General features: G+C 43.5%; 2 protein-coding genes across 4 annotated transcripts; one reads left to right on the top strand and one right to left on the bottom strand.

The window, feature by feature from the left end:
• Positions 1–14,687: 14,687 nt before the first annotated feature.
• On the top strand, positions 14,688–40,687 carry SPDEF (SAM pointed domain containing ETS transcription factor). Of its 3 annotated transcripts, none has more exons than XM_033152634.1 (6): positions 14,688–15,236; positions 33,232–33,723; positions 36,279–36,476; positions 36,920–36,967; positions 38,605–38,745; positions 39,808–40,687. In XM_033152634.1, exons 2-6 carry the CDS (start codon positions 33,258–33,260, stop codon positions 39,984–39,986), a joined length of 1,032 nt encoding a protein of 343 aa, XP_033008525.1. In that variant the 5' UTR covers positions 14,688–15,236; positions 33,232–33,257; the 3' UTR covers positions 39,987–40,687. The 3 variants fall into 3 exon arrangements, with proteins under 3 accessions (XP_033008525.1, XP_033008526.1, XP_033008524.1); XM_033152635.1 differs by lacking the exon at positions 14,688–15,236 and adding an exon at positions 17,109–17,289; XM_033152633.1 differs by lacking the exon at positions 14,688–15,236 and adding an exon at positions 17,301–17,486.
• Positions 40,688–48,702: 8,015 nt separating this feature from the next.
• PACSIN1 (protein kinase C and casein kinase substrate in neurons 1) lies at positions 48,703–62,118 on the bottom strand. The gene is made up of 9 exons (XM_033152631.1): positions 61,998–62,118; positions 60,302–60,458; positions 58,413–58,648; positions 57,609–57,764; positions 55,739–55,914; positions 51,522–51,642; positions 50,729–50,859; positions 50,432–50,613; positions 48,703–48,992 (listed from the first exon to the last, which is right to left on the bottom strand). The coding sequence occupies exons 1-9, from the start codon at positions 62,058–62,060 to the stop codon at positions 48,883–48,885; spliced, it is 1,332 nt and encodes a 443-aa protein (XP_033008522.1). The 5' UTR covers positions 62,061–62,118; the 3' UTR covers positions 48,703–48,882.
• Between the last annotated feature and the right edge of the window lie 9,600 nt (positions 62,119–71,718).

The raw sequence follows: 71,718 nt of genomic DNA, 5'->3' as shown, positions 1-71,718 counted from the left end.
GCTTTAATTGTGATCCCTTTAATTTTTATTTTCTTTTGTGCATCCAGTCACTTTACTTTCCCATAATGTAGAGATGGGGAACTTTTGCTGCAGCTTCAACCAAGCATACTATACGACATAATATGCTATACTGTACTAAACTATACTATACTACAGCCCTCCTCATCCTGGAGCCCTTCGTATGTTGTTGGACTCCTAATGCCCATCAGCCCCAGCTAACATAGTCAATGGTCAGGGATGATGGGAGTTGTAGTCCAAGACATCTGGAGGGCTCTAAGTTGGAGAAGGCTGTACATATAGGATACTATATCACAATCCCTGGTCATTGACCATGCTGGGAGTTGGAGATCGACAGCATTTAGAAGCCACAGGTGCATCAACACCACAGACCTATGGGAGAGAGAGCAGCCAATGGTAATAAATGGAAATGGACCCTACTCTAGCTATTGGAATTTCCACCATGGATCTGAGAGGAAGAAAATATTTTCTGAGACTTTGCTTTGGCAAAATCTTATATGACACAGTCATTGAAACCTTTTTCTTTTAATGTAAACTGTTCTGATTTGCAACCAGCTTTGGGAAATAATGAAAGCCTTCAAATGAAGAGTTAGGCTGGATATTTTAGCAGTGACCACACAGACTACACAACATGCACATGAGCTAGCAAAGCAAACCCTAGTGGCAGATCTCTCTCTTCAACTAGCAATAATATTACTGGATCGAATAACATCCACAGCACTATTAGTCGCCTGCTATATATGCAGCCAAACAGGTTGATTTGAGCATTAGGGAATGAATGAACATAAAGTAGACATAAAAATGAAAACATCAAGTAATTAGGAGAACATTTCAGTCTCCTTGGATATTGCACCTCTGACTTTAAGGGCACTAAATTATAAAGTAATCTGTGGATTGTTGGACTGAGAAGCTGCAGAACTAGAATCTATTAATAACATATGGCTTATGGGAGATTGACTCACTAAATTGCTGTTGGAGCAGATTAAAACAGATCAATGGCTTTCATATAAGCTTCCAACGTTTCACAAGCAAAAACAGAGACATACATGTAACACCTTACTTCTCATACCAAGGATCACTATCATTTTACATACTTCAGAAGAGTCTCTTCCACCTTCGGTCTGCTACATTCATTTACTCTTGAATTGCCAGTCTTCCACCAGTTTAAAAGCCAGTAGGGTGTTTAGCTCTTTTGGTTAAAGATATATTATAAACAGATTTGACTAGTAATCTCTTCCCAACAATTCAAAATATACATCTGTATCTACAGTATGTGCCATGAAGGGCTATGCATTGTATGGTGCCTTAGTGGTCGTGCATATGTATTGAAACTGGAAGTGTTGCATCTACTTTCCATGTTCCATGTCTGAGGGAGGAAGCTGAACCCCAAAGAATGATAACCCTCACAAGATGACACAAAGCAAAGCAGACATAGGGATTTATTGGACACATGGACAAGACAATAAGGACTGCTCCTGGTAGATAAGAACAGCTGGACAGGATGAAAGAGGATGAGGAGGAGGACATCTGTGGACCATAATTTAGAAGATCAAAGTTTAGTTCCCAACTTTGCCTGAAGTCTATGTGTGGCCCAAAGGTAGATTTCTCAGAAAACCATAAAACAAAAAGTGACATCCTTCGCTAGCTTTCCCAAGCAAATTGGGACTCATCCACATCTCCATTTGCCTGCCTGCTTTCCCCCAGGGAAACTCATGGCTTACTGACCAAACGACACTCAGGTTTTTCACAATTGCCTTTTGTTCCAATTCAGTGGTCAACAATGTGCTTTTCAGGAGAAAGCTGTGGGGCAAGCACAGAACTGCTTGGACCTGTGCTGTCTAGGTACATGATAAGCAGAAGTGTGGATGAGCCTTTGGTTTGCATTAATGTACTCCACTCCAAAGGGGCCTAAAATTGGGGAAGTGTCATAGCTTAGTGGAAGAGCAACTGTTTTGCATGCAGAAGGTCCCAGGTTCAATCCCCAACATCTCCCGGTTCGACTGGGAATGTCCCCTGTCTGAAACACTGGAGAGTGGCTGCCAGTAACTATACTAGACCACACAAGCTAGATGGGCCAGTGTCCTGACTTGGTACAAGCCAGCTTCCTGCATCCTTGTGTTCCCATTCTCAGGCTCTGCTTGGAGCAGCATCCTCCCTATTGTTAGACAGCCATGGCCAGAGCTGATAATAATAAATTATATACTGTTGGGTATGCTTATTTCTTTGCATCTTTCATTAACAAATGTAGGGGGTTATACAGATGATGATTTAGGTGCTACTTAGAAGTTGGACATTAGGCCACAGGGAGCTAGGCTGACACATTGCAACCAGGTGGTAATGAGATCAGCTCCTCATTTACTGCTGCGTCATAATGTGTTGATGCTGTAATAGTATTTCCACCTCCTGGAGAAGGCTGCCCCTATTGGATGTTACAAAAGCTCTAACAATTCCGAGGCAAGTGAATGTCATGCAATATGTGCTCAAGTAGAGGAAGCTCAGGACCTGATTTTCCTGCTGCCTGTGCCAGTTTGGAAACATAATCAGATCTTGTGGCTAGACCATTGCAAAAGCATTGCAAACCTTGATGACTTTACATCACTAATGCTCAGTGACTTGCCAAAGAACCAAAGAAACAAAAAGAGCAGGCCATGTGACATTTACAAATTGCAACAGTGCGGAAGTGATACCTATAGAACTCTAATCTCTGGCAGCTATGGAGCACTGGATTTGTATAACTCTGTTTATAAAGCTTTGCCCTTCTCTAGTAGTAGTTTTCTCTCATGCAAGTCAGTGCATTTTGTGTGCACTAAGAAAAACATCCGTCTCCAACAAAGTGCTACCAAGACCCATCAATATTCACAATTGTCAGTCAAGCCCATCTAATGAAACATAACCTGTCTAGGTTTACAAAGTGAGTGATAGTTAAGGTGCTGGGCTGGCTATCACTCTTCAAGCTCTGAGTAGTAAACACATTTTCCCAGTCCCCTTTGTGGGATTTATCCATTGCAATTTTGTTGGTTACAGATTTATTTCAAGATTTCCTGGTGAGTCCTAGAAAACAAGGATTTGTTGAGTGTTTCAAAGTCCTACTGCTTGAAGTGGCTGTTCAAACTAAGCCTTGATACTAACAATACAGTATGGAAATAAGTTGTACTGAAAGGGGGGCACTTTTGCAATCCAAATGTGTTGGGGCTTCATCTCTTTTCCATGGTGCTTGCATGCTTAGTGCATACATAGAGTTCTCCAAGATTCTCATTGTAAGTGTTTCTTACATGTGTGCACCTAGTGTACTGAGTTCCACCTGCATATGCACTTCCCTGTTGTTTGCCATGACTGGGGAAGTTCTTGTGCAGATGGAGCTTAGTGAGCACACTGACCAATGTGATCAAGAGCAGATTTTGTGCAGCTTTGTGCTCAGGTCTCTCTATATGGCTGCCATTTGTGGCACTGAGCAGTGATTGGCTTTGCTGCTTCAGGACTGCTTCATATGAAATCCAAGTTGTAAAAACACTTGCAGAAACAAGCATGCCATACTGCAGAAGTAAAAATGCCCATGTTTTTCCTATGGCATGGGGGAAATGCCTCATGAGGTTGCCTTAAAGTTAGTTAAAGCTAATAGTTGTGCTAATGGAGATTTCACTTGTTTGTCCTATGGCGTGGGGAAAATGCCTCATGAAGTTGCCTTAAAGTTAGTTAAAGCTACTAGTTGTGTTAATGGAGATTTCACTTGCTTAGGAAGCTTTAGATGAGCACATAACATCCAAGCAGCATTAGTATGAGTGTTGCAAATCTTGGTTCCACTTGTATAATAAGCAGGGTTGGGGAACCTTTCTCAGTCTGAGGGTCAAATTCTTATCTGGCCAACCCTCCGAGAACCAAGTGGGTGTGTCCAAACTATAAGTGGGCATGTCCAATGCTTAGCTTGTTAAATAAAGTTCATACCTTTTAAATAAAGCATGAAAAAGTTTTGCTCCAAGCAACTTCTTCCAATGCAATGAAGGGAAATGTGTCACTGAAAGAGGAGTCTGCAGCCACAGGGGCATCTTATCTTTTGCACTGTTGTCTGAAACTCTTACTACCTTTGCACATGTAGTGCTGAGCACAGTGTGTTTAAACAAGGTGGCCCAGATCTGGCAAGTGCTTATCCACAGCCATCCTAGGAATAGAGAGTAAACTGAATTAAAACAAAGAAGCGTATTGTGTTGTTGTTTAAATTGTAAGGGGGTCATTTGATTCACATAAATGAAAGCTCCATACACATCTGACATGTGTAGAAAAATTTGGATATAAATGTGGTTCAGTGGTCAGACAGGTGGCCTTTGCTCCGGAAGTTCTAGGCTTCAGCGTCATTTCTGCTAAAGAGTATTACTTTACCTTTGTGTGACTCACAAAGCATGATTAAGTCCAGGAAATTCCACCTGATGTTAGAGAGAAGACAGTCAAGGATTATGTGCCTGTGGTTTATTTGATGATATCCATAACCCTCAATGGTTTTATTACAGGCCACCATAAGGTACATGTCTGTTGTCCTTGTGGTGAACCTGAGGTGAGCTGGAAGGGCAGGGAGATTCCTTCAGACCAAGTCATTTATTTTCTTACCCTCTGCTGCCATGATCTTGTGGGAAAAGCCATTGAACCCAACCCAATCGGTTTCCAGAACGGACAAGAGGAAAAAAAGAAACAAGAAACACAATCCTTTGTTTATTTTCCCTTTTATTGCTTGTAGTGTTTTTTTTTTTCTTTTCTTTTCTGGTGCTGTGCCCTGTTCTTTGAATTCCACTGTTTTGCCTATGTAACAAGATCTGGTTTGAATGGCAGTTGTGGAATATCTGCGGTTGCGAAATGCTGGGCTTTCTCATTCAGTAAGTTGCATATGTGAGAGAGCCTGTTATGTCACCTGCTGTTTGGAGCAGAAGAACCTGAAAATGCAAAGGAAATCCAAGAGGCTCAAACATGGCAATTTCACTCAATCCATGTGTTGCTGCTAACCTGTGGCTGAACTACAACTCTCACCCTGCCTTAGCCTGCATGGCCAAGTGTGTGGGATGATGCAGTTCATCATTATCTGGAGGTTCACACATTGGCCATCCCTGGTGTAATGCATTAACACTCTTTTGATTCATCTATGATCCCTTTAAGCCATGTTTGTACTAGGTGGTTTTCTCCCTGGCACAAAGAACAACAAGCAATTTTCAACTTGTCCCTCTTTACCCTAGTAAAATCTGTATGTTTACAGCATTTTACTGAGAAAGCTGCCTCAGGTGGCAGGTGTTGGGGTATCACAGAGTACAGTAGAATCATAGAATCAAAGAACTGTAGAGTTAGAAGTGACCCCCGAGGGTAATCTAGTCCAACTCCCTGCAATGCAGGATAATAGTGATGGCAAGCTGTTGGGGACAGAGATGTGCACGGCACACAGTTCACTCTAATGGGAAACAATTGCAATCTGGACTACTGGGATGGAACTGCAATTTCAACTGACTATTCAGCATAGTGACTGCTCCCGTGAAGGCTTTCGTCATCTGAATCCTGCAACAGGCACCTGCTGCTACTTGCGAATCTTGTTGAAGAGTTCCACGTACTGGACCATTGTGCCAGCCGAGCCATAGATGTTGTCATGCTTCTTGCCAAATACAGCAGGGATTTCAAGAGTGTGACTTCCCATGAAGCTTTGCATGAACTCCATTAACAGGTTCCAGCAGTCGTTGGCTACCACACACGGACAGTATTCCACCTGGCAACAGAAACAAAAGCTCTGAAGCAGAGAGGACTAGAGAAAATTCAGGGGATTCATTTGGCCCCTGGGGCTGAGATTCCCTACCCCTGGCCTAGAACTATATCAACAGATATTTATCAGGTCAAAATAAATCTGACCCATAGAACTGTGGTGTTACCCAACTGGCTACAAAGGGTTTGGATACAATGGGTTAAACTGTAGGAAATATGTATACTTTTTAGGTGAGTTATGATCTTGTTTTGTAGCCAGATTGCAACCTTTCTTCATCCTTCCTTTTTTGAGAGGAAAAGTGGATGTTGTAGCCATGGGGTGACTTGATTCCCCGCTCCCAATATATAGAAACATTAGGGAAGGTTCTAGAAAGACATAACCTAATTCACTCTGAGTTGTGTTCTTCATGTGTGGGGAAAGACTAAAAGGAGGTTTAATCATCTGCTGATTGCTTCTGGTCTTCAGCTGGAGCTCCAGGCTACATCCTCTGCTAGAAAGGCCAATAGGTACTTTTCATTCCTGACTCTGCTGTTGCCTCCTCTGTAGCACACGTGGTGTGATCTATCTGCCTCTTATACAAGCTAGGCAAGTATTATGAATTATTAGAACCTAGATGTATTTGCTCTTTGGTAATTGACAACTGTTATGTTCTGACTGGGTGAGATTCTAATGTACCTACCGGTAATCTCAACCTGTGCTACTGCTTTGGACCTCTTAATTGAGTGATGGGGAAAGTGTGTGATGATGACCCTCTAAGGGAGTTACGTGCACAGATGTTGGAACCTGGCGACTTGATACCCCAGTTAGATTTCCCCCCTCAAAAATACAATACTGGTCTAACTCAGTAGGTGTGGCAGCTTTTGATTAGTGTGTTATTGTAGGGTGCATCTAGGCCTAGTGGTAAAGCTTAGACAACCAGGTTGAATTCTATGATCCCCAGAGGTGGCTGAGTAAGGGCTCTCCAAAGGACCCTAGGTACATCACACCCAATTAACTGTAGCATTCCAAAAAATAATTCTTAGAGGGAAACCAACTGTCTTATACCCTAGTCCCAGAGTTAGCACAAATTCAGCCTTTCTGGTCTCACTGTGAGGCTACAGTAGGTTGGCAGATTCCCAAAGCAGCATTTGAATTGATGCGCTGTAAACCCTTTTGCTACAGTTCCCCTTCAGGCACAAAGAGAAAGTAAACAGTCTCCTGGGATTAATTAAATTGCAGTGGAACTGAATATTTTTAAACCCTGGAAACGCAACCTGGCCCTGGACCCTTATTGTAATAAGCATTTGCTCTGTGTACTTTTCACACAGAAAGAGTCTTCTGCTCTGTCTCCTATTAGGTCAGAGGTGTTTGCAGAAGGAATGCTTTCATGGGGAAGATAGGCCAGTTTGGAATGCTCTCTGTCAGATTCATCTTTCCCAAGATGGTCTCTGCCAGTGCTACTGTGTTCCGTTGGAGCTCTAAGCTGGAGCACATTCTACCTGGGGTGTCAACAGTTTTCGCCAAATGAACAAGAGCTGGAGAGTAGCACTTCTCTTGCTTGCAATGGAGTCCAAATTGTGACTGATCTCTTTTTACTTACTGCACAATTTTAGGAGACTGGCAGTGCCGTAGGGTGTTTGTATCCAAAGATAAGCACTTTGGGATCCCATTAATGTCAATGAAATTAATTAACTGAAATCAATGAAAGTTTTTAACTTTGGATGGATTGTGCAAAAAAAAAAAACCAACAACCAAATTTTAAAGACTTTTATTGGTTTTGATATGTTGATATTTTAAGTTTCTGAATGCTGCTGTTATACTAGATGTGTGTTTCAGTTGAGAATCTTGTTGTTATATTCTTTCAGTTCTTGTTTTGTCCTTTACTTTCTGTGCTCCTTGCTGGAAGAGGAAGACATCCAGCAAATAAATAAAAATCCATTTTTAAATCACAGCTGCATGAATTGAGTGTAGGTGTCCAAGATACTTGACTGAGAAATACTTCGACTTCAGTGTAAAAGGGTGTTTTTGAAGATGCTGGGCACTTTTGGCTAGAGAATATAGTAGAGAAGATGTGTTTGACAATTTGCAGACATTTAAATACTACTGAAGACGAATAGTATACAGTAATTGCTTCCATTGATACAAGGGCTAATAGCAGCTCAGCATGTGTTCCCCTTTGCTTGATAAATTTTAGGAAAACACTGAGGGCTCCTCTAGATGTCCTTTTTATTGTGCATTTATAATAATTTGTGCTCATGATGGTGTAGAGACAATTACATGGTGTCCCACTTTCAATCCCACTTTGCCTCAGCAAAGGTTTCAGGTGGAGTGGCAGACATTCTGCTTTGTTTCAAATTAGCGTGTGTCCTTCAGCTTCCTGCCAAAATTCTGTAACTTTTTATACCACAAATGTTCCAGGGGGTATGGGTAAGGGTGTTCTCCTGCTTTTGTTGTGCTATAGCACAAGAGTGACTCTCCAGATTGCACTAATGCAGTAACCAAGGGAAACATTGCTGAACAATGTTGCATTTTAAGGTTTCACTCTGTTTTAGTTTTATGTTGGCTTTGATTTATGTGCTACTTTTTGTGAACGTTGCTTTGAGTTACTGTGTGTGTGTGTGTGTGTGTGTGTGTGTGTGTGTGTGTGTGTGTATCATAGCTGTCAACCTTCCCTTTTTTGCAGTGGGAAACGGCGCTGGAATAAGGGAATTTCCCACAAAAAAAGGGAAAGTTGACAGCTATGGTGTGTGTGTGTGTGTGTGTGTGTGTATGCGCACTAAGAAGTGCAATAAATAATAGAATAAAATGCATACATATACACATAACTTTATTTGTATTCCACTGTTCCAACCATGCTCAAGGTGGCTTAAAACATGAAAAAATGCATAACTACAACATAACAACAGTAGTTATAAACAATAAATAAAATACAAAACCAAACTGAACAATTTCCACAACAAAGTCTAAATTAAAGATGCAAAAAATTAGCAACAACAGCAACAACTCCCCCAACAAAAAAAACCAACCAGCACCGCAGCCCCTAATAGCACGTAACACCTAACACCTAGCACCTAACAAAGCAAAATGATGAGTGGATGATGCAGTATTGATCCACGATTAGTGCACTATTTTTGTGCCAGTGACATGTTGCAGAGTACACCCACCAGTCTGCAGGGGCCCTAACTCTGTAGATCCCAGTGGCTTTCAGAGCTAGGTAACCTTCTCCAGCACAGGCATCTCTCCTGCTACTTCATCTTTGTTTCCAAGCTGCGTTATGTTAGCAACTGCAGGAAACCTTCCAACAGCAATTAATGAAGGCTGTCAGGTTGTTTATTTTATGTGGTAGATTTCTCCCATTATGCCCTATCTTAAGTTTCCACATTTAAAGACACTCCTGCATTTCTATTCATAAACTATGATAAAGTTATCTTCGCTTAGACAGGGTACAAGTGGAGGAGCCGAGACATGCTCAGAGTACTGCTTCCAAGTTCTTACATAAAATTAACTCCAGTTGAGAATACTAGAGATGGTAGTAGCCTCCCAGCAATTTTCTTTCTGCTACCTCTGCGTGTAGGTGGCTTTTGATCTATCTCTTCTGGTACATTTGCACAGACCTTTGCAGCATCGCCATTTTGCTGAATTAGATGGGTTGAAATCAATTAATGGTCCTTTTCTCTCTTTTGGTTTAAAAAAAAAAAAGCGCTTTGATGCATGTGAGTGGCTGGTCTTTAAGGGCTGAAAGGCATGGGACTCCTCTTAAAAGGAAGTCAGCATCTTTCTACCATGAAGGGTTGGGAGGACATAAGGGTGTGCCTTTGATGGAAAAAGGAAGCACAGAGAATGGCAAAACAGGAACATCACAAAGAACAGAAGTATGCTTCCCTCTGCCATATGTGAAGTAGCAACCATCAGTTGCTTCAAGCAGCTCGAAAAACACATAACATGACCCTGCTGAATCAGGTCACTGGCCCATGCCCATCCAGTGCAGCAACCTATTCTTACAGTGGCCAACTAGATGACTATAGGAAGTCCATAAGCAGGACATGAGTGCCACAGCAATTCTCTGTGATGTATGACTTCCAGTACTTGCTATTCAGAGGCATACAGTGATAGAACATAGTCATCATGGCTAGAAAGAGAGAAAAAGGTGAGCTGAGAAGAGTTGAGAATCGAGATAATAATTGAAGACCAATGAGCAAAACAAGGCAATAATCAGAACATGATAAAATGAGCACTGGAATAAGATTTTTAATAGTCAGTAGATTTTTTTTTAAGAACCCCAGTTTTTATTACATAGAGAGAACCAAACTTTAAGCAGTGCACGAATGTAAGCCAAAAAAAGAAGTCTCAAACATAACACCTACATATGTAACATGCTGAGAAAACCAAAATATGATATATTCTTTGTTTGTTTATGTAATTTGTATACCAGCCTTCATCAAAAAGATCCCAGTGTGGTTTGTTTGGAGCAAGGATGGGGAACCTGTGCCCCTCCAGATGTTGTTGGACTCCAACTCACATCAGCTCTGGTCAACATGACCAATTGTCAAGGATAATGTGAGTTGCAGACCAACAATATCTGGAGGGCAACAGGTTCCCCATCCCTGGTTTACAGGATGAGTATTTCTATTAACTAAGTTAATCCCAAAATATATCCCTTTGTTCACCTTTCCTAGTGGGAAGATGAGCTGCACAATGTGATTCCTTGCTGGGTCGAGGAAAGCTGTTTAGGTTCTTACACAGGCAGATGGGACCAGTAAAAGAGCAACTCTGTCTTGCAGTTTGTGAGTCTGCCATGAAGGATCAGGTGCTGCCAGTTCATACAAGGACAAGAGGGGAAGCCAGTTGGAATGGATGCAGGGCACTTGTTTTCCACTGAACATTGCTAGAAGTACAGGCTGCTCTTCTAACACTGAGTTAATGAAAAGTTACTTGGCTCTAGCACACCAGAGTCCCATCCCTACCTCATGCCACGTGTGTAAAACCTGACTTGGATTATAAAGTACCCGGTACTCCTCAAAATGAGAAAAGAAAAAAGCCACCCGCAGTGACAAAGGAGGCAATCTAGAGAAAACTGTTCCACCACGATAAGATAACTTTGATATACAGTATTTCAAAAGAGAGACTTAAACCCCTCTAAGTTATTGATAGCATGGGAATGTACATGGAGTGCTTATGCCAGTGCTTGTGAAACTTTAATGTGTAGGCATCCTTTAATTTTAGAAGCAAAACAGTGTTTTGATTGTGTGCTTATCTGTCTTGTGGCTTTCCATTGCAAAGAAACTAGTGAAGGAAATGGGGACCTTTCCCCTCTGGATCAACCACAGCCTGAACTACTGATGGCAAAGGAGTTTTTCTGTAATGTCTTGGACTGCTAAGTGGCACTTTAACATTCTAAAGCAAACAAGAGATTGCCATTTCCTCTCTGATAACAAAGCAGCATTTACTTAGTACTACACTGGTTTTGTTTTTTGTTTTTTTAAATGGAATCCGTAGTTTCTGCTCTTCTTGAGGAACAGAGAGGATCTGCCATGTTACCAGAAAACAGAAAGGATGATCGTGCTTGACAGTTCAGGAAATCTGTTCCTAGTGATATAGCAGGATCTGGTTTTACCTGTCTGCACTTGGACACTACCATCTGTGTAGAGGGGCTGTAGAAAATGAGAAACCAAGGAATGCAGTTAACAGAGGAAATAAAAGCAAAAGCATAGTGTCATATCCAATGGACACAACTAACTTATTTCCATCAACTTCAAAGGGTCTATTCTGAATGGAATGGAATGGCTATAATTCATAAGGATTTCCATATCGAGTTGAATCAATTGTCCATCCAGCTCCACATTCTGCCTTTCAGCTGAGGTCAGCCAAGTGCCTCTGAGCATAGCTGTCAACTTTTCCCTTTTAAAAAGGGAAATTCCCTTATTCCGAATAGGATTCCTCACAAGAAAAGGGAAAAGTTGACAGCTATGCCTCTGAGAAATTTATAAACTTAGATGTCAGCATCTAACTTAAATTCCTCTCTCTCCTGACTGACCAACTTTCCAGCTCCCACTGGTTGTTGGGCCACCAGGAGGCAGAGCCAGGGCCTGTCCATCATAGATGGTGATATCCAGTTTCTGTTGTTTGATCTCAGCATCTTATGACCAGAGGTCTGCTGTCTTTTGAGTGTGGAAAGGGTGGTCCTAGAGAACATAGGTATTGGCCATCAATAAAGTTCATCTCATCCGTCTTTGTACCTACCGTAGTTCTTTAAAACAAAACCTTTATGCTAGAAGTCACCTCAATACCCTCTAATGATTAAGTCATAGGGCTAAGTGTTGGAACACATATCACTTTTCTTGTTGATCCTACTGTCTAGCTTTCCATTTTGTCTTAATGTTAATGTATATCACAGAATCATAGAATTGTAGAGATGGAAGGGCCCCCGGGTGTCATCTAGTACAACTCCCTGCAATGCAGGAATCTCAACTAAAGCATACATGACAGATGGCCACCCAACCTCTGAGCTCCAGAGACACAGCAGGGTTCCTGACAGTCCTGCTTTTTTGTGTCACGTTCCTCCAGCGGTTTGTTTGAGTGATCTTTCTTCTCCCTAGGGACACCCTGCCTGCGTCTCTGTCCCAGGACAATCCACTCTAGTGAGAATTTCCTCATCTTGTCCGATAGCTCGAAGTGTGGATCGGCGGGCCTCAAGTTGCTGTACCTTCTCTTTCAGGAAGGCAACCAGCTTCCCATTGGTGCAGGTGTAGTTTTGCATGTTCTCAGGCAGGAAGACAAACATAGCACAGGTGTTGCACGTCACTGCAGCAGCTCGCTCACTGTCCATGTCTCTTGGTCCTATGTATGCTGTGTGACGGCACTCTAGGCTTCCCCCTCAAACTCCCCCACTAAATACCCTCACAAACATTCTTACTTACAAGTCCTGGTCATGACAGCTTCACCTGCTGGATTTCTTCCTGCAGTGCTCATATTAAAAGTGCAGCAGCCCTGCCTTCCTGCAGATGGTGCCGTTGGTGCTGCTCCAGCCCATATATGAAACAGCTGCTGAACTAAGATGGCGGGTTCCATGAGACACAGCACTTGAGGAGAGGGCAGGCTGGGAAGCTGCAAATATGAGCTTTTTTCAGACGCTGAGAGGAGAGCACAACCACCTGAGGACTTCTGGGCAGTTTTTGTCCCCCACCTTCCTACTTTTTCTTGTTTGCTTTCTTATTTGTCTTAGGACTGCCTGGGCATTGGCAGGGGGTGGAGGGGTGGGAAGAAGAAGCTTCTTCCTCCCTGTGTTTGTCTGGCTGGCTCGTCTTTGCTCCCTTGCTACCTCCTCCACCGATTAAACACAGATTAAAAACTCAGCGCTGGAGACACAGAGAGTTCCATTTTGAGAATGAATCATTTATTTTCATACTTTCTCCATGTCACTCATTGTTTTATAAACCTCTGTCACTTCCTCCCCTGCAGCCATTTCCCCTCCTGGCTAAACAAACCCAACTATTTAATCCTTTTTTTTTTCTTTTGGTATCAGAAGCTATCTATTTCCCTGACCTCTATTCATTTGCTTCTGCTCTAATGGATGTTGAACCCCTGATACTCTAGAGAAGCTGAAGAAGTGCCAGAAAATCATTCTCAACTAGGAATGGGGAATAAATTTGATCTAGTTCACATTTATAACTGAACCTACAAGATCCACTCCGAAACAGTATATGAACCAAAACTCAGGCAGTTTGTGTTTCTGAATTTTGCAATGCTGTTCTCCAGCCAACTAATGTGTACAAATATATAGAGCTGCTGCCTCTGTCTGAGGCTACAAGGCCTTTTCTGCAGTGGTGCCCAACAAGGGAACTCCCTTCTCAGTTAAGCTGACCAGATGCTCCCATTGTTTTTGTTTTTGTTTCTTCATTATCTGCCAGCTGCTTGACAGAGTCTGTACTGTTCCTTTGAAAACAGATTTTTCTCAGTTTTTTTTTAAAATTACCAGTAAATTTTGTTCCCTGCTATTTTTAGTTATTGTTTTCCCTCCCTCTTTTTACTGATGTTATTAGTTACCCTAAGGCTTTAGCAAGAAGACAGGATATTAATCTTGATACAAAAAAAAAAAAGTTCATTTAAGGAGGATAGTGGAACTATGCATGTATAATGATTGCAAAAGATATGATTATGTGTGCATGTACCGGTATATATGGGAGGGATTACAGTGTTGTTCATCCCTTGAATAATTATTATTTGCACTGATGTCCATATTTGCCCCTAGCTTTCATGCACAAAGTTATATGTAGGAATTTGTGGCTTTATTTCCTTTTAGATTTGATAGTGTTCATATATACGCACACATAGGTCAAACAACTGCATCCCTTTTGCAGCTTGAGGGATTCTGTACTATAGTTGAACTTGCCCAATAGCCTTTGCCAACCTGGTGCCCTCCACCATTTTGAATGCCAGCTCCTATTGCAGGTTTCCCACAGGCATTCCTTCTGTGAGAACAGGATGCTGGACTAGATGGGCCATTGGCCTGAACCACCAGGTTTGTCTTAGGTTGCTGTGCATCATCATAACCTGCCTCCTAGTTTCTATAGTATAGGACCCTGCCGACATGATGGCTATGCTCTGCCTCCACGGTTGAGGCAGTATCGCTTCTGAATTCCAGTTGCTGAAAACTACAGGAGGGGAGAGTGCTCTTGTGCTCAGCTCCTGCCTGCAGATTTTCCACAGGCATGTGTATGCTGGACTAGATGGGCTATTGGCCTGATTAGGCAGACCCTTCTTATGTTCTTATGACATGCCATTGAGTTTGCCTCGTAGTGCATACATACATGAGGAGATTTCAAAGCTAGCCTGCAGGCAGTGTAGTAGGCTCTCTCTTTAGGGTTGTTGGTCCAGCTGGAGTTCTGAATGATTTAAAGATAGAGAGGGCAAATTGCTGGGGTAAGAGGATTTGTTTGTTTGACTCCTCCGTGGGATTTTCACATATTCAAGGGTTAACTGTAGGCTGGGATATTTAAACACCTCCAACTGAGGTAAGCACACAACTTGTTTGTTCAGGTAAATAAGGAAGGAATTAGATATAATGGGCAAAGGAAGCTTTTTCCTGAACACATTGCATTCCTAGTGTTCAGTTCAGCTGCAGGGCTATCCCTGGTACATAACTAGAGTTAGGTGCCTGTTATCTGAATGCATTTCTTTACATATTCAGCCCCTGCCACTGAGCTGCTCTGAACAGTCTGGTGGCCTGTATGCATTCCACAACCTGTGGCAGATGCTTTTGGTGTTCTCTTCCACCCCAGGAAGTTTGATGTGTCTTTAAGTACATGGCCCTGTTGCAAATAATCATTTGATTCTGATGCAAGAAGAAACATCAACCTCAGCTGTTTGGTTGCCTTAACCAAGTCCCCATCCTCTTTTCTTTGAGTTCTCCATGCCCAGTGGGGGCATTTCAGATTGACAAGAGCATTTTCATTACAACTTTACTGGATCGATGCTGCCACTGATAGTTGACACTTCTCTGCTAACCTAAAGGGTAAGTGTGAACATTTTTAACTGATACATGTCAGAACCAAGCCTGTATATGTATGTCTTGTTCTAAGCGAGCTATGATTTTTAAGATTTTCCTTTTGGCTTCCCCTTACATGAACAGTCCATTCTTTGTCACCAGATGCCAGTTGGCCGAGTGTTTACAATTTTTCTCTTCCTTGCAATCTAAGGGATTTTCAGCAACCTGAGAAAATACATAAGTTGTCCTGCAACTACTGCTTTGCTGGTGCAACATAACTATGCCTTTGAAAATGTTCCCCAAGGTTAGTCATCCCTGTATTTGATCTGCAACAGCCATTCTACACATAAAACCATTGCTTGATGTTAAAGCCATCAAGCACTACATGTTTGTGTGTGGACTCTTACTGTGCTTGTCCACATGGCAAGTTACTGCATTCCTGGCTCGGTGCATGAACTCAAACTAGAAGTATCAGAAGTCATACCAGTGCTGGGGGCGGTGGCTGCGGGGGGGGGGGGAGAAATACATTGTGTACATGAGATTTTTCTGCCATTTTCTGCTGTGCTAGGTGCACTGACTTCAGCATTTCCATAGTGCACTGTGTAGATTACTGGGGTTCATGGCAGGAGCTCTGTGGCTTGGGAGGGTCAAATGTGCTCATCTAAAGCAAAGCAGTGTAGTTTTAGTGTAGTGTAGTGTAGTGTAGTGTAGATCTTATAAATAACTGGCATGTAACTATGATGACTGGTTGTTAGCATCCGTCTGTCTTGAGAGATAGTGGAATGTACCGGGGGGTGGGGGTTTGAAGTCAATCCGCTGCATTAGCAGCACTGAAGTGACCTTCCTGGGCCACACACCAGGGCAGTGTGTAGGGGCCTATGGAAATCTTGGGCTGCCCACACAAAAAGAACCCCCTCTTGGCCCCACTAATGTGGTCCAAAGGAAAGCAGAGCAATACATTTGGCACCAGCTTGCCTGCAGGAGTTGCTGAAAGGGGCCATCCAACCATCTTAGGGACTCCACTCTGGATTTGTGTAGGGTTATCTCTCGAAGATGTCTTGCAAGGCAGCAAACATTTAGGATCAGAGTTTTCCTTCTCCTAGATGGGCTACTTTCCCAAGTTGATGAGCCCCATCTGCCCCTCACTTCCCTCTACAGCATATGCAAGAAACCCGCCTTCTTGGCCCCACAACTGGTCTTGTCCGCTCAATCTGCTGGAGCTTGTCTTCACATGCAGGGGAAGTTCCTAACTCACCAAGGGTTTAAGACCCATCTGTTACTCTCACCAGGTTTAGCTGACCAGTCAAAGCCATTCCTGGAGTGTGGCTGCTGACAGCACCTAGGAGCCACAGGTGAGGGCTGAGTGCAGACTGGGGACCAAAGGTGGACTAACTACCCCAGGAGGAGCACAATGTGCTGCTACTCCCCTAACACCCCACACTCCTTAACCTACTAACAATTCTAATGATTCACTGAAGTAGTTTTAAGTACATGTGAAACAGAATTGAGCAGCCGTGACTTAAAACTAATTTGGTGGTGATGATTGGTGGCCGAAACATAGCTACAGAAGGCCATTCTGCATCTTTCATTCTTATCCCCCTCATCGCAAACCAGTAGCCTCTTCAAGCTGCTCCTCTCAGTTCCCCTGCCCCAGGGCCAAAGGCAAATTGACATTATGTTGGTTTGTTCCCCCACCCCTTTGTGGTTATGCTTGGTTAGTGAAACACAAATGACACCTCACCTGCCAAATCCCTTCACAACTATTTCTCAAAGATGCAGGATTCCTTGTCGGGCAAGCCAGAAGAGGGAAGAGGTATTTATAAGCAGGGGCTTCTCACCATTTTGAGGGGAACATCAAGCTCTGCTGCTCAGCTGGGACATGCTGAGGTTTGAGTTCTGCTGGTAGCCAGACCACTCCCCACGCTGTTCCCATCTGAGCAGTGGGAATCAATAGAGTTGCAGGTGGAGAGAGGGCAGTCTGACCCTGGGACATGAAGACCTGTTCGCAAAGGAATAGGAACATCAAAGCCAGCTCAGAATAGGGGGCGCCATTACCCATGCATCTCTGCAGTGTCTCCAGGTAAACAGTTGCATGGATATTGGTTTTCCACTTATGCTTCTGTCCGATCTAAATGTGGATGGAAGAACTGACAACCTGATCTTTCCTCTTAACACCTAGTGACAATTTGGTGAAAATGGCTAATTTAGGGAATTTCCTTGGAGGGAGAGTGGTTGATGAACTGAGGATTAAGGATGAAGTGCTGGGGAGAGATAAAGGTGAGAATATATGAAAGGGTGCTCCCAGAAACTTTTGACTGCAACATCGCTCTTTGATTTATTAACAATAGAAAAAGATGTTTACTTCTTTCCAGGTAAGAACTCCATTTACTTTGTAGGCTTTATGTTGAGAATAAATTTGACTCACTGCCAGTAAAAGCTTTTGCGGCACCAGAGCATTTCTCTCTTTTTCTCATTGGTGGGGAATGTTGGAGATCAGAGCTTAAATCCATGATCAGCCATGGTTACATTAAGTAGTTTTTCTCAACCACGTTCTTCATCTGTAAAATGGGCATCTTAATAAGGACTCCTCAATAAAGCACATTAGCAAAGAGAAGTCTGACAGAAGCATTCTGCATATTAAAACCTCCTTTTAGAGGGATCATAACTGTGAGTAAGGGAGGACACAACTGGGTCAGTGAATAATCTTGCGTGTTACCCCATTCAGAGTTATTGAGAGACAAAGTTGGAATTTGTATAAATACAATGTGGTTCTTAGCACAGTACAGCACCATTTGCTATCAAGGTGTCCTTATGTAATTTTGAGCATGAAGTATAATGTGCAATATAAAACACTGATAAACTGCAATACGGTATAGTCCAGTGAGACATTGCAATATGGTTTCGTGTAGTTCACGTTGCATTGGTACTAGAATCAATATCAGGGTAAGCAGCTGTCTGTTGCTGTCAAAATGAATGTGGCAAACATGTAACGACTGCAGTTTGCACAGGTAGGATGCTGTGCACAATGATCAACATCTTCTGTGGCAGCGCTGTTGTGATCCATCCATTCGTTTATGGAGCTGAAGAGACATTAAATCTAGATTTTTAAAACAAACACAACCATTTGATTCTTTGGTGAAGTATGAATAAGAATTCAGAATTCAAGGTGCTCCAGCCTCTATCTTCTCTGTTCCCCACCTGCAAAATGGGGGCAATACTGCCACCTATCTTTAGAAGGTGAATGTTGAGGGAACGTAGTGCAGTATGTATATATTATTAGTGGGAGGGATTCTCTTCATTGCTAAGCTGCCACAAGCTTATAGAATTCACTCTTGAAAGTTCTTTTGGGAATTGCAAGCAAATTGAACCTGAAGTATTGGCAAGGAAGCTAAGACACTAGGCCAGGGGTGGTTAACCATTGGTCATGTTGGCTGCAGCTGATGGGAGTTGTAGTTCAGCAACATCTGGAGGGCCATGGGTTAACCACCCTTGTGCTAGGCCAACAAAAGCATTGCATCTACCTAATTAACAAGTCCACTTACATGGTAGATAAATGACTGCTGTGCAATATAGGTTGCCTTGCCATCCGGAGAAGCAAGTCAGATGTGGATGGCTTTCTGTGTGACCCATGGAGGAGTGCTCTTCCATCAGGCAGCAGACCTAGACCCCCAGGTTACAAATAGAACCCACTGAGCTTTCTCTGAAAATGTGTGGATCAGAACCAGGGACAGTTCTCAAGGACATCTGTGGCTCTGCTCTTGGGTTGGTTGGTGCCATTCACAGTGACAATGAAATGAAACTTCCTTGCAGTGCAACATTTGGGTTGTGAGTTGAAGTTTTCAGACTCTTAAAAGTGCACACGGTGGAAAATTATCAGAATCGAAGGGGAAATTATGGACCGTTCTACTCAGATCTCAGCACTGAATAATATTGGCCTATTGGCCTAGAAAATATTGAACTTGATGAAACAGTGGGAATATAATGAGATACAAAAATATCTCTGTGTTCCTAAATCTTTACACGCCATTGACATGAAGTAAATAAATAGTAGCAATTTTATTTTGGGAAGCTTTGCATTTCAAACCACCTGACAACCAAAACAATATTCTCCTTTTGGATGCTGAGCCTGAGCTGGACCCAATCCTAAGATGGTAAGCATGAGTCTTTTAAATTGACTGCCAAGTTAAGGGCAACCTACACCATCCTGACAATCCCAAACACTTGCTCTGGAAATCTAGTCCCATTAAAATGTCCTTGCAGAAATATGGACTTTCCAGATATGTTAACCAGGCATTTTGACAGCCTCGGCTGGCTATCTCCATTTCCCAGTTTCTTAACTTCACTTGGCTCTAGTGTAGCAAAGTATGTTTCATGACCAATTTGATAAGCCAATAAAAGGCATCTAATTGACTTCTCCTCCCCACCAGCTGGCTGGCAGGCAAAGCAAACAGGGCTTTAGTTATTCTGCACCCAACCTGCTGAACTTTGATAACTTTTGTCTCCAAGTGCTTGGAACCCAGGTGGTTCTTCTACTTGGTTTGTTTTTCCTGTTGTGTAGTACCTAATGCCATAGTGTTGGAAGGTGCCCAGGGACCAAATTTGTCATCTCCTTTCATCATATTAGAGTGAGTTAGTAGGCATTCTTGATGACACTAATTCCAAGCACGGGCAGTGGGAACAGCTACACTCATTCTGATGTTCTGATCAATGGGTAGGTATTAAGATATTAGGCGTGGTGGGAGGTAGAATCTGTATACTGCTGGTAGCAGCTGACAAAACGCTCTGGGGAAGGAAATGTAATAAAATACTGAGCTGAGAGTTTTGCCAAGTTGATGATTGACAGGGCTGCTATATTGATCTGTCTATTGATCTAGATATGTTGTATACCTGAATGCAATTGAATTTGAGAACTGGTATGTGCTGCATACAGAGGTCCACATATACATGATTGTGTATTCTCCCCTTAAAATGGAATTATCTCTTTGTAGGGAAAAATTATCACATATGAAGAAGCCTTCAGAGTTCTGTAATCTGTGTGAGGAACCACCACCATTGGAAACCATAGGAAAGGTCCAGACTGTAATCTCAACTCCATATTTGGATTGGTGAACATCAGTGGCAGGCAATGTGGTGCCTTCCAGATGTCATGCACTACAACTCCCACCATCTCTAACCACTGACCATGGTGGCTGGGGCTGATGGGAATTGTAGTCCAACAATATCTGGAGAGTGCCAACACATTGACTTTCTCTTTCCTAGCTGTGCATAAAGTCGGAATCAAATTCTTGATTCCAGAGGTGAATTTTTAAGATCCCAGGGTGGCCTACAACAATTAAATACAATGTTAAAACAATTTAAAACAACTTATACTTATACTCCTAAAACTATCCATGCTTATGTGTCAAATCCCAGGATAAAGAGGTGTTAGAATAGTTTAGTTTTTAGTTTTTAGCTATTGCTGTGACTTTAATTTATATTTTTGGATTTGCATTTGCTTTCTTGTTCTGTCTTTATTTTTCAATGAGCTGCCCTGGAAGCACAGCTGCAGGGCAGAGTCTTAATTTTAAAAATAAAATAAAAATAGACATATGATCCTTTTTCAGGCTAGTCCCACTTCTCTGTTTCTCTCACATTGTAAAGACCACACACAGGCTTGCAGTCTGGATTAATTTTATTTACAGAGTCAGTATGTCATCTAAAGCAGTGTTCTCTAGACGGCTTACAGAAATAGAAGAAAAAATTAAAATACAATAAAAGCAAATCAGTAAAACAACAAAAAGCAGTATTAAAAAAATGAGCAGCAGCAAGTTCGACATCACTGAAAGCAGAACCTAAAGTGTGACAGATGACAAGTGGGTGTCACCAAAAGACTGAAAATACAGATGTAGCACTCATATATGCTATCTGAGCTCCTCTCTCCTCTGCTATAAAGAGTGCTATCGATTTGCATATGTTTACTAAGAGCTCTGCTGTGGAATTCATCCTAAACCAACCTATTTGCCTGCAGAATTAAGTTTAATTACCGGTAATAGTCTCATTGTCTAGAGCAGGCTTTATTCTCAGCTCTCAGCATAAGTGAACCAAGCTCTGTTGAGGTCAGCAGCAAAAAAGAACAGTTAGCCAAAGCTGGGTTCCATGAAGACATTAGAAAATGTTGTCCAGACCTAAATGCGAATGGTTACTGAAAGTAATATAGATTTAGACGCCAGAAGAACAGAATTCAGAAGGAGATGGATAGACTGCTGAATCCCAGGGCTCCAGAAGGGTCTTTGTGACCTGTGGTAGGTGGGGTGAACAGGTCCAGAACCATAGTATTTTTAGACTTCCTTTCTTCCATATAATCAGGTAATGCTGGTAGCCAGGGCTCCCTATTTCCAACAGCCTCTGCTGAGCCTTTTTGGGTGAGGAGAGGCTTTGATACACTTATCTGTGCCTTCCAACCTTTATAATGGACTCTAGTGCTTGATCTGGTGCTGCCCTTGAAGAGAATATGGAAGTCTGAGTGGTGACATTAACCAACCTTTTCAGAAGGTAAAATTAAAATTATTTGGTTTTCCGAAAGCGGTTCATGTGCTTCTTCATCAAATGTAGACTTACCAAGCTAAATGTTGCCCAATAACAAAAATAATAGCATATTTGAATTCCTCACACTGAAAAACATATTTTTAAAACCCCTGACTGAAGAAATTTGCAAAAATTAATTTTCATCCCCTAAAATGACATGCCCTATGGGGTGGGGTATATGGGTGCAATAGTCCACGTTTAGCAATAGATTAAGACAGCCCATCCTTGAGCCTTCAAGTTTTGTTGATTCCAACCTGACTCACTCTCTGTGCCATTTCAAATCTGTCGCATGTCTTAAGGTGTGGCTCTGCCTTGCCAGATGCCTGAGGGCCAAACTGCAAGTTATGCAAATAATGTGACGTTGTGTGATTGTTTTTGACTTGTGAAATAGGTGTGGCGAAAGAGGCAGCCAGGATTGGGACCAAACTTCTCAGGGAAGAGGGGTAGCCCATTATTCCTGTGCTACAACCACCCACCCGAAAGCTGCTGTTTTTATTGACACAATAGGCCTATTTATTTGGTGCATTTATATCCTGCCTTTCTTCTATCCATCACGGAAGGCAGAGTACATGTGGTTCCTGGGCAGCCTTCCATCCAGGCACTGACTCTAGCTTTACAAGTCATATGGACTACAAATGTGTCTCGTTTTGAAATCAAAGTTGGGATTCTCAGGGTATTGAATTCTACAAACCCCATGTCAGTACCAAACTCCATGTTGACGCAATTCCATTGTAAAATGGGCATTGGGAGTCTGTCAAGCAGAGCCCGGCCACTCCAAGATTGCATTAAGCCAGGTAATTTTGGTGCATGTTAAGCCATAGTTTCCTTTCCTTTGAGATAATTTGATATACAAAATTTGGGTCAAAACCCCAAAATTGTTAATCAACATGTTAAAGGGTTTAGCTTTAGTCTTAAGCTCTCTCCAAGGTGCTGGGGCTGACAATGAGGAACTAAGGGGGAAACACCCCCCCCCCGTTAATCACCTATTATGATTAACCACTGTTTGCTTAAGCCCCAAGCAATTAGACTGTCTCTGCCTTTGAAAAATTAATAGGAGCACCAAGAAGAAATGAAACTCCAGTGGCTACCCGTAGCATGGAGCTGCAGATTCAAAGCACATTGGGTCCATATTTGAAATGAATTATAATGATGTAGGAATCGTGGGCTCAAGTGTGTAGAAAAGTGAGGTGATAGAGGGAAAATGTTTGAGAAGAGAAATAATAGAAATATGAAACAGAGGCCAATCACTGAACATTTAATGAGCTTTGGGGAGAAAATTAAGGAGAGTGATGTTTTTTAACCACTAGAAAAGGTTCACTGGTGGAAAAAAGAGGGTGAAATTGCAAGGAGCTCAGATTCCTACTGGTCAAAAGCTGTGGAGTTGATGTTATAATTAAGGGATGGAAAGAGGGTTGTGAGAGGAAAAAACTAGCTTTCCTTTCCTTTCTTTGGACAGTTGCTATTTCCCTGGCTTGCTGTTGCAGTGAATCCACTTCTTTTTTAGAGCAGCTTCTCCATGCAAACAGTTCCCCACCTATCCCATAAACATAAAGGCAGCAGGCAGCTTCTGTGCCAAAGCCAGAGAAAGCCAAACAAATGTCCCCACCCTTAAAGTACAGCACGTTTTGTCAGAAGATCACTTGCTTCCACAGTCTAAGGCAGCCTTTGTCAACCTGTGCCCACCAGCAGTGCTAGATATGCATAGCTGTCAACTTTTCCTTTTTTTGCGGTAAATTCCCTTATTCCAGCGCCGTTTCCCACTGCAAAAAAGGGAAGGTTGACAGCTATGGCCGTTTCCCAATGCAAGAAAAAGGAAGGTTGACAGCTATGTAGATCTGGCCCATGGGAGTTGTAGTCCACAACATCAATCATGGCCTGCAGGTTCCTAGAAGTCAAGTCTGAAATGTTTGATGGTGCCTCTTTGGGACCTTGGTGTGTTTTGCCTCTGGTCTGGCAAGCTGTGGAACACAACCATGAAGCAGGGAAGTGTGGGTAGAACAGACAGGAGTGCAGTTCCAGCTCTCTGCTGCAACCAAGCCAGCAGGCCCTACTATCCAGGGATGCCATAAGCTACCAGCTACTTGTGATATTCACAGGTGTCGTAAGTTGGCTTCCATTACTTTAAAGCAGCCTTCACCAACCTGGTGCCCTCTGGACATTGTTGGACCACAACTCCCATCAGTGTGCTGGCTGGGGCTGATGGGAGTTGTAGTCCAGCAACATATGGAAGGCAGCAGGTTGGTGAAGACTTCTTTAGAGCAGGGTTGGGGGGGGGACTTTTACAGGCCAAGGGCCACATTATCAGTGGAGAATAATTATCAGAGTTCAAGGGCCCATTCCAGCCAGGCAAAAGCACACAAGGAAGGTGTGAAGCAGGCCCAGTGAAGAGTGTGGCCTGAGGAGGGACCCATGAGTCAGCTTGAGAAGTCTGGAGGGGGGTGCATTTGGGCCCTGGGCATAGGGCGCCCCACCCCTGCTATAGAGAATGAGGTTCATCCCTTGCACCTGACATTCAGTGGTTTGAAATATAAATGTTGCCCCCCCCATCCATCCCCACCCTAGTTACTTAATAGGCTGTCTGGGGAAGGATACTTATAGCTAAGGCAAGCAGAAACAAACTACATCTGGCATAAGAAGCAGGCACAAGCCCTGCAGATTAGATGGCAATTGGGATGTGCTACCAAGAGTGGGGTGTGCAATTGGGAAGGTAATTCTGCAATACCCAGCATAAAACCTAGTGGCTTTTACATGTAGAATGTAAACGTCTTGCCTATGTCAGTGTGCACTGCTTGAAATGCTGATGGGAAGGTGGTGGTGTTTGGTCCCATGTTTTCCCGACCAGGACGTGGAGAGCCTGAGCATGCAGGCGACAGGGAGAGGCCAACAGGCAGCTGCAGCTCTGCTGACGTCAAGCCATCAAAATGCCTGGCATGCTATCTACTTCATTATCGCCTTTGCTTGTGGTCTAGGCAGGAGTATGATCTAATCCCACTTCCAAGCAACCCCCCACCGTCATAATTCGGCAGAGGGCTTCCAATAAAGGGCCTTGCAAGCTGTTACCAGATTCTCTTTTGTGTCGGAAGCCACATGGGGGCTGGATTTAGGGCTGATTTCTCGGGGCCTTGATTTAATCCAGAGCAAATAAACTAGAGGTTTGGAGCTGGGCAACATCTCTCTGGGTAACCTAGAGGCATAAGCGCTCTTTGGGGATTCCTAGTACCAGAAGCATTATTCCCACCTGCTCCCCAAATGCAGTTTTCTGAACAGCTGGTGTTGTCCCTGACCTGTGGAGAGCCAGACTTCATGGTATTTAACAGGAAAAGATCCATGGTCTTTGCAGGATAAAACCATTACATGGTTGAAGGGGCAAACAGTCCATCAGCTCCAAATCTGTGTGGTAAAATATGACCCTACCTATATCATATTTTGCCTTATGCAACCTGCATAATCTATCCACAGATCAACCCACAGAATGCAGTCTGTTTGAAAACCTATGTAATCTGAGTAAATTCTATAGGAATATCTTTCCTGGGTTAGATACAGCCATTCATTCAGTCTTGTGTTCAGCCTCTGATAGAGACTATAGGCAGGATCCACCTAACCGGTCCCATCAGTGGAAGCCCTGCACAATGACTTCCACTTGTGCAGTGGGGCTTCCCCTGCTCTTCTCCCTCTGTGTGCCCCCAAACCTCAAAAAATGGCTGTGGGCTAAGGGGATCAGGAAGATCCCCAAAACAGCACACAGGGGAGGAGAGGAGGTATCATTCTGCCTGGCAAGCTGGAGTGCTTGCAGAAGATGGGATGATTGGAGTGTGATGTACTTGAGAGAACTTAGTCCCTTGAGTCCCTTATTAGTCTTCTGGTGATGATGAGGATGCTTATTTGTTGCAGTTTACCTAATAAAAAATGGAAACCACAAAGAACCAACAATAATAACAGCAATAAAGCAAGACCTAAAGTGATGGCCACAAACTTGGAAGGCTGTAAAAGAGGCTTTGACAAACTCATGGTAGATAAAGCTATCAATGGCTACTAACCACAATAGTTATGTTCTCCCTCTGCTGTCAGAGGCAGTGTGCTTCTGAATGCCAGGTGGGGAGGATCACAGGTGGGGAAAGTTGCTGTTGCACTCGGGTATGTGGCCTTCCTATAGGCATATGCAGAAAGTGCTGCTGTGCTCAAGTCCTGCGTTTGGGCTTCCCAGAGGCATCTGGTTGGCCACTGTGAGAACAGGATCCTGCACTGGATTGGCCTTTGACCTGATCTAGCAGGGCTCTTCTTACTGGCTGCTGTCTCTTTCACTACTCTCCATGGGACAGCAAATATTCACTTTCTTTTCCTATCTATGCCACATGTTACTGTTGTTGTTAATATGGGATAGAAGGTAGAGGCAAAACCTAAGACTGAATCCAGCCATTGCTTTACACTGGTGATATTAGACCATTTTTAGCACAAGCTGCCTTGTTCTGTTTTGTAAATGATTGTTCCCTTTGTTTGAGTGCATAGGAAGCTGCCTTTTAGCAGGTCCGACTAATTGTCCTCTTGCCTAGTATTTTCTGTTCTGACTGGCAGCAGATGTCCAGGATCTCAGACAAAGGTTTTCCACACAACCTGTTCCTTGTCTTTTAACTGAAGAACCTGCATGCAAAAGCAAGTCCTCTATCATTGAACTATGGTCCCTTGCCTAAATGGTTTTCAGTGAATGAGGATGTGCCCTAAAAAATACCCAACAGTCTCCTGGGCTGCACATGGCAAGAGCAGGTCAGTAGTGATAGGCAAACCTTTCTTTTGTGGACTTGGTTGTTACTAATCTTCTCCCTGAGGAACCTCAAACAAGTTCTGATGAACCCCAAGGACTCCAGAATACAGTTTGAAAACATATGCAAAATACCATCCCAATCTCTGAGCAGTGCAAGATTCCAGGGATTCCAGGCACTTACTCAGGGTTCGTGTTTCCTTTTGGGAATGAGGCACAGTGGAGACTGTGGTGTCTTTATGATTTATTTACACATATATACAACCTGAGTCTATGGTGGAGGAGTTCTGTGATAGAGTCTATGATGGAGGCCCCTCTGAACAGCAGCAATGTGCTGACATTGGGGAAGCATCTCAGAACAACTAATATAGCAGAATAAATCCATCACTAATGCACTATTATTTTGTCAAGTACATGTTGAACCTACAATAAAACACAAGTTTGGAGGGGCTACCAGTCATTATGTTGCATTTCAGCATCTATCTATCTATCTATCTATCTATCTATCTATCTATCTATCATCATCTATATATTTATCTACATTAGCTTTCTCCAACCATTCAGATGTTGCTGGACTCCCATCAGTTCCAGTCTGCATAGCTTATGATAATGGTAGTTATAATCGAACAACATCTGGAGATTGGGGAAGGCTGATCTAGAATTAAGCTGGAAGACTAATTAATTCTTGATTTGTAATGAGGCATGGTAGTTCTATTAGCCCAATACATTTTGTTGCTCCAAGCCAAGCCAAGAAGCATCCTACAACCCCAATGTTAGGGTCAGCACTTCAAAAAGTCCTGCTGTACCATTCAAACACCAATTCCAGTCTCCATCTATCTCCCCTCATAGTTTTATCTGAAGCAGGTCCCTATTGCATGGCAGGGACATGATAACATCTATGTATATTAGCTGTGCACAAGTGACAGATCCCTTTAGCTCCTGTTCCCTGTCCCCTGAGATCTGGTGTCAGATTTTCCATGTGCTCTGGGGACCAGAGGCCCAACTCATTTGCTCACATACCATGTTCTGCAGCACAGGCTCTTGCTGTCCCTGGGATCTCAATGTCCCAAATTTATGCTGCTGCTTTTCCCTTTCTCCCGTTTCTGTCCTCTGTTGGCTTCTCCTGCCTGTGGAACTGCCAACAAAAACCAGGACATTCTGGGACTTAAGAGAGCATGTTGCATAAAGAGGCACACTCCTCTCTCTTTTAGAATTTCCTGTACAGGCACAAATTCTCTCTCTCTCTCTCCCCCCCCCCCCATTGTTATTTTCCAACACTGATTCAGATCGACTTCAACAAATCTCACAAGACCTCGTGTGATCCCATATAGATCCAGGAAAATTAGAAGAAGCACCTTCAGGCATGATCTTTATCAATACTATAATGAATAGAATAGAATAGAATAGAATAGAATAGAATAGAATAGAATAGAATAAGGCTAGGCTTACTTGAAGAGAATGAGATGGTTGGACAGTGTTCTCGAAGCAACTAGCATGAGTTTGGCCAAACTGCAGGAGGCAGTGAAAGATAAGTGTGCCTGGCGTGCTCTGGTCCATGGGGTCATGAAGAGTCGGATACAACTGAACGACTGAACAACAACAACAACAGGCTTCCTTGAACCTTCATATCTGGGTGAAGTTCCAATTTCCCCTGTCTAGGCTCACATCAGCTTAATTAGGAACATTAAAATTTATGCCAGTATCCTGCATGAACATTTGGTTGAAAGCATAGTCTTATTTTAAGATTGTCCTCCACTTTCTTACCTTATTTGCAGGATAAAGCACTAAAAATACAGAAAAAGAGAGAGAGAGAGAGAGAGAGAGAGAGAGAGAGAGAGAGAGAGAGAGAGAGAGAGACCTGGTGGGTTCAGCCACATTTGTGAGCAATTGTACATGTTCCTATGTGAATGCAGCAGAGACATCCATTTTGTCAAAACTTGTGTCAGTGGGTGATATAATCTGGGGGGATGAGCCCAATGATGCTGTATGGTGTGAAGGCATGTGAGGCTGCAGAAGCACAGCAGATCTGAGGCTGGCCATTAAATAAGAATAAACATTTTGGGTGCATTAATGAAGTTTGCAGGGTCATAGTTGCTGGAAGTGGTGCCAGTAGAAATATTACTTTCCATAATTTTAGAAGTCGCAAATATGTCTTCTCAAATATTGAGGGCTGGGGATGGCAGAATTTAGGTTGGTGGTAGCTGAGCATGCAGTTTGCATGCAGATGGGCCCAGGTTCAGTTCCTGGTATCTCTAGTTACAACATTCAGGTAGCAAGTAATGGAGAAAGAAAGAACTGCCTGAGACCTGGAGAACTCCTACCAACCAGAGTAGTAATACTGGGCTAAATGTAGTATAAATTGTATAAGGCAGCTTCCTGTGTGGCTAAATATATTATCAGCAGTTTGTATTTTCACCGGGAGCTCTCCAAAGGTCACAGTCTTCTATCTTAATGGAAGCCTTTGAGTTGAACCATCCCTTGAGCATCTGTGCCTGATTTGTCAGCACTGTGTTTGAATTACCTGCCCATTAGAAATTACACTGTGCCAGCAAGTCTGAGTTGAAATCAACTTGTACTGCATGTGCAAGGAAGGAACGGAGTGCTTGCTTTGCCTAGGTTAAGTTGTTCCTTTATTTGCTTTTTCTGCAAAAAGAGCCAAACTTTCACAGATCTACGACGGAGATACGGCTTTTGAAATGTCAACCTTTTACATTGTGCTTTGATTAGTACAAACACCATTCCATTTTTTTTAAATGATCAAATGCTATGATTATAATTTTTCAATTATAACATGCCATGTAAGAGATAGTATTTAATAGTGATCAAAGGAGGTCAGCAACTCATGCAGTTATTTATTACCTGTATTTTTATTTTAAAGAGCTCCACAGTTCATGTGTTTCTGTCACCGCTGGAAAACCCTTTTACCTCCCCAGTGCCCCACTTTCTAAATCTGTAACATATCTTGTCTTTAGCTGTTGCTGTGCAGATCCACATGAGTTTTTAATTTCATTTCATTATCCCTCCCAGAGATAATTAGGAAATATCTGCAGCTGTAAATTAGAGATGTTGGACCACTCTGTGTGATAAGTAGCAGGAACCTGCATGCCTGGTTTGCTTTAAGAACAAATCAAACTGTAAGATGCTGTCTTCCGCTTGTCTTTCATTGGCCAGTAATGGGTCTCTGGCTTGCAGCAAGTGGTGACATTTAATTATATCTTATTTATGATATAGCATTCATGTTGGGGAGCAAATATGGGTCCAGCCCTTGGGCAGAAACTTGCTAGAAACAGCAGTACGGAAATGAAATTTTTTTGGCACACTGAAGTGAGCAAAGATAGTAACGTACTGTACAGAACACTTCTGCAAATAAAACCCTTACACAAAGGGCACCTTTATTTGGCTCAAAGAAAGCTACAGCAAGCTCGAGAGATTCCCTTGCTGCTGTTTTTAAATGTGAGCTGTGATTCCCAGGAATCGGAAAGGTGGCCCAAAATGCTATACCCAAATGCCCAGATGCTATAAGTCATGGCATGAAGGCAATGAACCAGTGCCCTTCCTCATACCAGTATTCCCACCTCTCCAACCATAAAGCCATTCACCCTTATTTTGCTGACATGAAATTGATAACACTTTCTGGTTGGCATGTGGTGGCTGTAAATTTGTGGCTTAATAGTTGGAACTTATGTTTTACTTGTTTTTTAGCAGTCCTGTGTGCTGCTTAGAAATGACAGGGATTAAAAGCAGTATACAAATTGTTGGCTTTAATACAAACAAATAAAATTAACGCACGCTACTTTTGTTAGGGTCATTGCTGTATGATTGGGTTTGGTCGTTGCTGTGCTTCTTACTAGCACTGAGTGACAATTTCTGAAATGCCACATGAAAATTCTAGAGTTCCTTGGCAGAGAGTATAGTACAATTTGAGGACGGGGAGGGTTGTATGGCAATAGCAATAAAAAGAAGAGGCCTTGTAAGCTGTAGACTCCAGACACATTTGGATATCCTAGCCTCAACAGCAGCCTTTTAACCACTCTCTCATTTCAGAGTGATTCTTTTCTCTCCCACCTTTATACCCTCAGGGAACAGTCAGGCTTTCTGTTTGGTTTGTGACAGTTCCCAAGGTTGCCATGGAAATTCAGCAGGCTCACCCCTTTCTCTGTTGATTCCAGGCCTCTCTGTACCAAAGACAGATGGGTGTGATGCTTTAAAGCACAGATTAAAATAAAAGAAAGTTCATTCAGATATGATTTCAGGGCTGAAGTGTTTGTGGATAAACAATCCACCGGATGTCACCTGTCTCCCTGGGTTCATGATGAACTTGTGTATAGGCCAGTTCTTTGAGGGAGATTGTGCCAGGCCAAATGTGGATACTGCAGTGACTGAGATTTAGGAGATTTGGGTTCCATTATTTATTTGGAAATATATAACCTGTTTCAGTTAGGTGTGTTTAGGTTCAAAGTCAAACTCTATGTTCTCCTATGTGCATCCACTCTGGCCTTCTGAATGTGTTCAACTTACCCGCCTGATACTTGATAAGATACCAAAACATTAATTTCTGGAACTAGCAGGTGTTTTGTTTTTGTTTTTAAATCAAATCTACTTTTCACAGCAAGTGGAGAATTAATAAAATCTGGTGGGAAAGCTCTGATGGCGTGGTGCATCCAATTCATACCACCTCACCTATTCCCAGATTGATGGGAAATGTCTTTAAAAAGCCAAACCTTCCAAGAAGTCACTGAGAGTTGTTAGGGGACCTGTGATAGACCAGCACCGTTTGCAAACTACAGTTCCCACGATTCCTTGGGGAAAAGCCTTGACTGTTAAAGTAGTATAAGAGTGCTTTAAATGTATGGTGTGGATTTGACCCTAGTTTTTGCTCTGCACAAGAAGACATTGCAACAAACTAGGGCAAGTGTGTGAGTACACACACAACAGCCACAATCTTTTATGAAGGTGTGTTGCCTTTACAGTGTCTTTTCTATGACATTTGTGTACATTTTGGATATCCCACTGATGTCCAATTAACTCCTGCACATAAATATCCCTCAGCCTCGATGTTATCTCTGCATGCACACATGTGTCCAGAAACTTAACACCACAAATAAGTGCTCTTCTTTTATGTACACTTCTGCTTGAGTGTGGCTGACTGGAGTGATTTTTAAAAAGAAAACAGAATGTTTCACTATCTCACTATGCTTTATGGAGGGAATAGGAGAGAAGCTACTAAGAACTGGACTGTGTGTGGTCCATACCTGGGGCCTTTAATCTTAGAAGGAAAAGCAGCATATCGCAGGGAGCAAGCAAGTTGTTGTCCGCATAGCAATGCAAACAAATAATGATTCTCAAATACTCTAAATGGGCTTTATTCTGATATCTCACCTGGGATAGATAGGCGAATTTTCTGAAAACAGTAGCTCAAAAGTAGCTGTTTGAGGACCTCCCCTGACATACTGACCTTCCATTTCATTCTGGCATTAAAACTGCAGAAAGAATGCCTGGCCAGAAGAAGACAGTACGAGACGCTGGTCTCTGTACCATGTAAACATCCAGCCTTTGCTTGCAGGGCTGACAGCTGTGCATTACACCCCACTGGCATTTTAAAATGTTAGTTTAGCCACAGTTCTAGTCGCTGGGCAATTTAAGATGTGTAAATGTTCACATAAGCAGGAGTTTCTATTCATCTGGGTGAAATAGACACCACAGATTTTGTTTTGACCCCTAAACATGTAAAGGTTCACAGAGTAACATGGGCACGCCCCAGCCTCTGTGTCAACAGCATTTTACATGATCACATCTGATTTCTCTTTTAAACACCCACCCACACACACCAGTGAATAAACTACTGAGATCATTAGAAAGTTGAGGTAATTTAAATCTGTTTTAGTTCTCTCATATTTGTATGTTTTAAAGTAGGATTGCAATTGTTTCTTGATATTACTGTTTTATCCTTTGTAAACTGCTTTGAGGGCTTTTTCTTCTTAACAATCAAGCAGTCTATAAATTTTATGAAACAAGCAAGCAAGCAAACAAACAAATTGTAAGGAAGTCTCACCATTGGAGTAGATTTGAATACATAGAAATAAGCTGGCTCTACAACCAAGGAGCTCCTTTGAGAGGCAACGTGCAGACTAAGGATGACAAACAGGAATACGGATGCAAGTTTATCATACCAAAAAACAAAATAAAACACCAGACTGAACTTTCAAACTCCAGCACCAAATGTGGTTTGAGCCCATCTCTGATTTTTTTCGCCATGTGTTGACAAGTTTCCTTTGATGGGTTCGGCATGTTAAAGATTTTGGTCCCTCCTCCTTTCTTACCCTCAGGAAAGTAGAAAGAGATTTGCTGTTGCTCACCATAAAGATATTATCTGATCCTGACCATGGGCAACTCTCTCTTCTGCATTTGATTATCCCTTTGCCCTTACTGACAGGATTCCTTCCCCTGCCCTCTTATTGCCAAATGACCCAGAAGAGAAGTTGCCTGGGCTCATGAAGAGCTATTTAACCTATTTTCATCTAGAGGTCTCTTTGGCCACAGAGTGACTCTTTGGTGGTTTCTTTCCTGTTAACAGGCTTAGCTCTCCTCCATTGTGCCTGATCACTGGGCAGAAATGCAGAAATTACTATCAAACCATCCCTTCTAACTGGTGTGTGGATTACTATGCCCCCCTTTCTTCCTTCTCCCTTTCTTTGATGACAGATCTGGAGACAAACCTGTGCAGAGTGATGGGCAGTGCTGACCAAGGTTTGACTGCTCTGCCACGCAGCCGGGTCACCCTTCAAGAGCCTTTGCTGTATTCTGGTCTCGAGAAACTGCCTGTTGCCCAAGACCCTGACAGCCAGAGTTGGAGGTCCCTTGACAGCCCTAGCCCTCCTGCCACACCCGAGCAAACCCTACCCACCTTCTGCTTGCAGTACTTTGATATGCTCTACCCAGACGACAGCAACTGGGTTCCAAAGGGTCTGGGCGAAAGCCAGCAGCCCAGCAGCCAAGGCGGCAGGGCAGAAGTACCTAAAGAACCTGAGCAGTGCCCTATCATTGACAGTCAAGGTTTGAGCCTTACACCTGATATGGACTACCAAGCCAGTCTTCACCTGGAAGAACACTCCCTGGAGCAAGTGCAGAGTATGGTGGTGGGTGAAGTGCTCAAGGACATTGAAACAGCTTGCAAGCTTCTCAATATTGCTGCGGGTGAGTACCTAGAGCATTCTCTTCTTTTACTGTTTGGGAGGCCTATCTAGGAAGGCCTATTAGCCCACTGAGGGGCCTACCTGTAACTGTGAGGGGAAATGTTTATGCAGCAGAGGGCAATGGTGTGGCTGCTGCTGAGTTGATTTCTATGCAATGAAGGAAATTCGTAGGCAGAAGACAATATTGCTTGCCTAACATGCTAGTCTCAGACCAGTGCTTATGTTGCCTGTGAAAGGTACCATGTATGCTGATGGTGCAATGTGGCTACTGAATAGAGTTAACACAAGGGGCATGAATCAAAACTGCATTGGGGTTGGCATGAGAATGTACTGAATTGGCCCTTGCCTCAGTGGTGGACTTTGGGGGTCTCAAATTTCACTGGTGCCCTGCCTCTTGCCTTCCGGTATAGTTGCAACGCCCCCTGCAGTTGCACCGGTCGTACTTCCCTAAATCTGCCTCTGCTTTCCTACCTCCTTGCTTTCAACCTCTGTAACAAGGGGGCCTGAAAGCATTCTTCATGTGATATTGTGTAGAACAGCCTATGTGGGGCCCGCTCTGTTTAATCATTGGCTTATCTCAAGCATCTAAAGCCAATTGAAATCTGTGAAAACTCTGTAGTTCCAAATGTTGCCCTTTAGCCCATGAAACCGAGAACAGAATACAGTGGTTGTGAATCCTAATACTACTACTACTAGTAGTAGTAGTTTCTTCAGCCACTCTGGGCAGCTTCCAGCACATATAAAGCGTCAAACATTAAAAACTTCCCAATAATGGGCTGCCTTCAAAGTTGTGTACTTCTTTATCTCCTTGACATTGGATGTCACATTCTAAAGACTAAGAATTTGTGATCTAAAATATTCTGTCACCCAAACCCCCCAAATTCTGCAAAATGTTCAGTATCACGTTTCCCATTTGATTCTGTGGTTTGTTTGTTTTTTAAATGAAAGAACAGGGAATAACCCATGCTTCTGATTTCAGTTAGCTGCAGAGGGGAATGGAGTTTCACACTGTGAAGCTCTACATACTCAAATGGCATGGGCCAAGGGGAAAGATACTGGGCTGGTCCAATAGTTTAGTGTCTCCTGAAATGGGTGCTGCCAACTGAAAAAATATGAAGCAGGATGGGGTTTGTATTCATTAACCATTTGGGATAAGCCCTTCGAGACCTTATCAAGCCACAGGCTTATTATGCAGCAGCATGACTTCCTTTCCCTTTCCCTTGATTCATCAATGTCCCCTCTCTCCATATGAGGAGGATCAGAGAAGTCTCTGGGAATGGATGTGAGAATGTTTATCAGAATATTGTGCCCCATATCTGCTGAGTGTGCTATTCTTGGGACCAGTGTCTTGCTACTTTTCCCACTTGCCCTGGAATTAGCATTGCTGTTCACCCACATGAGTGACTTGCAGAAGACTTCTTTGATTTTGTTTCCTGTGGTCTTGGAGCTATGAATAGGCCCTTGCCTCAGTGGCGGAGAGAGAGCCAGTGTGGTGTAGTGGTTAAGAGCGGTAGACTCGTAATCTGGGGAACCGGGTTCGCGTCTCCACTCCTCCACATACAGCTGCTGGGTGACCTTGGGCTAGTCACACTTCTTTGAAGTCTCTCAGCCCCACTCACCTCACAGAGTGTTTGTTGTGGGGGAGGAAGGGAAAGGAGAATGTTAGCCGCTTTGAGACTCCTTTGGGTAGTGATAAAGTGGGATGTCAAATCCAAACTTTTCTTCTTCTTCTTCTATAAGGAAAGACATAACAGCTGGTAGCACACATCATGACACGAATACACCACCAGTACTGATTTATTATTTACTTCTACCAACCCAGTGGCTCTTGAACTGTTATTATTTTTCTCAATTTGAATCAAAGGTGGTTTAGGAGAAAATGCATCAAAATGCAATGTTTCGTAAGAAACAACAGGATAGATGTTGATTGTGGCTAACACATGTATGCAATTTCCCAAACCGGTAGTGGAAGCGCAGTCATCTGTGTACGTCGCCTGGGTCTCTGTCTGATATAAACAAATGCTATACCATGAAAAATGGCAGCTTGGAGATCACACACTGGCATCAGAGGTATTGGCTGGAGATTTTAAAAAACCATACAGCAAAAGTTGTAGCAGAAGGCATGGGATAAAGAACTCTCTGTCACTGCATTGGCAAATGAGGCAATTTGACTTTTTGTAGATTTTTTTTAAAAGCAGAATGATAATTTTGTTTCATATTCTTTCAGTCTGAGACACAGAGAATGTGTTTACATTTTATTCTCATGGTTCAATTCCTTATTATGTCATTGGCATATTAGTAGTGTCCCACAGGAAGGATTTGCTCCAAAATGTGTTAGGTCTGGAATAAATTTCATTTCAAGCATGGGGAGTTTCCCCACACATATACCTTTGAGAGCTGTGGATAAACCAGAACATGGGGAAGTTCTCCTCTGTTAACGCTGGTCATCTAGAATGCTTTGTGCATTTTCTTTATAGATGAATTATACTTAAGACAATACAAACTGTTGTGGTTGTTGTTGTTGTTGTGGAATATATCTCTTTGTTTCCCTTATAGACCCAGCAGATTGGAGTCCAGGGAATGTCCAGAAGTGGATCTTGTGGACAGAACACCAATACAGACTCCCCCAGATTGGGAAATCATTCCAGGATCTGGGTGGGAAGGACCTGTGTGCCATGTCTGAGGAGCAGTTCCGTCAGCGATCCCCAGCATGTGGGGATGTCTTGCATGCTCATCTGGACATCTGGAAGTCAGGTATCTAGAGACTGAGCTGGAAAAAAATATATTACAGCTAAAAAGCAGAACTTAAAAAAAAAAACTCTTAGCAATCTCCTATTGCTACCTGGGAAATTATTCCTGCAAACCAATGCTGCCTTTACAGGGAAAGGGAAATAATTTATGTTGATGGAACTTTTCATACCATTGGCTTATGGCCACGTTGACTGAAATTGTGCCAGCATTCAGCCTGATGGAACAGCAAGTTTTTCGGTTCAATTAATTCTGTGTTAGGCAATCAATAGTGGAAATGATGTAGGGTGGATGGGCATGTCACACAGCAGGGAACTGGGGTTTTCCTTCCTTCCAAATCTATGAGCAAGTGCTTTCCTTGAAATCCTCAGATGTGGGGAAACTGGGCCCATCAGAGTGCAGTGGCCAGACCACTGGACCACCCTGTGACATTTGTGCTTGTTTTCCAGCTGCCTGGATGAAGGAGAAAGCTGCCCCTGGAGAAATGCATTACTGTGGTGAGCTTACCCTTTCCGCATGTAACCAAAGCAAGCAGTAAATGAATGAATGAATGGTGTGTGGGAAGGAGAGTAGAAACAGCTGGGAAGCGATTGGGGTGCAGATAAAGAGGTTCAGGAAACCAAGTGGTGTTTTTAGCCACTATACAAATGAATTGCAGTACGACTTATAGCAGATGCCAGTTTGTGTTCTGCTTATTGTGTTGTATTCTTGCTGTTGGGCAAAAAGAGGAAATGTATACCTCCATTCTTTTGGGGTGACTTTTAAAATTAGAATTAAAATAGTTGTACCCCACCTTTCCACGAAAATGCTCAAGGCGGCTTACAAACAGGTGACTGGAGCTGATGGGAGTTGTAGGCCAAAGTATCCAGAGGGCACCAGGAAGGGAAGGGTGTTCTACAGTCTAGGTAGATGTAAGAAGAGCCTGCTGGATCAGGCCAGTGACCCATTAGTTCAGCATCCTGTTCTCACAGTGACTGACCAGATGTCTGTGGGAAACCAGCAAGCTAGATTCGAGCACAAGAGCCCTCTCCCTTTCTGTACTTTCAGAAGCAACTGATAAAGTGGAAACCTCGGTTTTCGAATGTAATCCGTTCCAGAAGTCCGTTCTACTTCTGAAACGTTCGAAAACTGAAGATCAAAGGGCTGTCAGAAAGTTCAGTGGGGAAAACTGAGAAACGCACCTCAGAAGCTGTTTGACTTCTGAGGTGCATTTGGAAATGGAAGCATTCACTTCTAGGTTTTCGCTGTTTGGCTTCCGAAACGTTTGGCAGCCCAGTCGTTCGAAAACCAAGATTTGACTGTATTCAGAAGCATTGTTGCCTCCAACTGTAGTGGCAGAGCCTAGCCACAATGGCTTGTAGCCATCAATAGCTGTCCCCTCTATAAATTTGTCTAATCCTCTTTCCAAGCCATCCAAGCTAGTGGCCTTCACTGCTTCCTGTGGGAGTGAGATTGATTGATTGATTGATATGCCGCCCATCTAACTGGGTTACCCCAGTCACTCTGGGTGACTTCCAACCAATTAAAACACAGTGAGACATCAAACATTAAAAACTTCCCTATACAGAGCTGCCTTTAGATGTCTTCTAAAAGTTAAATAGTTTAACTATGTGCTGTGTGAATAAGTACTTTTAAAAATCTGTCCTGAATCTTCCAACAGTGCAACAACAGAGAAGGCTCTCTCTTGTATCTTGGCTAAATGTAGCTGAGATGTTAGTGGGATGGAAAGCAGAGCCTTTACTGTGGGTATTTATGGGCAGACAGGCTGATACGGGAGGAGGTGATCATTTGGACAGCTTATTCTAAGCCATTTAGTGCTTTAAATGTATCTATCAATCAGCATTTGAATTCATTATGGAAATAAACAGGAAGCCAGTGTAGCTCTTGCGAAAGGAGTCCCATGCTCCCAACCATTAGCCCCAGTCACAGGCCTAGCTGCCACATTCTCTACTGGGTGAAATTGCTGGACATTTTTCAAAGGCAGCCCTGTGCAAAGTGCATTGTAGGAATCTAATCTGCCTTCTCTAGGAATGGTTATAGCTGGCTCATCAGCCCAAGCTGGGCAAAAGCATTCCTGGACATGATAATTTGGGTTTTCTGATCATTAATTTAGTCTGGTTCTCTCTTGCTATAGGAAGTGAAGAGAACTGGACAGACAGTGAGGTGGACTCATCCTGCTCTGGCCAACCCATTCACCTATGGCAGTTTCTGAAAGAGCTTCTTCTGAAACCCCATAACTATGGACGCTTCATTCGCTGGCTTAATAAGGAAAAAGGTGAGTGTTGTTGATTCCTTCTTGAAATTTCAGTGCCACCTCCTGACTTAGGGGCATAGGCCTTCATCTCCAGGTTTCATTCATGCAATCATAAACTCAGAGATATTTTTATGGTGGTAGTTCTAATGTCCAGGCATATTAAACCAGTGGTGTGAAAGCTCTGACCTCCATTTGCTCATGATTCATATATGTAAGGTTACTATTGTGTCTCTCCATATCTAAGTGATATGTGACCTATTCCCATGAAGCTCTCTTGCAGTATTTGGTGCTTATGAGGTCATTGAAAACTTCTTTTCTGCTGCTGCTTATTTATTTATTTAAAAGTATTTTTTTAAGCCCATGCTTCAGCTAAAAAGTCCTCCAATACCACTCACAGATCACTGAAAAAGACAGCCCTGTACTCGGGCTTAGAGTCTAAACAGATATGACACCAAAGAAAAATAAATTGGGAGGGAGGAGGAAATATGCAAACTCAGCTACAAGATCTGTCTCTGACCAGTTACCGGTACTATGGTCTGCCATAGTCAAAACAAAATAAAAATCTGAAGAAGTGTGCATGCACACGAAAGCTCATACCAAGAACAAACTTAGTTGGTCTCTAAGGTGCTACTGGAAAGAATTTTTTTATTTTGTTTTGTCTCTGACCAACATCTGATGTGGCAGCTGGAGCCAGAGTTAGAGAAGTATGGGGCTGACAATAATAATATTTATTAATTAGTGATTGTTTTATATCCTGCTTACATGTCATAACGAGCTCAAAATGGAATCCTGTCAAACTCTTAGATTCAAGTTCTTATAATGACCAGCTGGGGCAGAAAAGCTCAAGGGGAGTAGGTGCCAAAAGACGTGGATCTCTCAACCACACCAACAGAGTTTTGCCTCCTTTACTACAGCCTGATGTTAATGGCTGTCTGTTAAACAAACTATATTTTCAATTAGACACTCTTCCGATTCAAAATATTTTTACAGTGCCTGGAAGTTGATCACGGTTAGATTGTAAATAGATTTGGGTGAAAACAAATGCTTTAATTGGCCTTGCTGCTTCTCATATTTACTTGCTAGGTATATTCAAGATTGAAGATTCCGCCCAGGTGGCTCGTTTATGGGGAATCCGGAAGAACCGGCCTGCTATGAACTATGACAAGCTGAGTCGCTCCATCCGGCAATATTATAAGAAAGGGATCATCAGGAAACCAGACATCTCCCAACGCCTGGTCTACCAGTTTGTACACCCTGTCTGAAGAACCAATTCAGAAACACTTACTACATTATGAGCTGGAGGACTTCTGGAAGCATGGTACCCCTTAACCTCTGCAATATAACAATTTTAAAATGCAGATGAAGTCAGGGGTTGGACAAAAGGCAGGAGCCCATTGGATTCGTCTGCTGAACTTGCAAATAATCATGAGACCCCTGTTTGTTACTCGAGAACAGGGAAACAAATAAACTATTATTGTCAAAGTAAAACAGCAAAGAGAAGTAATTGCTGTGAAATGTATGAAGTATGTATGCTTCATTTTGGGGTTCACAGGTTTGCATATAGGATTTTTTCCCCTTTGCGTACATTTATCTAAACATATTATCTATACAGTATCTCTACATATCCAGCTGCATGCTTATGGGAAGTCAAGAGGAGGAGGAAGGGTAACAGTACAGAGAGACTCGACTCTAACCAGCAGATGTTGCTTCCTTTCCATTGAAGTCATTGGTAGAATATGGTAGGCATAAAAGCAAAGGGTGGTTTGTTTTGGGCTTTTATGCAACTTTGCTAAATGCAAACTAGGGAGCAAATCTCTCAATATCGCTCATAAACGAGTCAGATCTTGCAATAAATGCATTTGGGTAGGACCTCATAGCCTAATCATCAGTGCTGTATGGTTCCATATTCTGTCATGCTGCACTGCAAACTTATAAGTTGTCTGAATGCCCCAATACCCTCTGATTTTCCACTTATGAAGCAGAAAGCAAAAACATTATGAGACAAGGAAATTGCCATGGCAGAGGAGAGACAACAATCTGAGTGATTTGCTCATGGGACCCCCCCCCCCTTTTACTAATGGCACAATGGCTTGGGATTTGATATTGGAGATACAGAGTTTTATATTGATACAAACGAGGGGTAATCTTCAGTATAAGAGGTATGACATACTGTAAGCAACAGTTTAGAATCTGGCTGGCAATACTATATTGGGCCTATGATTAAGAAGAGAGTATGATCCTATCTCAAGGGAACAGCTCAGAAAGCCTCCCCAAGTTTGGTATTAATGGACCAGCCACTTTCTCATATAGTCAATGAATAAGAATGGTGACTGTTTGGGGTATTGTTAGGAGAAGGACAGAGTCACTCATTCTCAGTGTGTGAATGAGCCTGGCTTGAGAGGAAAGACAATAGGATCATGTACAGTCCTTTTCTGGCAGAGCTCATGCTGACCCAAGGCTAGAACACTGTGGCACCTGCATGCTTACGGGGGCCAACTGGCTTAGCATTTGGGTAAAGCTGAGAAAAGCAGTGCCACCACTAGACTCTCATGGTGCTGCTGGCAATCATATAAGGTGGTGTGATGCTGATCCCTGGGGGATGGCAACCATCCCAAGAACGGACAAAGTCGTAGGGCCTTTGCTGTTGACTTTCTGAAAATATGATGCTGGGGGTTTTTTTGGTTGTGGTTCAGTAGCTAATGCTGGGAATTAGAGAGCAGCTCCCAGTCTCACAGGGTGGCTTTCCATGAATCACTCTCTTGTCACTCAGATGCTCTCAGTTCCCTGCCTGCAGAATCGCCTGTGCCAAATTAAGCCAACTGTGTGCACTTTGTAACTCTGATGGATGGACAACAGCAAGGCAAAGATGGATGTGCCATGCACACTATTTAACTCACACTGCCAATTGAGAGGATGTGGGGGAATAGTTGCATGTGTGTGGTCCTTCCTCTACCCCACACTAAGAATTCTTCTGTTTCACTTGCAGACATCCTGGCAAAATCACCAGACCTTGTTGAAAAAAACCTGTCAGGGCCACCAAAGAATAGAAGAAAGACTGAGGTTCCTCTTAATACCACGGAACATACACAACATTGAGACTTGTGTAATAAATAGCCAGAGTGGGTACAAGGGAATCTGTTTACTGTACTGAATAATGCATAGTAGCTTAAATTACCTTTGTGTGTGTGTGTTCAGAATATTAGTGCAAATTATTACTTTGTGTAGACAGTCTTTGAATCTGATGTTAAGTGCCTTCTCAAGGTGCAAGACCAATTCTTCGCCAAATGTTACTTGAAACTGCCTAACCAAATTGTTCCAATTGCCATCCTCCATTCTGGAGGGGCTCCTGTACCTTTTAAGAGCTGCACAACAGACAGCAATTAAAAAGGTCAAGTTGTTCCCTTGCTAATTCATCTCAGAGTTAGCCCAGTCATTTCATTAACAGACTTCTCTTTACATGGGTTTGAGACACATCAAACCCACCTGAATTTTCTGTGGGTTTGGGTGGAGGGGACAAGTCTTCATTTTAGCAGTGACCTCATATACCGGTAGTTGTCTCAGAGTTTGATATTCAGGTTCTCAGAACAGGACGAGTTAATTCAATTCACTATGGAGCAGAGGTCAGTATGAGTTGGCCCTGAAGGATGCCGAGTGACTCTCTCACAACTGTCAATCGCTGAGACACAATAGTAGGTGAGTAATGGGGCTTGTCAAAGAATAATTTTGGGGGGTGAGTGTAAGAGTCTGGGTTGCCCATCCCTACTCCCTTGTAGCTCTTTGCAAATTGTTTTGACCTTACTTTGCAAAATCCAGGGTGCAGCTTTCCACCACTCCGATGATCTTTAATGGGCATTTTGTTCAACCTTTGACTAATTTGTGTTCAGAATGATTTTCTTTTACATTTGTGTGTCTCGACAGCTCATAGCTTAAATGGAGGATTAAGAGACAAAGGTCCTTATTAAATTACTAACCCATATAAAAAATACATACTTAAAAACCAATTTCCAATAGCTGTTATGGCAACTGCTTTTTCCTTGGTTTGTGGAAAAATTAATATTTGATTAGCAGGTGGGATCTTTTTATAGAAAAAAAAATCAATCAAATGTGCCTGTTTTGGGTGGTATTCAACTATGTTTGATTCAGAGAAGTCCCACTGAAATTAATGGATTGAACACAGCCATATTTATTCATTTCAATGGGCCTATTGCATGTAAGTTGAATGCCACGCTTAATTTCTTTATAGTGGAGGTATACAATATAGATGCCATTTGTAAAATGGAAATGTACAGATTGGGAGAGTCAACCACATCCTTGCAGTGCATAATGGGAAGAGAGCAAGCACGCATCTGGCAAATAAATTAGCGGCAGGCAATTATGATAAATGCTTAAAGAAAATGGAACTGTGTGGCTATTGTGTGGCATAACAAAAAGCACCTTCTTTCCTCCCCACATTGCAATAAATTATGATGCTTGGAGCAGAAGAAGTTGGTGGCGATGAGAGATTTATTTTAGAGTGTGCAAGGGGGTTGTTGCTTCTTGAGGATATGCATCTATTCATATGTGCACTATGGGTCCTAAGGACGTACAGTACCTGTTGGGAGTGTAAATACCTGGCTGTAGCACAGTGCTGAGGAAAGACATCACTAGGGAATAGTTGCTTCCTGGAAGATAAGCGCTCAAAAATAAAATGTTAAACAAAACTCAAGATTGCCTAATGTGCTCTGTCAGTTAATGCAGCTGTGAAATCCGCATGTAATAAAGGGCTCCTGTACCTTTAACAGCATATACAGCTTTGCCCATCACTACAGCACTTGAGGAACCCAACTGTTGAATTCCTGCTAGAGGTATCTGTTAAAGGCACAGCACTATTTTCTGTTGCATGTTGCCAACCCATGTTGAGTTTCCGTTTCCTGTGTCATAAAACCTGATCCCTCCCTAGAATCTCTGCCAACAGCAACAAAGCTAAACACACTGTGCATGAATAAAATAATCATTTTATTATTGTTTTTCTTAAGTATAGTTTTTGCTCTTTATGGAAGAAGAGGCAGACTGGCATGACACAGATACATTACTCTCCATCTGTTAGTATGTAGCTTTCCTGACAGTAACAATCTCCCCCAGTCCCCCAGGGCTTTAATCAGAAGGAGTAGACCAGGGGTAGTCAACCTTTTTATACCTGCAGCCCACTAATGCATCTTTCTTGATGGTAAAATTTCCTTACCGCCCACCAGTGCTTGATAGAAGGAGGATTCAGCTTGTGCCACAGAACCCCCTACCACCCACCTAGAATCCTGAAATGCCCACTAGTGGGCGGTAGGGACCAGGTTGACAACCCTTGGAGTAGGCAAGGGGACCATAGCTTTTCTTCAGATCCAGCATTCACTATGCGGCCCTTGGCCCACACAACAATTACAGAAACCTTACTGCTGATTCTCAAGAGCACTTCCAGGAGGGTAGCCACTAGGCAGACTGTGATTCGGGCACCTCATTTCATTACATGGAGGTAGGCATGTGAAGGCTAAGGGTTTGCAAAGAACTGCATTGACTTTTAGGGTCCTGTTGAAAGTGCTGAAAAAGCTACTCCCAAGAGGTCGGCATGCTAAAAGTTAATGCACAGAGAATTCTGCATGCGCCTGCCTTTATCCATCTGCCTCTATGTGTGCCATTGACGGCCTCAGAACTAATACAGCTACCGTTCCAGAGATGGGCATGAGAATCAGCCCTTCCAATGTCAGTAAATGGCTCTCTTAACAAGCAAATCTCTGCTTTCTTCTAAGAACTGGGGTGAGGGCTCCTAGATCATGCTAGCATTATTTTTTTATATATACCTTGGGGGTGATAGTGCAGGGATGGTGACAGCAGAGGTTTAACTCATGTCAGAATCAAGGCTTTCGTTAACTCTTCCTCGTCCTCTACCATTAGCAAAGAACATCCATTGGTTTTCCCTATTTTCATTTTATCTTCTGACTCCCCCTCAGCAGTCAGGGAAGTCCAAACGCAATGCTTTCTATGCAGAGTGAGACAACTTAGGGAATAGTGCCTCATGCGAAAACTGCTGCTACCCTCACTAAAGGTCAGCTTTACCTGTTGGAAGAAGAATGGGGTATATTCAAAACATTCTGAGCATAACAAAAAGAAAGCAGGGCTTTGTCAAACCTTGAGCCACTTTATCCAGCTCTCAGACGGGGTGCAAGTCAGTGGCTTGCTCTTAGTATCAGGCTTGGGCTGGAGTTCAAATTAAGCCTTGAGTTTGAACTTGGAGAGAAATCTAATTTAAGTCGGAAGTGCAGCATCAGATAGTCACTAATCTAGGAGTCAGAACTACTCCTTGTTCACCTTCCACCCCAGTGACTTGATCAACCTCAGCATGAAGCTCATCTTGTAAACATGACAGCTACATCTACATCAGGAGATGTTAAAGAGTACGAGAATCAAACAAGAATTAAAATCCATATAACATTTACATAGATCAGTTATCATTTTTGTATACACAGTAATACAGTCACTATATATATATATATATATATTTATTATATATATATATACCTTTTTGTTTTAAATTACACAATCAATGTACAAAAAAACAGGTGCATTGCTGAGACAACAGCATTCTTCAAAGTTTTTCTTAACCTAACAAAACAAAACAAAAGTTGAAGGTCGGAAAAATATTGTCTATGTTATCCAGTATGCAGCATGTTTTGTTCAGAAACAACACTTGGTTCACTGGCTCCAATAATTTGTAAGATAAACAGGTTGCGGTGGAGGAGGAAGGATGGCGGCTCTATATAAAGAAAGTTGGGGAAGGGGATAGCTGTAGAAGGGGATGACTGGGGGCATTCAAGGAAAGATTTGAAGACTCATATATAGACTAGCTAAGCTACAATAGCCATAAGCATCTGTGGGTCCCCAGCCGGATGAATCCAATGTAGACGAGCACACTTTGGAAGAGGAATGTTAATAAAAGTGTACTATAAGCAGACATGAAACAAGGAGCCTTCTGGTAAACAGAAGCAAACAGAGCACTCTCTGAGGTGAGATATGCGAAATGAACAAATTAAGCAATGGGAGGTAGCTGGATGATGAGATCATCAGATTCCATCAGTTTGAAATATGTCAACCAAAGATGGGTCAAGCCCAGCTGATGTGCAGCATTGATGATATGCACTATGTACTGCGCTACTATGGAGAAGAGAAATTGAGAAAAGAACTGCTGAGACTTCACTCTAATCTACCTTACCATTAGCTATTCCACAGGTGAAACTCGAAAAATTAGAATATTGTGGAAAGGTTCATTTCTTTCAGTAATTCAACTTAAAAGGTGAAACTAATATGTGAGATAAACTCATGACATACAAAGCGAGATATGTCAAGCCTTTATTTGTTATAATTGTGATGATTATGGCGTACAGCTGATGAGAACCCAAAATTAACAATTTCAACTTTGGGGTTTTCATCAGCTGTACGCCATAACCACCCACAATTATAACAAATAAAGGCTTGACATATCTTGCTTTGCATGTCATGAGTCTATCTCATATATTAAACTCCAGTAGCTAATGAAAACAATTTCTTACCTAAATGGACTTTCCCACGATATTCTAATTTTTCAGTGATATCTTTGGCCAAACAGAGCGATGACTGAAAGAAACTGTCATCCTATGCTAATTTTTCCTATGATAGCTTCTTCAGCTCTAGATAGGTGGTTCTCTTGTGCCAACTGTGAGGGATTTGGATGGGGAAAGGTGGGAAAAAGTCACTTCCCTTTGATCTAGAACGTAGGTGGGGAACCTGTTCGTGCCTGAAGTCTGCATTCTTTCTGGACAACTTTCCGAGGGTCGCATGCCATGGGTAAAAGTGGGCGGAGTGACAAATGTAGAGTTTACCTTTGTACAGTAGGCTAGTTTCTATGCACACCAATTTTATCATCCATATTGATAAGCAGGAGACACTATCAGAGTTCAAGGGCACACTCCAGCCAGCGAAAAATACACAAGTGAAAAGCAGGGCCAGGGAGGGTGTGTGGTCTGAAGAGAGCTCTGAGGGACAGAGAGGCCTGGAAGGTTTGGTACTTGGGTCTCACGTTCTCCACCCCTGGTCTAGGAGCATGTTAACTTTTTACCAGTTTCCTTAATCTATCAGGTACATAGCTATTCCAACCAACTAATTTCTTGTTTCCAGTATGAACACAGAATACTTCTGGAGGCTGAAGCAAAGCAAACACACTTTCACTGCTGATGTGGACCTTTAAGTGCTTGGGATTACATTTAATCTAAACTCTAGGCATCCATCCATATTGTCCTCAGCTCCAAGAGCTAAAGTGCTAACTTCAGGCCCAGGAAGGAAACACAGAACTTCAGCTGACACATCCTGGCCAGCTCTCAAACTCCTTCCTTCCACTTCTGTGGAAAGAATACTTTTTCCAATCAGGACGGAGCTTCAACATGGATTTGGCGCTTTATCTGGGATTCCATCACAAATATTCCTTTTAGCAGTCTTCTTATACTGCCTGAAAAAGGGGGAAAGGGACACAGCGCCTCACTTTAGAACAAACTTTTCTCAGCAGTCTCGGTTATCTTTTCTGCTATCCTTGGGTCAGCTGACTGCTTCCATGGCTTCAAACTGTTCAAAATCAACGCACAAAATCAGACACAATTGCTGCCAATATCACAATGTGCACAGAAATCCAACTGGACTTTCCAATACTTTAAGGATACTTCTTCCTGGCACCAGCGCTGGCATCTATTACTGTACTAGCCACACATCTCATCTGCTGAATGCCTTCTACGTCGTATGTTGCATGACATCACACTGGCAACTTCCTGTTTCCTTAATCATTAATTATGTAGGTTTTCCCGCCCCAGTTGATACAGAGATGCAGCCTCCCACCTCACTTTGGAGAACTTAACCCTGTTCACACTATGAAATTTCCAGTCAACTTCTGGGCAGTTGTTGATATATTCTCCATAGCTAAAGTATGGATTCCAATCAAGTATATGTTTCCAAAGGCATCCTGTAGCAACTAAATGGGCAATCTTGTTTAAGAATGAAAACTGTGGAAATCACCACTTTCAAGCAAGGATTTTTGGACCATATCACAACAATGAAATTATCTGTCAAAGAGTGCCTGGTGGTCTGTCTAATTATGCAAGCAGCCTAAATTAGCTTTCACAGCTTTGCATCTCATTGCTTTTCCTGCCTCAACAAATACCTCTCAGGATGGAAACAGCACATAAATCTGTGTTGTTTTTGAATTAAAGGGATGCATCTGCTCCACCACTAACAGATCAGGTTCCCAGTAATGGAGCAAAAGAAACTGGGAGAAAGGAGCAAGTGAGGTACACTTGAATTATTTGCATAGGGTGTCCATCTTGAGCTCAAAGTTTCAGTATGTCTCCAGTCAGCAGAAGGAGAAGCCTTGTCATGCTCCAAATATATGGGGGAAATGGGATCTTGGGGCTCTGTGTGGCAAACCCTTTGATTTAAATAGCATATGCATACAATAACTTCAGCAAATGCAATGGCTCAGGATGATCAGTTGAGTAGTAGAATATTACTGTGCAAGAATACTGACTGAGGATTTTTGCAGAAGACAAAGAGTAGCTGTCTTGTTGCTTTTCAAAATGGGAATAGGCAAGAAAGAAAATGCAGAAGGGAAATGGACAGGAATAACAAATCAAACAACAAATCCTCCTTATTGTTTACTTGTTCAGTCTATTCAGAGAGGGTGAAGTGGACTTAATGGCCCCAGCAGCAGAAGTGCCAGGCATTTCAGAATTGTTCAGGCCAATTGCAGGGTAGATCACAAATACATTAACCTTAAAAACCAACCAATCAGAAGCCTTGTTGGTCAGGTTTTAAGGGCTTGAGGTCCTGACTTTCACTTATTAAGGAAGCCCTCCAGAGACAGTGTCGACCTTTTCGTATCTCATTATCTCAAACAGAAAGGAAGAAAGTAAAAAGATTAAAGCGATCACAAAATACTCTTCAGAAATGTCTATTAAAAAAATAAGATTGGTCGGAAAATATGTTTGGATATTTCTAACTGTGCTGAGTGGGTGACAGGACGGCAAGATGGCTACTTGGCTGGAATAGAGAGATAGGCGATGACAGCGGGTTGGTTTGTTTTTTCTGACAGCAGTGAAGGAGAACACGATAAAACTAGATAGACTCCACATAGTTAGCTGGATAAAGACCCAGCTGCCCGTTGTCCAGACGCCCTTTGCACCAGCCTTGTTCGTCTTCTTCACCTAATTTGGTTAATTCATCACCTAGAAGAAGAAGAAGAAGAAGAAGAAGAAGAAGAAGAAGAAGAAGAAGAAGAACAAATTTGAAATGGGCGGCTCCTTGTCAATCTATCACAGTAAAGGGCAAATGGCACCAAAGGATGGGGGTGCTTTCCCAACTGTCCACTTTTCTGCTCCAAATCTCTCACCTCAGCTGCTTTCAGCACATATTTAACCTTGTGCAATTCTGCGGGGAGGAACAATGGGCTGCATGATTTCGAGCGGGAAAAAGGTTTGCGGGGGGGGGGAGAGCCTAAAGGTCCCCTTCCTTCTGCTATCCTCAAATTCTCACATTTTGTTTTGTGTTGCACTTTCTAAGCACAGGTCCAGGATTTCTAGGTCTGTGTCAGAGTGGGTTGTTGTTGTTTTTTGTCTCACCACTTTCGCTGGGAAAACTTGCGTTTTAATGCTGAACTGGAACAATCTGAAATTCGTGGAAAACCCGATTACCATTTGTTCCGATTCAGGGTTGACAGCAGGTTTTCCTGAGGAAAGCACTGGGGCACACACACACACACACACACACCCCACTGAGACACAGATCTAGAAATCCTGTGCCTAGGAACTGCAGCACAAAAGGTAGTGTGGATAAGCCCTCAGTCTCCCAAGGCTGTTTTACATTAAAATATTAGATACAAATGGCATCATCCACCAAACACAAAAAGGGGAACAGCAGTGGCAGGGAGGGAGGGGAGGCCAAGGTAACAGGTGGTGGTATGTAAGGTTGGGGTAATGGGGACCCTACAGAAAGTGTCTTGTCTGCAGCCTTCCCAAACCTGGCAGCACCTCTGGGGAACTTAAGGTGAGAGCACATATGTACAGGCTGCAGGAACATCTATGGTGTTTTCACCATCACCATCATCAATTAAATTTGCATACTACCCTATACCAGCAGGTCTCAGGGCGGTTCACAGGATAAAATAACGATATAAAAACACAGAATAAAGAGGAAGGGTTTTGCATGGTGCCTAAAGGTGTATAATGAAGTCACCAGGTGAACTTCCCTGGGGAGAGCATTCCACAGATGGGGAGCCACTGCAGAGAAGGCCCGTTCTTGTGTTGCCACCCTCCGGACCTCTCCAGGAGGAGGCACACAAAGAAGGGCCTCAGAAAATGATCTTAGGGTCTGGGTAGGTTCATATGGAAAGAGGTGGTCCTTGAGGTATTGCGGTCCTGAGCTGTTTAAGGCTTTATAGGTCAAAACCTGCTCCTGCCTGTCACTGAATTCTGCACTAGCTGAAGTTTCTGAACAGTCTTCTGAGGCAGCCCTACGTATAACACATTGCAGTAATCTAATCTTGAGGTTACCAGAGCATAGACAACAAGGAGGTTGTGGCCAGTATCCGTGAGACAGCACTAGCCCAGGCAGCAATCTGTCATCTGTTCATCTCAGCCATCACCACTTAGCAAATCTTAAGACATACCTGCTTTGAAACTCAGCTCGTCCTGCTCCTGCCCGTCATAGTCATACAGAGCTCGTACACGCACGCCTTTCGCAGCTGGCTCTTCCTCAAAGGAGTTGGCACCACCATTGGCTTCGCTGGAGTTGTAGGTGTTGCCGCCCTCATCGTCTGACCACTCGGCAGCGTAGGCTTGGCTGCTCACGCTGGCAATGCAATAGGGCACCATGAGAACCGATACTATAGCACAAAGCCCCCGGAGATGGCTAAGCACAATGGCACTCTATGGCCTCCAGTTCCCAGGATTCTTGGCATACTCACCTGCCACGGTCCCCAGCTTGTGCTGCTGCCTCCCCACCCCCACTGGCATTGGATGTGTTGCTTGTTTCATTCTTTTTTGGAGGTTTCTCTTTCCTTGCTACTGGTTGTGCTGCTGCATCTGGGTTCCACTCCTGCAGCCAAGGAAATGTGCCATTGAATTCTTAACAGGAGCAGTGTTGCACTGCTCTCCTAACCCCCAGTTCTAATCATAAGAAGGGCCCTGCTGGATCAGACCAAAGGCCTATTTCATCTTGCCTTCATTTCTGCCACAGCGGCCCACTGGGTGCCTCTGGGAACCCAAAAAACAGGGCACGAAGGCAGTAGTCTTCTCCTGCTCTTGCTCCTCAGCAGCTAGCATTCAGTGGCAAATTGCTTCTCTGAATATCAAAGCTCAAGAGACCCACTGAGGCTAGCAGCTGTTGAATCTGCAGGCTACAGCCTACCTGACATAAAGTGAAGGGTCGCAGCTCAGTGGTAGAGAACCTGTTTGCATGCAAAAGGTCCCAAGTTTAATCAACTGCATCTCCAGGTAGGCATGGGAGACAACTCTGTTTGAAATCCCAGAAAGACTCTTCTTGTCAGTGTAGACAAAGCTTTCCCAAACATGGGTCTCCAGCTGTTGTTGGACTACAGCGCCCATCATCCCTAGCTAGCAGGACCACTGGTCAGGGATGATGGGAACTGCAGTCCAAAAACAGCTAGAGACCCAAGTTTGGGAAACCCTGGTGTACATTATATTGAGTTATGGAATTGCGGCCACCCCTGGTTTTGGCGTAAGAGGACAGCTTCTTACCTCTACCTGAGGCCAGTTCATGGGCATTCCTGGGCCACTAGTGTTGCGGAACCACCGTAGGTCTTCTTGCGCATCAGCTGTGCGGATGGTCTGCTCCAGCTCACGGTACACCTTAGCATAACTGCTTGTTTCAAACAGACATACAAGCAAACACACTTCTCTCAATACTGGGCATGAGTAATGTGGCAAAAGCAGCAGCTGGGGAAGGGCTGTTGCACATGCTTTTCATACAAAAGCTCCCAAGTTCAATCCTTAGCATCTTAAGATATGGCTAGGAAAGGCTCCTCTCTATCTGTGAAACCCTGGAGAGTCGCTGCTAGCCAGTGTAGTCCACGTTGAGCTAAGGCAGCCTCTTGCGCTCATCATCTGTAACCAAGGAAATCTGAGCACTCAGATTGTTCTAATGAAGCACAAGGGGGCGCAAGCAGCACACATAAATTGGACCAGCACTGGCTTTGAAGTGCAAGGAGGATGGCAGTGTGACTTTGCTGCTATGCCATCTGTGATTCATTATAGAGGTGTCTGAGCACCCTTACAAAAAAAAAAAAAAATCTGGCTGTTTAAGCAAGATTGTAAAATATCTACCTCTAAGGACAGTCCATTTTCCTTAGCAGTAATGAATGGAGAAGTTACTGGAAGGTATCAAAGTGGGAGGCCTTAAGCTATGATTTGCTTTGTTGTTGTTGTTCAGTCATTCAGTCGTGTCCGACTCTTCGTGACCCCATGGACCAGAGCATGCCAGGCACGCCTATCCTTTACTGCCTCTCGCAGTTTGGCCAAACTCATGTTAGTAGCTTCGAGAACACTGTCCAACCATCTCATCCTCTGTCGTCCCCTTCTCCTTGTGCCCTCCATCTTTCCCAACATCAGGGTCTTTTCCAGGGAGTCTTCTCTTCTCATGAGGTGGCCAAAGTACTGGAGCCTCAACTTCAGGATCTGTCCTTCTAGTGAGCACTTGCAGTCCCTTTATTCTACCTTGCAGCTAGAAGGACGTCAGGGAATGGGCATTCCTTCCTTTTCACAGAATACCTCTGTGGAATTTCAGAGAGATCATGTGATCCAGCTTTCAGGTTCTTCACCTTCAAGCAATGATGGCTTATTTTCATTTGGGATACCTTCTTTATTTGGGGCTTATTCCTACTGTCTTTGAGGAGCTACCCTCTGGGTGTATCATATCACTGCTATATGTTTTTGGCAGATTCCGAAGCCTTTCCTGTTCACCCAAGTAGTCCCTGTTTAGGGAAGTTTTTAATGTTTGATGTTTTATCACTCAATTATTATTATTATTATTATTATTATTATTATTATTATTATTATTATTCTGTTGGGAGCCGCCCAGAGTAGCTGGGGAAACCCAGCCAGATGGGCGGGGTATAAATAATAAAAGAATAATAATCATTATCATTGATCTTGGTTGGTATATTATGTTGGCTATTGTGGAAATGGAGAAAACTCCATATATGATTTGTGTACTGATTCGAAATTCTGAATTATTAAGCAGTGTAGAAGTGTTTTCAATCAACCAATCAATTTAGCTTCTTACACATTTATGACCTTTTGCACTCTGATTAGTTTCAGGATTGTGCAATCCAAACCAACTTTTTCCTTGCAGTGGTCTTATGATATACTTTGCGCCTACGAAAATTATTTAGACAGTCCGTAGAAACTGGCTCAAGCTTTCAACCCTGTTAGATTTCCAGCTACAGCTCCTACAGCGGGGAGAACTTTTGGAGCTTGTTGCTGGGTGCGGGAGCTCCATTATCTAATACAGTGGTACCTCGGTTTAAGAACAGCCCTGTTTAGGAACTATTCGGTTTACAAACTCCGCAAAACCAAAAGTGGTGTCCCGGTTTGTGAACTTTACCTCGGTCTAAGAATGGAATCTGAATGGTGGAAGGGCACCAGTGGCGGGAGGCCTCATTAGGGAAAGCGTGCCTCGGTTTAAGAACAGTTTCAGTTTAAGAATGGACCTCTGGAACGGATTAAGTTCGTAAACTAAGGTACCATTGTATAGAATTTCTGAAAGGAAAAATATCCCAATGCTTTTATGAGCTCCAGTAGGCCTCCTCCTAGTTTAGGGTGGCTCTCAAGATTTGAAACCCACAGCCACCATTTAGTAGGCTCCAAGCTTGCACAGTAACACACACACTCACCGTCACCTCATCTGCGGTTACAGATTTTGGGATACTGAGAGCCATCTCTCCCAGCCTTGGAGGCCTCAGCTGCAAACAATATCTATAATATATCAAATGTTTTTGTTCCCCCCCAAAAAGGCAGTCTGAGATCTCTTTCATACACACACACACATATTCCCCAACTGTGGATGGAGAATTTACTAAATTCCACATTACCCATCTCCCCCACAATTATACAGTTCAAATTTTGTGTATATGTATAAAATACCTAACCAGGCATGCTTCTGGTACTTGAAAAACAAACACTGCTGCTGCTAACGCAGCACACATCTGCTCAGACATTGCACTGGCTGTTTGGGGATTGTGAATTAATTTGCTTCTGCCACTGAATGTCCCCTTGCTGCCCTGACAGATATAATAGAAGCTTGTTAATGAGAATGGCAACACTTCTCTCTTCAGCTTCCTTCTATGGCTGGATCTACATGTGCAGCAGGCTGAGATTGGTGTTAGACAGGGGTGTGCATCAGCTCTGTGAGGAGGCTGAATAACAAGGGGAATTTGGATTATTCTTTTAGGGGACTCCCACCCAAGTTGAAGTATTAATAACCTCCCCAAGTCAGATCAGGGTCCTTCCAAAGGCTTGCATTGCTCTGTCACCTTATTTCTGTGTTTTTCTGTTCTGTTTTCCTATAAATCTCTTTCACTAGGTCCTCAAGAAGTGAGGCTCTCTAAATTGCTGCATGCAGAACATTTAAGAGCTCTAGAATATATTTTTTTCGTGCTAAAGCACAGCAGCAGAAAATGTTTTTAAGAGTTAAATGCTTCATTTCAGGCTTTTTTAAAAATCCCAACATTCTATGCTTTAACAACTCCACAACTTCAGCTGACTGCAGGCAGTGTTCTAGAGGGTCTCATATTGTAAGGCCTGTGGGACACCTGTAAATATCTAGAGAATTAAAAAAAAAAACCCAGAGAGAAAGACTGGTGTGCAAATATCTTTTGCAAAAGGCTTTAAGGCAGCCTCCATGCTCCTATTTCAGCCTGCAAAAAACACTGTTTGAAACAGCTGCCTCCTTCTCTTTTACGTGCCTCTTTTTTTCAAAGGACTTTAAGACAGTCCCATGTTCCTGTTTCAGCCTCCAGAGTCTGAAATAGGACCACAGTAACATTCTAAAAGTGCTTTGCAAAAGTGCTGTTTGAAGCAGTTTGAGCTTCTCCTGTAAGTGGGTAGACAGAAGCGGGGTGTGTGTGAGAGAGACCCATTTACTTAAAGGAGAAGTGTAAGCTGCTTCAAACATTACTTTAATAAAGGGCTCTAATCCCTGATCTTGAGCAGCTTCTTTGATTCAGGAGCTACAGCATCTACAAGAGATGGCTGCCTAGCCTCTGCTTGAAGACTGCTGGCAAATGAGAACTTTCCCCACCCCAGCAACTACTGATCTCGTCATGGAACAGTCTGTATGGTAACCAGAGATGAAAGTGGAGCCAGTGCAGACTGCCCAAGGTGCATTGCCAGTGTGTGACTCTCGTGTGCTGTGTTTTCTTAAGAGAATTTCCCCCCATAGTTCCCATATGGTGCTAAAATGCTGATTTGGGTGCAGGAGATGCACCCATACAGATGCACAGTTGAATGAAAGGGAAGCTGACAAGGCTGGGAAGAAGCCCCAAGTGCTCACTCAAGGACTATCCCTTTCACATAAATCATGGGGACATTTTCTACAGGGCTGTTTCAGAGTTTCAGGGCACTTCCAGGCTGCTGCTATTTTCAGGTGGGATTCAACCACATTCTGGCAAATTCATGTTACCCAGTTAAAGGTTGACTTGATGCTCTTGCACAAGAAACCTGTTTCCCCCTCAATATCAGACTTTTTGTGATAAGGAAAGTGACAGAAAAACACACTGGAAAGTGTGGGGTGACCATTGCTTGCTGCAACGTCATATAATCTCTCCACAAGCAAATCAGAATGAATGCACAATAAATATCCAACACTGTGTAACCTCCCAGCAAACCTTGTGCAAGCAAATCAGGATGAATGCTCAATTTACAGGCTGCCTGGAAGCAACCTCAGGAAGATATGATACCTGTTGTTCTCCGCCAAGTTCAGGTGCCGCTTGATATCCAACAGCACCTCCTTCAGGAAGATGAGTCTCTTCTCTTCAAATTGCTGGCATTGCTCAAAGACCTGTTCCATACTTTCCATGTACTGTGGGGTACACTTACTAATCTCATCCACCACCTTTTCATACTTCTCCTGGGTCTGTGGGCACAAAAAGGGGACTCAGATTAAGAACCAGTTACTGAGAACAGCACCCTGTTCCCACAGCAAGACCTGTCTAGGCAGGCTTTCTGGGCTGGATATTCAGTGTGCTTAAACACGTCTAGTTCCACTGTTTTCAGTATAGTAACACTGCCCTACACCATGTGAGGTTTTGACTGCCTAGGTTTATTTCAGAGCAGCGCTGAATTAAAGCTAATTTAAGTCAGCTGCAGCCATCTATAGAGAAGACTTCTGGAAGGCTCTGTGGCACTGCTTCAGAAAAGAATAAATGTTGTTGATGAAACTCATTACAGAAATGGATGCGAACAGAAGTCCCAAGTTCACTATGGACTGCTCAAGAGCCATGCATGAACTTGTATCAAGACCTGATAAAGAGGTTCAGTTAGCATATATGTTTCAGAAACATGAAAGAAACCAAAGACAGTGGATATCAAGGAAGCAATGGAACAATTCCCCCATCCTCTCCTCCTGCGTGCTGTTCTGGTGGTTCTCCTGACACACGCCCCCGAGCCAATTTTAGGGGATACAGCAAGGAGGAGAGGCAAGGAAAGCTGCTGATGGGGTTCATTAGTTGAATCCTGCCCAGTGCCCAGAACTGCATTACCAGCTCTGGGCCAGTAAGGCATTATGGAGGAATTATTTTTCCAGCTCCTGTGTAGCAGCAAGTAGGTCACCAGATTCACCTCACAGCAATAGGGAGAGGCAGGAGAGAGACTGGCAGATGCTGCACAGGGCAGGAGATAATATGCCCACACTATTTTTCACTGCCTTAGAGACATGAAAGCATCAGCGAGTTAGATAGTGAATTGTTGGTGAAGAGAACCCAATGATCTTCCCCATTGCTGCAGGCTTCTCCTGTGTTAGCAAGTGAAAATTTTGTAAGCCAGCTACAGAGGACCAAAGCAAATGTAAAGCTTTCCTCAAAGCCAAGGCACATTGGAAGTAGGAGTATGGACTTTTTCCCATCTCTACTGGTTCCCCCATCCCTGGGTGCTACTGAGAATGTTGCAGTGTTGGTTACCAGGGAGGAAAAGGGGCAAGCAGGAGCAAAGCAGACTTGCATGACTCCACACTGCTCTGTCAATTACTCCTGGATCATGTGATCAAGAAAAGGAGTGCATGTGTAAAGATGAGTAGGATGTACATGAGTGGATGCGAGAATGGTGTGAACTGCTGTATGAGAGAAACAAAACAATAAGAGAATATGGATGTGAGCACAACAGACGAGGGGGCAGGCATGCAGCGGGACAAGGATGAAAATGGGCCTTTTGTGTAAGGATGAGGAAGTGAATGTATTAGAAGGTTGTTCATGTCTGTGTAAGAGTGTGCATGCACATACAGTCGTACCTCCGGTTATGTACTTAATTGGTTCCGGGTCGCTGTACGTAACTCGAAAAACACACTTTGCACATGCGCGAAGCGTGCAGACCGCTTCTGCACATGCGCGGAGGGTTACACTTCTGGGTTACTGGAGTTCATAACCTGAAAAGTGCGCAACCCGAAGCGTACGTAACCCGAGGTACGATTGTACTGTAAAACATTGTGCATGCATTTGTTACCTTTTTTTGTCTGCGCCTTTATCTACATGTGAAGATGGTTGCGTTTCTCAGATGTTCAAAGGGAGAAATTTCCATGTGTGTCAATTTGTCTATATCCTTGGTGGTCACTCCTACCTTTTGCACATCCTGCTTGCATTTTTCCACTTTGTCTTGCAGCTTCTTTTGCTGATCTGGAGTGATGGACTGCTCAGCTTTGCTGTTGGCTTCTCGAGTCATGGCGAGCTTCTCCTCTTTGCATGCCAGGTGATATGCTTTCTTGGCTGTTTCCAGCTGGTTTGAGTTGAGAAAGAAGGAAAGGGTGACTGCTGAGGCCCAGTACAACATTCCTATCCCCTGTTTCTTATGAAATTGCTGCAGTAAGATTGAGGCCAGAAATGTTCACTTTTGCCTGAAACAGAGAATTCCTCTCCATTACAAGTCCACCACCCACTTCATAAAGCCCATCGCCCATGCTTTCAAAAAAATCCAATGAAAGCTCTGGTTTTCAGAATTCATCAGGTTCTGCAAAGTCAAATTATGTGGTTCACAGCTATATGTAGATTACTAGAGAACTGGCAAATACTTCTTACTTCCCAGGTGTGTGTGTGTGTGTGTGTGTGTGTGTGTGTCCCTCAGCTACACTGAGACCCATCTAGGTCTATGAAAGTATAAACTAAACCATGAAGGTAGGGCTCTACAGACACTGGATACATATGCAACATGATCCTTTTTTGTGCCACACATTGCAATCTTTATATTATCTTGCAGGTATGATAAAACAGGCTCCTGCCCACATCCCATGTTAGGGTTCTGTGGCTAAAATGGGATGGGGATGCTCTCTCAGTCACAGCCCAAGGAAGCTGTTGGGTTCCTTTCCTCCATAAAATGATTGACCTCATGAGTCACTCTGCCCTTCTCTCCTCCTCCAGCCCTTCCTACCTCCTTCATCTTCTTGGCCCAGGGTTTCTGTGCTTTCCGAAAACCATCCTCTGCTTCCTTGGCCTCCTTGAAGCCTCCCATGATCTGTTTGTGGAAGGCATCCTTCTGCCAGTTCTTCACCTTCTCGAAGTCGTCGTTCAACAAGCTATTCTTCACTTCTTGATGCAGCTCGCTCACCTTGTCCGCCTCTGTCATTATGGCCATCCACGCTTTCTCCAAACTGCCGTACTGTGGGCCTATGTACCGAGAGCACCAGCAAGGCTGGGGTGACCATTGGGTATCCTGAAATAACACCCTGTTCCTCCCTTGCAGGCTATGCACTCTTATAATGCACTCACAATACATTAAGGGACTGTAACCTTTGCCATTTTGCTGGTTGGAACACTGTGGCAGAGAACTGAGAAGTACATAGTGACAAGAGCCTTGAACAATATCTAGGCACTCTAGTTCTTAGAGCAGGGGATGAGAAACCTGTGGACCTCCAGGTGCTGCTAGACTCAGCAACAGCCCCATCCGCTCCAAATAGCATAGCCGATGGTCAGGGAGGGTGGAAGTCTCACTGCAACAACGTGTGGAAGGCCACAGGTTCCCATCCCTGTTTTAGAGCATTTCCAGACTATTGTTCCTTGTGCAATAGTTTTGCAGTTGATAGTTATTGAGGCAGGGGACCCACCCACATTATCAGCAAGGCTGATCACATGTGCCAAGCCATTTTGTGTGCATTTCTATTTAATTCTGTGAAAGCTGTGCAGTGGAGTACACATTCCCTCTTCTTCTTTTTTGACCAAGAGACAGGAGTAGGAGGGTCAGTCTGGAGCAATTCTTTTTTGGGGGGGTGGGGGTGGATCACATTCCCTTCCTGTTCCAATGATGAATACCTTTGTCAAAGGAGGGCTACTAATTGAATACCACCCAAATCCCAAAACCCAGAATTTCTCAGGAGTTTCTGTGTTCTCCATTGTGTGTAATCAACAGCCCCCACATGGCTGCTTGGAAGACTGGGGAACTGGTACCAGAGGAGGGTTAACCACCCACTTCCCCAGTGTCAGTTATGCAGGGTAGTATTCAACTCAGTTTTACTGAGAGTAGACCTTCTGAAGTTATTGGTTCTCACCAAGTCACTTTCACCAATTTCAATAGGTCTACTCTTGAGTAAAGGTTCAAGACCACCTCCAGGCTTTAAAGAGGTTGCATTGGACTATTGACCTTGAAACAAACCAACAGCAGTCCAAAAGCACCCAGGAGAGATCCTGATCACTGACCTCTCACATCAGGTCTAATTTTGCCCACTATTTCCTGACACAACTTAGAGGCTATTCTCCATGCTGCCTGTAGTTATACAGAGCAGGGCATCATACTGCTGCTGGCACTGGGTCTGCACTAATATGCATCAACAATGGCCTGTGATTGTATGCACACTTATTTGGGAGTGTGTCCCGCTGGACACAGGAGGGCTTGCATCTTTGTAAACTTGCATTTCATCAGGCTGCAAGAAAGAAGTGAGATTTTTAAAACTCTTGTTGTGTTTACAAACCTCATGAGGTTTTAGCTGATCTGACTCATTTTATGAATAACTTAATATGTTGGGCTTTGTTGTGCATTATTATTCTAATTTATCTGTTTATTGAAAACTTCTTGGGCCAAATGTGTACTTGGAAACAACAAATTTCTGAATAAACAACTAATAGTCTGGGAAGGCCCATGCATAGCTTTTACTATTAGATGAAAATAATTAATCTAAAATAAATCCTGGGGAAACATTCTTCCTCTACATTACACAGAGGGTGGGGAGGAAGGACTGATGCCACCTTGCAAATTGCTGTTCCTGTCTCTTCCATTTCCCATCTGCTCTCCCCATTCTGCCCCACCCCAGTATGGAGGAGAAATACCTTTCTCTATTAGCTGCCTCCACCGTTTGGACCAATCAACCAGCTGCTGGGAATATGCCTTCTCGATCTTGGCCCGCTCATGGACACAGTTCATCAGGTCATTGCACAGCCGATATCCATCATCAATCCGTTTCACCGTCCGTTTGTAGTTCCCTACCTGCCAGACACATGAAGAGCTGCATGGTAAGAGTGACCAGCTGTACTCCCAGAGATGGTCCTGGAGGCCAGCCTGGCTCTGAGCAACCAGGAGAGCAAAAAGAATAACAGATTCTTATCTCTCCAACCCAACATGAGCCACAAGTTTGACATATGGGTGGGGCTAATCTGATGATTTGTTTATGCTAGCACAGCACACTGTACAGCTCTTTGCAGTCCCCATGATCAGCTGCTTTTGGGGGCTTGCAAGGAGCCACATACAGTGCCATACAACTCAGCGGATCACTGCTTGCAAAGTGCAGTGCACTGAGCTTTTGTAAGCACCAACAATCAGCTGGTTGTCTGTTCTTGAAAAGCGATGTGCATGGGGCTTCACAAGTGTTGCCAACCTGCTGATCAGCACCATCTGAAAACCCCCTTTGCTCCAGCTGCATCTTTACTTGCCCTACACCTGATGTCAGGAGGGTATGGCTTGGCCAAAATGGCCTGGTTTGGCCAAATGGAGAAGCCCAATTAGGTCTGTAGGCCAGATATTCCTCACTGCTGCCCTACATGATATCAGTGAATCAGGGGTCATTTAGTGAATGTGATGATGGCACAGTGCTAGCTAGCCAATTAGATTTACTCTATTGAAGACAAGCAAAGCTAACGGAAGGTGAGGGCAAAACTTCCTGGACTGGTCAGATGGATGATCCTATTCTATCAGATCACTAATTGCTCTCACACTAATACAACTAGCAAGGTCACTTTTGTCCTCTTTGATTGCAAACCCCCCCCCCAATGCGGAATAAGGGGCCCATTCTGCAGGTGCCAGCCATGTCAGCAAAATGTGCCCCTTTTTAACCAGTGAGTAACCACAACTAGTTAGATTAGAACAGTGTTTTTCAAGCACTGTTCCGTGGCACACTAGTGTGCCGCGAGATGTTGCCTGGTGTGCCGTGGGAAAAATTGAAAAATTCAAGAGAATTACTTTATATATAGTCAATATAGGCACAGAGTTAATTTTTTTTAACATTTTCTAATGGTGGTGTGCCTCATGATTTTTTTCATGAAACAAGTGTGCCTTTGCCCAAAAAAGGTTGAAAAACACTGGATTAGAAGGTTTAGAAGGCAGAGATCCAAGGGTAGAAGCATGACTTCCAGAAGCTCATGAGCTCTGGAAACTTTTGCTTTAGAAAGTAAGTATTAAGAAGGTGCCTGAGTTGTAGGGACAACATCTTCTAGAAGGAAAAGCATCAGAAGAGCAAACTGTATATGATCAATACTGCTTTTTCCAGAAGATTCTCTCCATCTTCTACCCTTTATTTCTGCAAAATCCATTGCACTGCTGTTGAAAGCCTATGGCAATGCATGACTTCCCTTCTCTAGAACCTTGGGTTCAAGAGTCAACCAGGACCACCAATCAGAAATCTCATTTGCATGAGGCCAACAGGGAAGCTTTGGTTGGACCTTGGAGGGGCTGTATTATGCTGCCAGTGTTATCCTCAGCCAGTGTTTCTTCAGAAGATACGTATGTGGTTTGTGCCGAGGGGACTCTTACCTCCCAGAAACTGTCAGTTATTTCCTCAGCAGATGCCGCAGACTCATCATAGGAGCCTGACATGGTTTGTGGCCCTTGGGGTTTATGGCAAAATGTTCAGCCACTCTGCAGACCTCATGCACTGCAAGGGATAAGAAAAGAAGAGGAGAAAGATCATGCAAACTTTGAAAGGAACCATGGCTGGCCCAAGACATTTTGCCACCTGAGGCAAAGAGCAAGATGGCACCCACCCCTTCCATTCCAGGTGTGGAAGCCATTCCAGGCCTTGTCCTCGATAAGCACTACATTTCAGGGTTTCTTTGCAGAAAAGAGGCTTCTTGTTAGAGCAAAATTAACATTCCTGCAGACCTCCATCCTTCAAGGCGCATCCTTCAAGATACAATGTACCCATTTCCTTGAATTATTAGTGGTATTGCCAAATCACAAATAAACAAATACCAGGCCCACAACACACAGCATCTGAAACAGATAGGAGCTCCCTCTCTTTATCTGCAGAATATGCTGAAGTTTGACAAGTTGATCCCAGTGGTGTTTCTGTCCCACGCAGCAGCCTATGGAAGTAAACAAGGCTAGATTCTCTTTTCCTATGCTCAGGATAATTATTACTTCAGTACCCTTCCTGTCCTCCCAGGATACAAATTATAAAGCTTGCTGGAGATGGCAAGGCTAGAGCCGTTGGTCATTTTGTGGCTCTTTGAATTTACTACAGCCTATTAAAATGTTGCCATCCCAGGCTAGGTCAGTGACTCTGCAAACAAGCTCTGTGAGGTGGCTGCTATGGAAGGCCTCCCATGCGGCTGGCGCTTGCTGTCAACATAAATGCTCACATGAACAGATGGTCACAGATATTAAGTGTCCCTTGCCCAGCTCTCAAGCAAACAATGGGGGCCGCTCAGAGATGCATGAGGGACAAGAAGGAGCTTAGTGGAAATGAAGAAGCTGGGAATACAAGGATACAGTACAGTACTTCCATTGCTCCCCTAGGAAACCAAAGCATGCCCTACCCTTCTGCCGTGTCTCAGTTCTGTCTGCCTTTCCGTTTGCAATCCCAGTCTACCTTCTCTGCCCCCTGTCTGCAATAAATCCAGAGAGGAATTAAATTCAGGCAGAAAGTGTTTGGAATTGAAAAGCATCTTCTCCAGTCCTCAGTTAAAAAAACAAATACACCACACACACAGAGGGTGAGAGAGAAATGGTTGGGGGAGATAATGTACACCACAACTTAGATAGATTGGACCCTCCCCTCATCACATTCCCATCTTATTAGGACACATCTATTCCTGTCTATTTTGTAGACTTCATAAAAACATCACTCTTCAAAGCCCCGCTCAAGTCTAAGGGTACATTATGCAACATCAGGAATGATGTGTCTGCTGTCAGTCAGGAATGAACCACTATTAGCTCACACGGTAAGGCAAAACACCTTCAAAAGGGGGGTGCTATGCTTAGGATGGGGATCATACCATGGCCAAGGTTTATTGATGCATGTCTTCTTGCCTTCTCTAAAGTAGGATGGTCTCTTCTGTTCAATGTCGGGTGGTGGGGTTAATGGGGAACAAGCTCTACAGCAGCCTTCCCCAATGTGGGGCCTTCCATGCAGGCTGGGGCTGGTGGGAGCTGCAGTCCAAAACATCAGGAAGGCACCACAATGGGGAAGGCTTCTCTAGAGACATTTCAACCTAATCTGTACTGATCTTCAGAGAAATGTGAAAAGGCCAAGCTACTTAACCCTTCGGCATCATCCGAAGGAGTAGAGTTCTGTTATCTCTTTTATTGAAAAGGTTACATCTAACTCTCTACCTTTGCCAATGCATGAAATCTGGACATATAATAATGGTGCCTTTTGTAAAAATAACTTTGTTCTTTTGTTGTTGTAAAACATACATATGTACACATGTGTGTGGGGGGGGACTGGCATGGGAAGGGAGGTTTCTCAGTCAGTGTCCCCAGCTCACCTATGTGTAGCTTGGCCAGGTTTAAATAGATGGGCAAGTCTCCTGCAGCTTTAATTGTTGGGCAGAAGAATTAGCAGATGCCTTCTTTGTGCCCCTGTACAAAGCTTATGCCATGGATAGCCTATGTCCAGTCTGGAATGTTTATGGGGTGCTTGTATGACAATGTGCATTCACCTTGATTTATTTACAGATATTCCTGTTTACACATATTCCTGTTAACAATTCATTCATTCCCACACTTTTCAATGTTTCCCCCATTATTTTCCTAAGAAGCAAAACGTCCCTTTTGTGAAAAAGTGGATTTGTGGCCCTAGGGCAAGAGGGTGCTATAATCTACTTTAACTGCACAAACCTAATGTTCTGGTGTGCACCTGAATCCTTACTGGAAAACGGTGACAGTCTGGAGGTTCCTAATTCTTGCAAAACTATAGCAGGGCAGCTGCAATTGCTAAAAATGTCTTCTGCACAGCTCTGAAACTTACAGAATCCCTGACCTCTGCAGGGTCTAATTACTGTTTGTGTTAATGTTTATGAGAAATACTACATTTGAGTCTAGATTAGCACAATTATTTTTGTTGTGAAGACATTCTCAGTTAATTTTGGGGAGTAGATTTTGCTCAAGGAACTGGTCTGAACAAATGCCATAACATGTTCCAGAACAGTGCTTACTATGTCCATTAAAACCACTTCCAGAAAAAGCTGTATCAGGCTAAAGCGGCCATATGATCTATCAGACACAGTGATAGTTCTCCCTGTGTGTGGTGAAACAACTCCATGTCTCCATTATTTCACCTGAAAATGTGGAACAAGATACTGAGATACCTTTTTAAAGGCAAGTGAAGCCTCTTTCTGAAGGAATGTGATGCTTGCTTAAATCGTTCTGTTCAACCCAGAAATCAACTTTTTTTTCCTGAGCCTCTTTAGAAATGGCAAAACAACACAGGCAGAGATCCTGGCTGAAAAAATGAGGACTGTATTGGACAGAAGCAGCTCTTGGAAAGGAAATGCCAACCCATGCAGATTCTAGAGCAGTGTCAATCAGCCTGTAACACTGGCTGCTGGCTGCAGTCTTGGGAACAGCCCTAAGGTACTATGCAGGTGATGAAGGGTCCATTTATTGAGCCAATAGTTTGGTAGCCAAAAGCAGATGCAGCACCTCTTGACCAAATAGGTAATGACAAACGCTCTAAGCTGGCATGGAATATCATCCATTAATGCACAACACTATTACTTTATATTTGCAGCAGGAGCACTATTTATTTTCTTGGGGTGGCGGGGGGGGGGGGGCCTTTTGTTTGGCAGACCTGACCGGCATAAGGTTCCAGCCTTCTGGATTCTGTGCTGAAATGGTTACAGGAGCTTCTGAGCTTGTTGCAAAGGCTGGCTTTAAGAGCTCACTGCAGTGGAACTAACAGTGCCTGGAAGGGATTTAGTGATATAACTCAGGAACCTACCAATCCAAGCTTGTCTTATAAATAAACGTCTCCCGGTGTCCCTTGCATGTTGACACAGGGGCATAGCTTTGTGTGTAAGTGCACAGAGAGTGAGACTTACTTGGCAATGCATGCCTGCACATGTAAACACCAGCAACTGACACTGCAGCACATGCACACATAGCAATGTAGAACATATCGAGGCAGCTGTAGCTCACAGAGCACAGCTGGGTTCAAAGTAATAAACAAACAAAGCAATATGCACAGCTGGGATATAAACTCAGCAAGCATTGCAAGGTGTGGCCTCTCACAGAGATATATATTTCACAACATGTGTGCATACAAAGACGTATTAACAACCACATAGAAAAATATACATGCTATCATATAGACCAGTGAAGCCTCGTTAACTATAAATAAAACCAGGACAACACACGATAGATTTGCTCATGTGAGAAGTGTTACATGACTCCTGAGGATCCACAAAGATCTGAACACTTTCTTATTAGCAGACTCAGAATTCAAAAGGTTAGCTAGGAAATGAAAGGTATTAATATCATTGCTGCAAAAATTACAGAATTACCTCCCTGTGGTTTTGAAATACAAATATGGAAATAGCAGCATATCTGTACCATCACACCATGCTCTGCTATGCACACATAAGGTAAAGGTAAAAAGGTAAAGGACCCCTGGATGGTTAAGTCCAGTCAAAGGCGACTATGGGGTTGCGGCGCTCATCTCGCTTTCAGGCTGAGGGAGCCAGCATTTATCCACAGAAAGCTTTCCGGGTCATGTGGCCAGCATGGCTAAACCGCTTCTGGCGCAACAGAACACCGTGACGGAAACCAGAGCACACAAAAACGCTATACGCTATGCACACACAGATAAGCATACACAGTACACAAACACACATGGCAGAGCTTCTGATTTTCCACCCTTCCCCTTCCCCTTCAGGAAATTTAAGTCTCCTAAAGAAAAAATAGTTTAATTTTCCAGCCCCTCTGTAATTGCTGGCTGCCACAGGCTAAATTTATACCAGCCACATGCTGCTAATGCCCACTACCCTACACATACACAGCATGACACCATCTGTACTGTGTGAACATGTTCATTCCCCATTTTGGGATTCTGTTTATCCACCGGCCTCAGCTGTCACCTGGTGGAGGAGGATGACAATTGCAGCATGCTTTCTTCACAGCCAGATGCCATCTCTGCTCCCACCTTTAACTGAAAATGGCTACTCATATTCTACAGGCATGCTCTGTATAAGATAGTGCTGAGGCCAAAACACGAGAGTGGGAAGATGTTTTGGTCTGCTGTGAAATGTGCTCCCTCAACTTTGCGAGGTTGTAGGGGTTGTGCGGAGGGGGGAGGGAGACATTCCTGTCGCCAAGGCACCTGGGCAAATTCTTCCTCTCCCAACCTAATTGCACCTACATTCAATAGTTGGGGCAGGATCACAGGCATAGCCAAGGGGGAGGGGGCAAGGAGGGCAGCTGCCTCACATAATCAATAAAAATAAATAAAAATACCTAGCAAAGTGAGGTTATGCCCCCCTAACAAAAGGCCTGTCCCCCCCAAACAAAAATCCTGGCTACTCCCATGGGATGAATGTGTATTTGGGTGCTCAAATGAATGTGGATGCAGTCAAAAGTTAACGCAACAAAGGTGGACATCTAAATATACGTCAATCCATAGGGGGAGTCAATGCATATGGCACTCTTTTCAATGGGATGAGCATTTCAGTTTGCATGCAAATGCCCACCCCCAACCATTCATGTTTAGCTAGATACGACTAGAGCTGGATCAGGGCCAAACTCTTGCTAGGAAACACTAGTAGGGAACAAAATTACCAGTACCTAGGAAACCCCAGTACAATGTCAACCCCACAACTGCAATTAGAACAATGGATGTCATCTGATTCATTATGTGGCACTGTGATGTTCATTACATGATTCTTGATTGGTGAGATCATGCAGTGAAAAAGCATAAAGCCTCAAAGATGGTACCAAAGCATCAGTATATCAGGACTGTGAACAGGCATAAGAAAAACATGAAGGCCATTACATTACTTTACATTTTAGCAGCCCTTGAAAGCTGTTCATGAGCTGCATGTGTTGAGCCAAGAAAATTTCATGGCAAGCAAGGAAACAGGAGGAATCAGAGGTGAGGGAAGAGTAGGACAACGCTAGGGGAGACAGAGATGATGAGAATGAAAATACAGGTCAATGACTGTAATAGATAGATAGATAGATTGAAGCGAAGGATAGAGAAAAGAAGATTCCACATTTCCCATTATCCCTGAATATTGGTTATGCTAGCTGAGCTGAGCTGAGTTTTAATCCAAAACACCTGGCGGGGACCAGGTTGATACCCTGAACTAGAGGTATCAAATATCTTCTCAATGGTCCTGGAGTGGTAGACTATACATCACAACCTTGGCAATCAACTTTGATTCCAGTGGAGTCCCATCACAGCGGCTGAAGGGAGTGATCTGGAAAAGCAGGATCTTTAAACCAAGTCTACCAGCACTGGGTGACAGTCAATGTAGGGTGGGTGAACCTGCAGTGTAAAAATGTCTGTAAGAAAGTATTTGGTGGGAAGAGAATGAAGAGGAGTAACCTCAATATCAATGTATTAAGATCTATTATCTTTGCCAATCTTGAAGATGATTTATTTATTAACTGATCATTTTATTTATAGGCAGTTCGTGTCCTTTCCTGCCGTTAGTTGTTATCAGGACCTTGTGGAAACTGTCATTGAATCTTAATGTCCATTGCCAATTCATCTTTGATAAGTAATAGGTACCATTCAACACGCCATGTATTTCAGGGCTCATAAAACCAACCATTCAAGCTCATCTGATAGTGGTTGACTCTGCCCCTTCCCTGTGCCAGGAGTTGAACTGCTAACCTGAACATCTGCTGGACTATGTGGGGAGGAGTGCTGGAGATCCAGAAGACAAGGCGCAGGTTTGTAATACAGATCCACTGACCTCCTACTAGCAATCCTACCACATATGTAAACTCTCACAACACATGAAATAGAATCGTTTCACATCTCTTGAGTCATGAAACAAATTCATTTCATGACTCGTGGGACTGTACATATGTGATAGGATCTTGAGGTAGAAGGTTTTGTTTTATTTCTGGAAGGATATAAATAGGCTGAATCACTTAACAGCTTGCAGCTTTTTTTTATCTCATTTGCCAATTAGTGCATTGCTTGAGCCAGACTACTGAAAGGACCTGTCTGTTTTGGAAAAAAGTGGAGGATTCATTGAAGGTCCAGCTCCAGGTTTGACTAAGCCCTGGGCAAAATAACGCCTGGTGGGCCCCTCCATCAATGATGGGCTCGTGTGGGCTTATCTGGCAACAGTCAACACTTTTGTTGGTTCTGACGCAAGTGAACCTCTCAGACTAGCTGCACTTCAGGACAGGGCACAAGAGCCTGTGCCACCTGAGGTATGGAGAGCCATCCCTGCTCCTCCTCCTCCTTTTCTCTGTCCTCTGCCCCACCACTTCTCCCCCATGCTGCTGGTGGTGGCAGCAGCAGCAGCAGTGCTGCCACATCTCTCTCCTTCCCCTCTCTTTTCCTTACTGGAGCACAGGAGCTACCTCTCTTCCTCCTTCTTGTTGGAAGTAGGGGTCCTTCCTAAGAGCAATACATTGTGATGAGGTGGCTGGGAGATTGCCAAGAAGGGCTGCACTGTCTGCAGTGACTAGATATTCTCTTTAAACTCAGGTAAAAATGTAGAGTCGCTTTAAGGTCCTTTCTCAGAGCAAGGGGAGGCAGTGGCAGAGGAGGATAGCCTTGCAGAAGCCTCACAGGAGTGGACTGAAGTTGGTGGGCACACTGCCCCATTTGTCCTAGTAGATTATTCTACACTGGGTGCTGGGGGCTCTGAACTAGCATGGCAAACATCTAACAGCTCTCTCAGGTCTGATCTGTATGTTTCTGCTGTAGTTGCTACTGTGGGGATTGGCATTGTACTGCACCACTCTGAAAGGTAAGCCATTTGTTTGAAGCAGCAGCCACATAGGTTGGCATTAGCCAAGCCGGCAGGTCCTCCTTCTTGAGGCATGCCTGGAACATGTGGGTGCTGCTTCACACAAACAGCTTTTCCTTGGTGTCATCTGCACCTGCAATGAATGAAACGAGTCTCAGCCTAGGTGTGTCCCAAATCTGAACATGGTGAGTCATCCCAACACCTGCAGTTTCAGCATAAGGTTGCAATCTGTACCATAGTGTCATCATGCTTTTCTTTTGCCTGGCATCTGGTAGCTATCACTTATAAATGAGTCTATGTATTTGGATTTAAATTCCCTTCAGCCCCCCCTCCCCCAATAACCTATGGGAAGGGTTAAGATAAAACTAAAATGGCATTGCAATAAGAGAGTGGGTAGTTTTTTTTGCTGTTGTTGCTGCAGCAGCAGCTATGGAAACAGCATTGTCATTCTTGCTGGGTTTTAGTATTTGGTTAGTTAACACATTTGACTTACAAAATGTGTGGAAAAGAAATGTGTGTATACATAAACTATGACTCAATACTTTAATTATTTGCATAAATTAATCCACACTTGAAAGCCTTCATTGGTTCCTCATGAGACAGCTATCTGCTCCCCTGTTAAAGCCAAGAAATACTGCAGTGGGGTCAGGCAGCGATCAGAGGTGCTGCTTCTTAAGCTCACGATGCCAAATGATACTTGCATACAAAAGTGTGATTTTTCTGGGTCTTGGAACAAGGAGCCAATCTTAGCGAGCAGCCAGACAAGTGAGGCTGCTTCTGGCCAAGTGCCTAAATCAGTCCACTAATCAATAAACAGCTGCTGAGACAGCAAACAGCTTGCAGAGGGCAGGTAGCATTTCAGAAAGCCACCGAAAATATGGCTTCATCACTGTCAGCAGAGGAGAAGGCAAGGAGAACTGGTACAGCCACGAAATGAAACAGCTAAAGGACACAGGCCTGGTACTGCCTTGTATTCCTTACACTGGCAATTATGTGTGTTTGTGCGTGTGTGTGTGTGCACATGCTTTGACCTCAATCGCAGTCATTTATCATGCCCTGCAGTAACCCTAACATTGTCCTGAAAAATACTTCAAAGGAAAGCTATGCTGTAAGAGGATCCCAAGTTTCCCTTCTATGTCAAGATGTAAACCAGCTGGCCTCTTACATAGCAGTTCCCTACCCCAGGAAATTTTTCATTTCATCTGAAGACAGCATCTTGCACAGGAGGAGTGTCAACGCTTCACACCAAAACGCTTCCCTCTCGCTAAAATTCAGTGGGGGGGGCATTCCAGTGGTGTCAGAAGCGGTAGGACAGGCACCCCGCCTCATGGGTGGGCTGGCTCTGTTATTGCCATTTACCACTGTTTCCACTTCCACTCCCTTGCTCTGTTGGCTTGAAGTTATATTGTAAGCTCCTCGGGGAAGGGATATTTCCTCTTTTATTCAGTAAAGCACCGTGCACCTTGGTGGCTCTGGGTAAAAACAAACAAAACAAAACAAAACAAACAAACAAACAAAGTTCCAGTGTGGCTGGGCAGAAGAAAATATACCAAACATTCTTTGAAAATTTTTGATATATTTGACCAGGCAAAGATAACAAAGGTGAACACTGGAGAAGTTTTTTGCTGCCGGCCCTGCTCTGCAACTGGTTGCTGAATAGCCTATTCCGGGCTCCCTCTTTACTCTTTGTCTACTCTGGCATTGCTCCTTGAAGGGGTATCAAAAGAGGTGGGATTAAAGCCTGCTCACTTTGGGGGCTTTTCAGTAGGCAGTCACCTCTTCTATTCAGCCAGGGGGAGGACTTGATATTTTCCATTTTTCTTGTAATCTGGATACAAAGGCAGTGAAAGGGCATGCTAATGACTTGCCATACTCCATACTGCACATGTGCCTGCGCTTCCAAACACCCACATGGCGTAAAGCAATGATGGTTGCACCGTTAGTGTAGTCATGAAGTTCAGGGCTCTGCAGCGCAAATCAGTGAGAACAATGCACATGTGGTCAACAGTATTCAAGCATTTGTGGAGTTATTAATATGTGAACAGATGGGTTTTGTGCACTTGCTAAAAATGCCCTTTCCATGTGCATAACAAGATAATATACAACCCGTAAGATTGGGTTGTATATGGCTGAAATAGAAGAACCTGCGCTAACAGGCAAAACTGCACTAAAGCTCATACATGCTCTTTCGCTGCCATAGCTTGCTCAATGCACACTCAAAGCCTATAGGCTGGGGTCATCAACCTTTTGGGGCCTGCAAGCACATTTGGAATTTTGAGAGAGTGCTGTGGCAATCAGGTCACTTCTCTCCCTGCTCCCCAGGT

The sequence above is a fragment of the Lacerta agilis genome, chromosome 6 (genome assembly GCF_009819535.1).
Source record: "Lacerta agilis isolate rLacAgi1 chromosome 6, rLacAgi1.pri, whole genome shotgun sequence".
Taxonomy (NCBI): domain Eukaryota; kingdom Metazoa; phylum Chordata; class Lepidosauria; order Squamata; family Lacertidae; genus Lacerta; species Lacerta agilis.
This window is presented reverse-complemented; position numbering and strand designations above follow the sequence as displayed.

Bases quoted from the DNA above. Each gene is read 5' to 3' on its own strand.
- SPDEF (XM_033152633.1), top strand. From the start codon at position 17,405: ATGGCTAATTTAGGGAATTTCCTTGGAGGGAGAGTGGTTGATGAACTG. The intron at 17,487-33,231 runs GTGAGAATATAT...CTTTGATGACAG, and splicing joins AGTGCTGGGGAGAGATAAAG to ATCTGGAGACAAACCTGTGC. The intron at 33,724-36,278 runs GTGAGTACCTAG...TTTCCCTTATAG, and splicing joins GCTTCTCAATATTGCTGCGG to ACCCAGCAGATTGGAGTCCA.
- PACSIN1 (XM_033152631.1), bottom strand. From the start codon at position 62,060: ATGTCAGGCTCCTATGATGAGTCTGCGGCATCTGCTGAGGAAATAACT. The intron at 60,459-61,997 runs GTAAGAGTCCCC...TGTGTCTGGCAG, and splicing joins TAACTGACAGTTTCTGGGAG to GTAGGGAACTACAAACGGAC. The intron at 58,649-60,301 runs GTATTTCTCCTC...CTCGGTACATAG, and splicing joins GAGGCAGCTAATAGAGAAAG to GCCCACAGTACGGCAGTTTG.